The 72,089-nt window shown below is 36.3% G+C and overlaps 3 protein-coding genes across 7 annotated transcripts; 1 reads left to right on the forward strand and 2 right to left on the reverse strand.

Annotated features, from left to right (window-relative positions):
- Positions 1-464: 464 nt before the first annotated feature.
- LOC104601260 (ABC transporter G family member 31-like) lies at positions 465-16,380 on the forward strand. The gene is made up of 24 exons (XM_088898129.1): positions 465-875; positions 1,222-1,342; positions 1,567-1,655; positions 4,452-4,536; positions 5,623-5,785; positions 6,051-6,127; positions 6,210-6,354; positions 6,772-7,073; positions 7,199-7,480; positions 8,176-8,492; positions 8,567-8,727; positions 8,810-8,913; positions 9,060-9,216; positions 9,306-9,371; positions 9,527-9,654; positions 9,738-10,070; positions 10,155-10,445; positions 10,529-10,612; positions 12,395-12,528; positions 12,672-12,899; positions 13,863-14,034; positions 14,128-14,215; positions 15,481-15,647; positions 15,787-16,380. Exons 1-24 carry the CDS (start codon positions 553-555, stop codon positions 16,051-16,053), a joined length of 4,284 nt encoding a protein of 1,427 aa, XP_088754255.1. The 5' UTR covers positions 465-552; the 3' UTR covers positions 16,054-16,380.
- Positions 16,381-17,870: 1,490 nt separating this feature from the next.
- MOS7 (nuclear pore complex protein-like protein) lies at positions 17,871-49,332 on the reverse strand. 3 transcript variants are annotated; one of them, XM_010264545.3, is made up of 11 exons: positions 48,829-48,968; positions 48,408-48,655; positions 48,155-48,248; positions 47,516-47,667; positions 42,213-42,335; positions 31,749-31,893; positions 27,165-27,226; positions 26,823-27,039; positions 20,014-20,937; positions 18,529-18,778; positions 17,871-18,428 (listed from the first exon to the last, which is right to left on the reverse strand). In XM_010264545.3, the coding sequence occupies exons 4-11, from the start codon at positions 47,563-47,565 to the stop codon at positions 18,154-18,156; spliced, it is 2,046 nt and encodes a 681-aa protein (XP_010262847.1). In that variant the 5' UTR covers positions 47,566-47,667; positions 48,155-48,248; positions 48,408-48,655; positions 48,829-48,968; the 3' UTR covers positions 17,871-18,153. The 3 variants fall into 3 exon arrangements, with proteins under 3 accessions (XP_010262847.1, XP_088755443.1, XP_010262845.1); XM_088899317.1 differs by lacking the exon at positions 48,408-48,655 and having other exon boundaries at positions 48,829-48,847; XM_010264543.3 differs by lacking the exons at positions 48,155-48,248; positions 48,408-48,655 and having other exon boundaries at positions 48,829-49,332.
- A 4,047-nt stretch (positions 49,333-53,379) lies between these two features.
- On the reverse strand, positions 53,380-57,988 carry LOC104601262 (vacuolar cation/proton exchanger 3-like). 3 transcript variants are annotated; one of them, XR_735844.3, is made up of 13 exons: positions 57,577-57,988; positions 57,098-57,165; positions 56,957-56,985; positions 56,644-56,840; positions 56,297-56,509; positions 55,236-55,367; positions 54,999-55,115; positions 54,833-54,886; positions 54,620-54,736; positions 54,055-54,145; positions 53,906-53,958; positions 53,766-53,828; positions 53,380-53,671 (listed from the first exon to the last, which is right to left on the reverse strand). XR_735844.3 is itself a non-coding variant. In XM_088899318.1 (12 exons), exons 1-11 carry the CDS (start codon positions 57,856-57,858, stop codon positions 53,909-53,911), a joined length of 1,350 nt encoding a protein of 449 aa, XP_088755444.1. In that variant the 5' UTR covers positions 57,859-57,988; the 3' UTR covers positions 53,380-53,671; positions 53,906-53,908. The 3 variants fall into 3 exon arrangements, 2 of the variants coding, with proteins under 2 accessions (XP_088755444.1, XP_010262848.1); XM_088899318.1 differs by lacking the exon at positions 53,766-53,828; XM_010264546.3 differs by having other exon boundaries at positions 53,380-53,828.
- Between the last annotated feature and the right edge of the window lie 14,101 nt (positions 57,989-72,089).

The following is a 72,089-nucleotide window of genomic DNA, read 5'->3' on the forward strand; positions in this document are numbered from 1 at the left end:
CCGCTGATCGATTCAAATGGTTTGACTGCCCGGGTCAGTGGTTTACTGACCAAATCAACATTTTTTTTTGGAAAAATAACAGTTTTAGGGTAAAATGGAATCGGTCACCTGATCGGTTCCTCGTTTTTCAGTCCAACCATCCGGTCCGGTTTTGAAAACCATGACTGAACCTAATCCATCTATAATGGATTCAGATTGGACCGGATCGAATTGCACTTAATCCGGTCCAATTGACACCCCTACCCCACCTACATATGCAGTGACGCGACGGTGGATCCGTGGATGACAAGAGGGAGGTAATTAAGGTAAACTGGGAATGCGAAGTTTTCTGGAAGACTATCACTTGCTTGTTATTTCGGTGAAAACAAATCACGACTCCATGAGTTGTTCGGATTTTGCCTTTTTAGTTACGTAACACTTATCTCTGGACTCTGGTTTATAAATAGAAGGTGTCACCTTTGTTTAATTGCATTGAACCATAAAATTAAAGAGTTCGATTTCTCTGTCCTTGTAACCTGGGCTGGAGAGCCTGTTGAGATTCTGCTCTTGTTCATGGCGGTGTCCAATGGAAGTGAATATTTCTATATCGAAATCGACAATAGAAGCGCGTCCTTCTCGCGGGCTGATTCAGTTGCGCAAGACGAAGAAGAGCTTCTCTGGGCTGCAATCGAGAAGTTGCCGTCTCGAAAAAGAACGAACTTGGCAATCCTGAAGAACACTTCTCCGGATACCGATGGAGGAGAGGGGAAGCCGGAGACAATCGATGTCAGGAAACTCGATCGCTTCGGTCGTGAGCTCGTCGTCAGGAATGCTTTCGCGACGGAAGAGCAAGATAACTACAAGCTGTTGTCCGCAGTTAAAGAACGTCTTGAAAGGTATATCGTTATCCAGATAGAACTGTACGTTTTATCGTGAATCTCGTACTCCTTTTCTCAACCACCTCTCTCTGTAATTTGATGACTTCTCTATCAGTCTGTTCTCCTTTCTCTAGTTTCTCGTGATGAAAACTTTAATTCAATTAATGCTTCAATGCTTAGATTAGATCACTGCAAAAACACAAACGTTCTTCAATTCCTTTGATTCGAGGTGTGCTGAAAAAAGTTTTCAATCCTATATTTAAGTCCGATCTTTAGAGAGAGAGAGAACCGATCAAACTGCTTTTCTAAATCATGACTTTCTAAAAGTCTAATAATTCTGGACTGACATGATTCTGAAAAACAGAGTCGGTTTGGAGGTCCCGAAGGTAGAAGTCAGATTCGAGAACCTGCATATCTCGGCCCAAGTGCAAACCGGGACAAGAGCATTGCCCACATTGGTGAACTATACCCGTGATACAGTCGAGGTACAGACATGCAGTACCCGTGCATCTTCAGTTTTCTTTTTCTCTGCTTTTTGCCCTTTTACCCTCTGAAAGTCTGAATCATCTTTTTATGAGATGCGATTTTCTCTGATTATCATTCTTTTTTTGGTAAAATTATGATTCGTATTAAATTCTTTGATTAATTATCATTACTTTTTTTTGGTAAAATTCTGTTATGATCATTCGTAATTGTAAAATTAATGCAGCAACTACTGAATTGTTTGAGGATATTTCGTCCCAAAAGGCACACGCTCAATATCTTAGCTAACATCAGTGGTGATGTGAAGCCTGGAAGGTATAAACCCTAAACTATTGACTCGACATTTTGGAGTTTCAGTTAAATTACACCTATATCTTCTCCTATGTACCGTAAAAACTCTATCTCCCCTAGAGTTCTACACGGGACGACTTGCATTATGCTCGTCACGGTTGACGTCACCATATGTCAAATATACACGTGGTAAATATGAACTGTCCATGTCCGCACACCGCAAGCCAAATTTTTAGCATGTGGCCCACAAAACCGTTCATGTTTATTTGGTAAATGGGAAATACCAAACATGCAACGGCCATTCACGTTTCTTTGTTAAATGGGAAACTGGATTTGCTCCTTGCAAAACCGTTCTCCACTTCAAACTGGATTTGGCCACCAGTTTCTGAATTGACGATTTGACTGTTCCGTTCGAACAGACGGCCCGTAAAAAACAGTTAAAATTATTGAACGGGTTGACGGGTTAACGATTTAATCGTATATATCAATAGATCGTTGACTTATTTAATGGATTTTTATTAGGAACTGAGTTTGGGATAAAACGGAACCGATTGCTGAATGGTTCCTGGGCCGAATGGTCCAACCATCTAAATCAATGGCGGTTAAAAAACCATACTGATAACTGCCCCTTCTTCTTTGCAGCCGTGTATTAGAGGTATCTCCCATAAAAAAAGACACAAACATGGAAATGTTTCTAATACAAACAGTGTGAGCATAATTTTGTGAGGACTGAATCTGACTCGGTGAGACTATTTAGTTGATGGAATTAGAAAGGCTTTTAATTTCTCCAATTTTGATGATTTTATTTTTTTTTAATCAAGTCCTAACTGATTAGCAGGTCTGTATTTGATAAAAAAAGTGCTCCTTGTGATAACCTCATAACTCCTGTATTAGTTTGTTACTTTATGGGAATGTTTTCAATAGATAGTAGGACTGTGAGGTGGGTTCAATGAGGAGCAAATCCCAATTTCCAAGAGATCAGATTCAGTACTCACAAAATGTTTAAACTAAATTCACATCCACTTACAGTTTTGCATTGGGAATATCTTCCCATGAATAAAAACATACAAAGTATATTGAGATATTCTTAATACAGGGTTGTTGCAAGTGACTGTGAGTACAATGTGAATACCGTTTTGTGAGGATTAAACCCGAGTTCGATTTTCAATTAGCTGAACTCAAACTGCTTTATGGACTGTGGAACCCATTATTTTATCCACATCAGCCACAAGTGCAAGTAATGAATTCAGATGGTCTCCCCGTGGAGTGTGCTCCACACCGATGTTCCCAAGTAATTGTATGATTGTTATAAGGTTCCAATCGATTTGTTAGTAAGGTCTCCTACTGATTGTAGTGGAGATTTAGATCAAATCTCGCTTGTACCTGGATTGAGGGATGGGCTATTCCCCGTTGGTGTAGCCCTTGAGGCTCAATTTAGAAGGAATACAATTATAAATATGTATAGTACAAATACATAGAAAATAATATAAAATATAAAGTTTTATACTCTACAAATTTACATTTGTATTCCTTCTAAATTGAGCCTGAAGCAAAAAAATAATAATAATAATAATATGATTGTGGGCATACGCATTTCATGATTGGTGGTGGACTGTCTTAGGATTAACTGAATTAGATAATAGTTTTACGAGTTTAGATTTCATCCTCACACTGTCTGCACAGCCCCCGGTAGCCATGCATTGGAAACATTTAAGTATATATAGTTTTTTTTTATTATTGATTGGGAGATATTCTCAGTGCACAGGCTGCAAGGGCTGTGAGAATGATATTTAAATTCTCGTTCTACTGGCTGTGGTATCAATCATCTTATTCTACATTAGCCAATTAAGTGCATATGACCCACAATGTCACCAGTAAAATGGCTATTAAATATAGCTAATCCTCTCTCCCATATGGGCAAGAAGTCTCTGCATTGAAACCATTATATCCATTTTTAGTAAACAGAGAGTTGAAATAGAATGTCAATGCAACATGTAGGTAGAATAAATTAAAAGTTTTGAAAGCTCATATTAAATCAAAGATGCATGTGTATATTTATCATATCAGGCAGCAGACCTAATTCCTAAGATAGAGCCATAGAGGTGGTCAAATGGGCCCTCCTGGGACCTTGAGGGCTTTTCTTTGGTTAGAAGAGACGAAAGAGGCTTGTGGGGAAGAGAGCACATTGGCTCCTCGTACCTGTGCATTGAAAACATCTCCCTGACAAGTAAAGGGATAATCCCAATGCATGTTAGGATGTATGGTAGGGCATGTATTGAGATTGCTGAGTCAATCTGACAGCTGAGTAAGATGTTCCAAAATATAATTCTATATTTTACATGCCTTTTACACCTTTCATTCATGCATCTAGATGTGCCCAATTCACATGTGAGATGTACAGTGGGATATGTGCGTGTGGGGCGTGCTCGGTGGGGAATTCCTATTTAATTTTCGCCAAACATTGCTTATTACGTGAAACTGTGAATGTCCTAAATAGTAGCTTGTGATTGACCCGTAATTAATTATATTAAGAAGGTGGCATGTAATTTGTAAATTAAAATAACAGTCCTAAATCATATTTTTTGTTTTTATTTCGGTATCAACATATATTACGTACCAAAACGTTGGTATGAGTACTATTTTCACCTTAAGATATTGTAATCATTCAATCCAGATAGTATTGAATGATAATCAACAAAGCCAAGCTTTTTTTTTTTGGTATCTCAAGAAAGCCAAGCTGATTCCTATAAATACTCAACCATTTTCTCTACTAAGGCATTCTTGGTTTTTAAGTTTTTAACACATTGATCTCTATTGTAGAATGACACTACTTCTGGGCCCTCCTGGTTCGGGAAAATCTACCTTGCTTCGAGCTCTTGCCGGGAAACTCGACGATGGCTTAGAGGTTAATGCATTTTCCCGTCTTTAACATTTGCATGCATAGAATTTGTATTCGTGGGAATTGGTGGTTGCATTTTCAACCTGGGTGGCTGAACTTGTTAACATGTTAGTTTGCATAGGCTCCTCACCTAGCTTTCCCCACTCGTGTTCCAACATCTCCCCATGACAATTATTATTTCCACTGGAAAAGATATGATATAGAAAAAATAATTGACAAATAAATAAAAATTATAAACGTGGTAGAGATAATGATTTTATTTATCAAAATTCATGAATGAGTTTATGTGCTGTGGCCTGTGGGGCACACTCTATGGGGACCCATTCAACAGGGGCCTATCCGGTATGATCTCTTGATCTCTTTCCAACAAAAACTCTGTAGGCACTCTAAAAGTTGATCTCTTGAGCCGGTCTCCATTACTGATGTGACTGTTCTTTTTCGATCAAGGAATCCACTCTACTCTCGGTTCATGACTTAATTTTGTAACGCTAACATTTGATATTTAAAAAAAAAACTAGAAAAGTATTTTAGAAATATGTTATTTTCTAATTCTTTTATATTTAAATATAGAAATTTTTTAAATTTGAAATAGCTATTTTACAAATTTACTCCTATGGATGAATAAACTTGATTCTATATATATATGTGTGTGTGTTTATTATAATTATCAATTTAAAACTAATAAAAAGATAATTAATTATAAATTAACTTATAATTAATTATTATTATTAGTAGTAATAGTATACTTTAATTATTAGTTATTAATAGGTATTGTTTATTTATTTATTAAAAATTAATTAATGAATGGATAAATCACTTAAACATTTTAAAAACAATTAAATGATCAACAATCTTAAGAGATAAGCAAGAAGTTACTAAACAATCTTATTCAATTGATGAAATTGAACAAGTACAAACGAAGATTAGTGTTGTATTTTAACTTTTCTCCATTCATAAAGATATTAGCTGATCTTTCATCTTCATTTGCGATTCCCTGCGAGATTAAAGAGCTTAGCTATTGTATAAAAATCTCTGCAAAATGCAACAGTCTTCTACAAGTTTTTATTGACTCAGCTTCTTTCCACCCCCCAGAAAAGTGGCAACGTTACATACAATGGACATACGCTTAGTGAATTTTGTGTAGAAAGAACTTCTGCATACATAAGCCAAACGGATAACCATATTGCGGAGCTAACTGTCCGGGAAACTTTAGATTTTGCTGCGAGATGTCAAGGTGCAAGCGAAGGCTTTGCAGGTTTGCTTACTACTTCCCATCACATATTGATATTATTATTTGTTCTGCAAGTTGAAATTGTAATTTTGTTGCAAAAGAGTATCTGCAGTGAGTTCAAGGTAAGGAAGTCATCCAATTACAAATTGAATTAATTGTAATTTGGAAGCTAATGTGTGGTTGGTTAAAAGTTAAAGTCTGTAACTAATGACCATGTGTACTTTTAAACTGTGTCAGAACTATGACTTTCAGTGCTAAGTCTTATTGGTTGTTTCGCTAAAAACTGTAGGATATTTGAAAGATCTGGCCAGACTGGAGAAAGAAAAGAATATACGTCCAAGCCCTGAAATTGATGCATTTATGAAGGTTCCTATCTAATCCCTGCTCTTGAAGATCTTCTCTATTCCTTTTAAATCATTCTCAATTTTTCTGAAATTTAATTGTACAGGCATCATCTGTTGGGGGCAAGAAGCATAGTCTTTCAACGGATTACATCTTGAAAGTCCTTGGTCTGGATATATGTGCAGAAACACTAGTCGGTAATGACATGCTCAGAGGTGTCTCAGGTGGTCAAAGAAAAAGAGTTACTACTGGTAAAAGATTATTCCTCCTGTCTATTGTATAAAACTATCATCTATCATACATCATTCTACAGAAAGCCGATAAATTCTGCTTTATCGTCGACTATAGAACCAATCACCTGAAAAAAGTCATATGCTCAATTATACATAACCTTTCTTTTCTTTGGTAGGAAAATTAGAATTTCGAAATCTTACAGTCATTGAGAACCTCAGCATAAATATCTATTCTTCATGTCTCAATAGTCAATATATCCAAACTTCCCGCTAAAACATGCCTTTTGTTCATAATTTTGATGTATTTTATCCATTTTTAATTAATAAAAAATTTTCTGTTGCCTATCCAAAAAGAAAGATAAATAGAAACTTAGTAGTGATTTTTGTTCATGAATATTTATGTTAAATTATTATTATGTTGTCTTCTAATTTCAGGAGAAATGATTGTTGGACCAAGGAAAACCCTGTTCATGGATGAAATATCTACTGGACTTGATAGTTCTACGACATACCAAATTGTAAAATGCATACGTAATTTTGTTCACCAAATGGAGGGTACTGTTTTGATAGCCCTCCTTCAGCCTGCTCCTGAGACGTTTGAGTTATTTGATGACTTAATACTATTATCTGAAGGACATATAGTTTATCAAGGTCCTCGAGCACAAGCATTAGATTTCTTTCAATCATTAGGCTTTAAATTGCCATCTCGTAAGGGGGTTGCTGATTTTCTTCAAGAGGTACTTTTTTTTTTTCTATCAGCATTTTTTTTTTCTTCAAGAGGTATTATTCTTTATGGTCAATATTTTAGCCTGTTTCTAAGATCTAAGGCCTCTCTCTCCGAATGGATCTATCTTATATCCAGGTTACCTCCACGAAGGATCAAGCACAGTATTGGGCCGATCCTTCGAAACCATATGTGTTTCTCTCTGTTTCAAAAATTGCAGATGCATTCAGAAACTCTGAGTTTGGAAGGTCTGTGGAATCCAATCTTTCAGTTCCATATGATAAAAGGAAGAGTCATCCTTCAGCTCTTGCCAAGACAAAGTATGCTGTACCAAAGCGGGAACTCTTTAAGGCATGCTTCACACGGGAACATCTATTGATCAGCAGACACCGGTTCCTGTATATATTCAGAACATGCCAAGTATGCTTTAATCTTGCCATTTCTACAAGTCTGGCATTTTAGACAGAAGAAATTTAATCTACTTGTAAAATGTATTTATTTCTCTGTACTTTCCAAAGAATTGTTATCTTCCTTTTTGTCTTTTTTTGATCACTAACAATCAAATAAATGCATTAATAAACGAAGGAAAATAAGGACAAATGGGGTCATGAGTGGAAAGACCTAGACAAGAAAATCCTGCCTTTAGGGAAAGGAACAATAGCAAAAACAAAAAGAATCCAAATCATACAAGCACGACCCATTTAATAGCAGAGAGTTCTCCTGCAATGTAGCCAATAGATGTCTTAGTAATTCAACCAATTGAGAAAGATATAACTTGCCAACCTCTTCTCCAATCCAGCTGCCATTTGTCTCTTTGGTTCCATAAAAAAAACCAGTTAATCATATTTGTTTCATTAAAGTGGACAGCATTTGTGCAGCTGAGAGCAAGGATGATAATCCTTTCTGTTCTTTAGTAACTATTTTATCTTTTCGTATTAAATGCTTGCATATCAAGGCCCAAGATGCACTTCTGGGCCACTTTTCAGTAGGGAATTCAAGATCTTTTTCTCAAACTCTGTTTTGTTGTTTGGAATAAGTGCACCGAACACTGTTTTAGTTTTTCCTCGTTCATTTCTTCTCAGGGTTTTTATAACTGCATTTACGTATTTTTACAGGTTGCATTTGTTGGATTTGTTACATGTACAATTTTTATACGAACAAGATTACATCCCACAGATGAAACAAATGGGAACCTTTACCTTTCTTGCTTGTTTTTTGGTCTTGTGCATATGATGTTCAATGGATTTTCTGAGCTACCAATTACGATGTCCCGGTTGCCAGTTTTTTATAAGCAAAGAGATAATTTCTTCCATCCTGCATGGGCTTGGTCAATTCCTAGTTGGATATTGCGTGTTCCCTACTCAGTCCTTGAAGCAGTTATATGGTCTTGTGTTGTATACTATACTGTTGGCTTTGCTCCTAGTGCTGGAAGGTAATTTTTTTGCCAAGCTTAGTGTTCTTGTTGCTGCATTTTCTTGATACTTATCAACTCCCAATTGTTATTAGGTTTTTCCGCTTCATGCTCGCTCTCTTTTCAGTACATCAAATGGCACTGGGCCTCTTTCGCATGATGGCTGCTATTTCACGGGATATCATCATTGCTAATACATTTGGAAGTGCTTCCCTACTAGTTGTATTCTTATTGGGAGGATTTCTCCTTCCAAAAGGTTGGTTTAATTATTCTGATTTCATAAGTTGAACTACAATTTATTGAAGTTTTCCTTAACAACTGAGTGCTCTGTTTTCCAGCAATGATCAAGCCATGGTGGATTTGGGCTTTCTGGTTGTCACCGTTATCATATGGGCAACGTGCAATTTCAGTTAATGAATTTTCAGCCACAAGATGGATGGAAGTATGCTCTTTAGGACTTATACACTCGTAATTTAGTTAGAGATAATATTTGGCATATCTCCCATGTACTTGATCATTAGTTATATTTGTATTTGGACAACTATTGAATAAGATTTTAGAAGTGCTATTAACATTTTTACTTGGCAGAGATCTGCATATGGAAACACTACAGTTGGATATAATGTTCTCCATTCACATTCTCTACCCACTGGTCATTACTGGTATTGGCTTGGTATTGGGATTTTGTTGGCTTATGCAGTGGTCTTCAATACTTTGGTGACCCTTTCCTTGGCTTACCTTAACCGTAAGTCTGCAAGGACTTCATGTTTTATGGCTCCATTGTTTAATACTCATTTTTTCTTCCAATAAATGGTATGTGGTTCTTTATTACAGCTCTGAGAAAGGCCCAGGCTGTGATTGTGTTGGATTCCAGTGAAGATAATTCCAATGACGTTCATGGTCAGTGTGCATTCTTTAGAACTTTCACCAATATATTTCAATTTTACTTCAGTGGATATATCTGTTTTCTCATTGGGTCCTTCATCTACATATGGTTTGCCAGATATGTGTCTAGTATATCTTTCTTACATTAACAACAAACCTGATATTTGCAGTGAGGACTCAGAAAGCTGATTCAGAGTCCTTATCATCTGAAAGAACTCCAAGGAGGGGAATGATCCTTCCATTTCAACCACTATCAATGACGTTTCATAATGTCAATTACTTTGTTGACATGCCAAAGGTAATTATTATGTGTAGTAACTTTAATTTCTTTTCTTTCTAGTGCAATACATTTGACTAAAATTTATTTCTTTTTTTTCTTAGGAAATGAGTTCAAAAGATATCCCGGAAAAGAAGTTGCAACTGTTGTCAAATGTCAGTGGAGTATTCTCCCCTGGTATCCTTACTGCATTAGTTGGAGCAAGTGGAGCAGGGAAAACCACACTGATGGATGTGCTTGCTGGGAGAAAAACCGGTGGATATATAGAGGGTGATATTAGGATATCAGGGTACCCAAATGAGCAAAGTACTTTTGCCAGAATTGTAGGATATGTTGAGCAGAATGATATTCATTCTCCTCAAGTTACAGTTGAAGAGTCCCTGTTGTTCTCTTCATCTCTTCGCCTTCCAAAAGAAATCAGTGAAGAAAGCAGTCGTGTTAGTGTCTAAAAAGAGTAAACTTTTCCATAATGTATATGCTTCTTTCAGTTTTTTTAATCAATCTATTATTATCGATTGTAGGAGTTTGTTGAAGAAGTGATGACATTGGTAGAACTTGATACTCTAAGGCATGCTTTGGTTGGTTTGCCTGGGACCAGTGGCTTATCAACTGAACAAAGAAAGCGCCTAACAATAGCAGTGGAGCTTGTTGCAAATCCATCCATTATTTTCATGGATGAACCTACATCTGGATTAGATGCAAGAGCAGCGGCTATTGTGATGCGTACTGTTCGTAATACTGTTGATACTGGAAGAACAGTGGTTTGCACCATACATCAACCAAGTATTGATATATTTGAAGCATTTGATGAGGTGACTGAGAAGTTTGTTTGTTTTCTATCCAAAGTATTCCTTCAAACTATAATTTACATATATTTCTTGTGATTGTGGTGCAGCTACTTCTTATGAAACGAGGGGGTCAAGTTATATATGGAGGGAAGCTTGGAAAGCACTCACAAATTATGATCAAATACTTTCAGGTACCATTGAATTGATTGATTACCTTTGTGTTCCATTTACCATCTTAATTCAAACAAAATGTTGTGGAAAATTATAAGAATTTCACTTCAAACTGAAGAAATGAAAATAAACTATCCCATTTAGGTTTGAAGTTATGCAAAGAACTTACATAAGTTTATAATCCTAGTTGTTCCTTTCCAACATCTGGTAATGAAGATTCTTACTAATTGTTCCATCAAGAGGACCTCAAAATTTTATCTTTAGTTGCAAGAGAAAACCTTTGCAAAATACAGCTGCTTATTTATCTGAACTTGTATTTGCAATCAATATTAGTCAACTCAGCTTAACAAGCCTTATCCCAAGTTTCCAACTATATCAGGTTGGCTAGACAAATCTGGTTTTGCCATTCCACTCTCTCAAGGTCATACCTTTTGAACCAAAAATATGTAAACCAGATTTGGCACTATATATCTGTGACAAATTTGTATTTGAATATGAGAAAGCATTATTTAGTTAACCCTTTGTTTTAGATTTTCTTTCAACCAAGGATTCAATTTTCTATGAAATCATTAAATATTGAGATTTTGTTCTAGCTTCAGGAGTGTCAAGAGCGAAATATATGGAGAATAACAAAAAAAAATAGGTGTCTAATTGGTTATTTGGATAAGATGTGTTTAATAAGAGATAGAAAAGAATAAGATGGATAAAAAAAAGGAAAAAATAAAAAAAAATTGAAAAATATATATATTATTAGTTTTTCTTTTTAATTCTGAGCAGGCTTTGAAAATTTTCTGAAATTTCGGTTTTGAGCCGGGTTGACATAAAACCAAAATGTAAACCTTTGGTTTTTGATGCATGAAAGCATCTCTTGGGCTTTGTAGTTGCATTTATTAGGTGAAGTCCAGTAATGGTCTATTTTATAACAGCTGAATTGTCTGAACTGAGTAGCTCATTGCTTTGTCTTTTAGTGAGCACCATTAAGTAGTGGGAAAAACTTCTTAATGGCTGAAACATCCTTTCAGGAGCTTGCCCTATCCTTAATGACCTTTTGTGTAAAAGACAATTACAAGCTATTCAGTTTCAGCTAATTCAACTGTTATCAAACTGCACCTAAGAAAAATGTGATGGCACTTCTGTTTGTCCTTCGGGGAACTCCTGCATTAAGATCCTCACTTCCCTTGATTGAAGTGGGTTCTCCAAATGCAGTCATATGGAGTAAAGGTTTTGGAAGAGATCCACAGAAATTGTCTTGAACACTAAATGAACTTAGACTACTATTGGATTGTTGTTCATCTGTTATGTGGACGAGTGCATTGCCCAAGAACCTTTCTCTTTTGGCGGAGTTTCATTTATACTATGCTTTTCTGACATGTTATCAGATAAAAATAAAGTAAACACAGCCCTTTGAGGTTATGAATGACGGTTTGATTTTCTCTTGCCATCTAATCCTCATAGTAGCAGTTATTGCTCTGCCAAACTTTTGTTAACAGTTGTGTTTTCATATACATAAGAAATATTTTGTTGTTTCGAACTTCAAGTAATTGATATTATTTTTAGATTCCTTTTTTTTTATCAAAGTTCAATATAGTGCTAAGCAATTGATTGACAGAAAAAAGTTATATTGATAAGTTGCTATATAAGTTTTGCTCTATTGAACTTGTATTTCTCTCTCATTGCTAGCCTATGGATGTAGTGTTAAAAATCATATTTTATAATTTTGAGGGCAATGACCTAGGTGACAATTTATTCAGTTTTTTTGTACAAGAAAGAGTGGTTAGGCCTCACTTCATGTCCTTGCACAGGGAATTCATGGAGTCCCTCGCATTCCTGATGGTTATAATCCTGCAACTTGGATGCTTGAGATCACTACACCAGCTGCTGAGCAAAAAATTGGGCAAGACTTTGCAAACATATACAGAAATTCTGATCAGTACAGGTAAAATATTGGTCAATATTGTATGATTTGCCTCTTTTTTACTTTTTTAGAAAGGTTTGCCAAATCATTCATCATTTACTTTCCTTTTCTTATTGACGAATGATATACTTCAATTAAAAATCTGATTTGAATTTTTATTTTAGGGAAGTAGAAGCATTGATTGAGCATTTGAGTATTCCACCCACTGGTTCTGAGCCCTTGAAGTTTTCTTCCACATATTCACAAGATAGCATAACACAGTTTCAGATTTGCTTTTGGAAACAACTTCTTATATATTGGAGAAGTTCCCAATATAATATTGTGCGGTTATTCTTCACTACAATGTGTGCATTGATATTTGGTTCTGTCTTTTGGAATATTGGTTCAAGAAGGTGATTCCTTTCTTCCCTTTCATTTATCTTTGATGGATAATTTTCAAGCATTCTTATTGTGTTATGAGATGTTAACTGTTTCTTTCTCTCTGGCATAGTTCTTATATTAGATTAGCCTTATTATATTTATCAAGAATGAATAACAAAGGATTAGTACTCCTGCTTCTTATTTTGAAGTATTGGCTCAAAAAGATCTTCACTTACATTTCTTACTGGACATATATAGGTGAGATAAAGAGCATTCATATAGGTCTACATTAGAGGTCAGCACTTGCCCACATATTTTTGCATTAGTTGTAGGATTGTACCTAAACTTCTAGGCTTTTAAAAGGGTAGGATTCCTATGGCATATCTTTTTTTGGGCCACCAATGGACTTTGGAAGTCCGAAACCTAATTCAACATCTGTTCTGATTATTTTGGATTCAGATGACCCATTTACATAATCAGATTGGATTTGGACTTTATAATCTGCATCCAATTAATAATTGGATTTTGGATCTGGGTTTAGCCCATCTGGTTTGATTAAAATCCAATTCCTATTATTTCATAACACATATTTGATGTATAAAATTATATTATATAATTATATAAAAAATAAAATATAAATTTTATATTATATACAAAAAATTGTAATTATAGCAAATAACTTTAGGAAGAGAGAAGAAACAATATGAGCTAAGTATGCTCTCTAGATTGTAAATATGACATTAGGACACAATCTACAGACTATTTTCTTTGCAATATAACAGCCCTTCATTTGGTAGAGTTTAGAAAAGGGAGAACAAGATGTTCACCTTTAAACAAACACAAGAGGTGGGCAAATGATTGGCCTGAATAGTGTAATTGGCCATGTAGAGAGAATTAAATAAATATAGCTTTCATTCTTTTTCTTGGTTCTTTGGCTTGTGGTGTTAAAAAAGACCACCAGAGTTATTAACCAGAATTTTCTAAATATTTTGCAGGGGCACAACACAAGACTTATTTATGGTGATGGGAGCTCTTTATGCCTCCTGCTTGTTTCTTGGAGTTAATAATGCTTCTTCAGTACAACCAGTAATTTCTATTGAGAGAACGGTTTTTTATAGAGAAAAAGCAGCTGGAATGTACTCACCATTACCTTATGCAGCAGCACAAGTAAGAGTGTTAAGATTGGATGAAGTTTTGTTTTCTATTTTCTTCCCCAAGTTCTGAAATAATTCGTGATTTTTATATATGTTTCATCAACAGGGTCTTGTTGAATTACCTTACATTGCCATGCAAACAATATTATTTGGTGTTATAACATACTTCATGGTCAATTTTGAAAGGACAATAGGTAATACTTGATACCCTTATGCCATGGAATTTAAAGCTTGCCTTTCCATCTCTTTATAAATCTTATGTTCCTTTCATGTCATATTATTTTCAAGGATCATTTTAAATTTTGAGTCAAGAAGAGGCCAAACTCTTCATAAGTTATTTACATATCTCACCTTACTTTTTAAGATCTGGTTCCCCCATCGAAAAATACAAGTGTAAAAATAAAATCATTTCGCCCCCCACTCATGTGCAAGCCCAGTGTGGGTAAACTGAAGTAATGAACCCAGTCAAGTCTTGCTTGAAGATGAATGATGAATGAATAACAAATAATAGTTTCTAGGAGTTCCGAAAACATTTATCCATGGAGGACTTCATAGAATTGTTTTGCAAAACTCTTGAAGGATCATTGTTTTGCCCATTGGAGATGTTATATTCCCACAGAATTCTTCTCCTTCCTTTTTCATGTGTTTCAAGATTTTTTCTTTGTAAATTTAAATTTCTCTCATTACTCCAAAAGTAAAAATCTTATGCTTGGTTAATTATTTTGGTGGAAGTTCATTTGAGCAAGTTCTATCTGTTTCCATTTTATTGAAGTACAAATATATTGGGTTTTTCACACACACTTGAGGTAAATATTTTTTAATGTTGAGTTTGAGAGAGATGGGTTTAGACATGTCAATATACATCATCAAGTAAATTGAAACATATGTATAGACATGTCTTTATTTTATGAACATAGCAGTGCAGTGAGAAGTTTTCTTGCTATAAATAAGTAATGTTGTCAAAATTTTAAAGCACAAAATATGTATCCAGTAACTCTCCTTGAACTTACCAAATTTGTTGGCCCTAGTTTTGACTAATACACTTTCCTCCCTATTTACACTTAAAATCTATAATCAATTTGCACTGGTTACTTTAATGACTTGTACTGTACAACCTAAATATAAGTAGTATTCTTTCCTTTTATGTAATGGAGGATCATAGTTAACGATCCAACCCTTTGATTCTTCAGCCTTTTATATCTCTAAGATTATGAAACCATCCTTTTGGTTTTCCATTATAATGTTTTTATAGTTTTCCAATAGGCAACCTAGAGGAAAAAAAATAGAAAGATTTCTATAGAATCCACCCAAATTTAACAGAAATTCTTTCCCATCTTTCACCTGTCAAGTCACTGCCTCAAACTTTCTTAGTCATATTTTGGTTAAATTTGTAATGTAGCCAACTTGTATGGAAAATAATGGTTCAATATAAGCATCAAGCATGTGTCCTGTTTTGCAGGAAAGCTTCTGTTATACCTTCTGTTCATGTTCCTCACGTTCACCTACTTTACATTCTATGGGATGATGGCGGTTGGCCTGACACCTTCTCAGCAATTCGCTGCTGTTGTTTCTTCTGCATTTTACTCCCTATGGAATCTTCTCTCAGGTTTTCTTATCCCAAAACCAGTGAGTATTCATTTTTTGTTGGTACAACTAAGTCCATCCCAAAGCTTTATCTGTTGACACTGCATTTTTTTATCTATGAGGAAATAAATAATTGAAAGAACTTTGTAACTTCTCATTCATGTGCTTTATGCATTTTCAGAATATTCCTGGATGGTGGATCTGGTTTCACTACATTTGCCCTGTGGCTTGGACTCTTCGAGGTATCATATCCTCCCAGCTTGGTGATGTGGAGACCTATATTGTTGGATCTGGGTTTGAGGGGTCTGTGAAGGATTATCTGGAGGTTAGTCTCGGATACAGTTCTGGGATGATTGGTGTTTCTGCAGCAGTGCTCATAGGATTCTGTATATTCTTCTTTCTTGTCTATGCATGCTCTGTCAAATTCCTCAACTTCCAGAGAAGATGATAGTAGTGCTCAATGATGTAGAAAGGGGGATTCCAATTGAGCAATTATCAAAAGTTGAGATTTCCAGCATGCTGGGACAGTCGGACCTTACTGTCTGAATGCCAAAGTAGGACCTTTCTTGATACATTGAAGTTTTTAAGGGCCACAGTTTCCAACGAAGTGGTATGATCTACTCTGCCAATACCCAAAGTTCACTATTGATTTTGTTTTTCTAATTTTATTCACATCAGCTGAGGGCAACCATCTTGGCAATGTACAAAGTTCACTATAAAGTTTTACAATTATAGTTCTGATCAGATTTTAAACGATCAGCATTTTATCCAAAAATGGAATACAAATGAAGCAACAAACTGAAAATGTTTTCGGATGGTACTAACTACACAAAGGCAATATAATAATTTCAAAAAAAAAAATGTATTTTAATGTAATTGTGGTGAAGTTGGTTGCCAGACTAAACATTTAGCCAAATTCATGGTAGACCACTACTTTAGACTGAAGGACACGGGATGTCCCACAAAAGCCCTAAACCTGAATTTTGCCAAAATGTCAGATCAATGTTGACCACAAAAAATATTCTTTAATGATTCTATCCAGTCCAACCAAGAGCCTTTAAGGACAATTCCATGGGAAACTTTATAGGATTTGATGGGGGCTGAATTATCATTTTAATCGACATTCATGGGAACTTCAGATTATGACTTTATGAGTCTCCCAATAATCATAGTTGTCAACTCAAAATCCGGTGATTAGCTAAGGTTATAATTTTGCAATTGGACTATTCCAATCGGGATGAAATGTGGGGCACGTCATAATTAAACCACCAAGGTACTCAACTTCCAAGTTCCAACAATGAAAGGCATCATGTCACAATTTTTGTTAGCATCTATACTTTGGTTTTGGTGCCAGGTCATAGAAGTTAAATTTGAACTATATTTTGGTTTTGATGCATCTATACTTTGGATTTACCATGCCCTTGAACTACCGAAAGTATTACGTTTGAAGTTTTGAATTCATTTATATCTAGAGTGAAATGAGGCCCCAAATTGCATAGTAACTGGTATTGCTCCTGCTCTGGATTTTTCCTCAATCAATGCCAATGCTACAAAACCAAAATACTTCTTGATGGTGAGGTTATCAAGCATGTAGGTCTTGGCATGGCAAGCCTTTGTCAACTATCATTTCTATGTATTTCTATTTCACGTATCGATGATGCAATGCAATATGTAACAATACTTTGAACGTTACAATGGCCACAACTCTGCTCCCGATGATAATTTTCCTTCTTTATTTTCCATTAGTGGTCAGAACTCAGGATAAGAATAAAATAAGAGTTGGTCCAGTTGGATATCAAACGTTCAAGTGCAGTCCAAACTGAGAGAGTTTCACCCTTCCCTCCAAATGTTGAATTCAGTAGGAAGCATTTCAGCTGCTTAGGCTCACCATTATCCTGGAAGGTGGAAACCATCTTAGCATTTGCCATAATCATATATTGCCTATGGCTCTGCTGCTTGATTAGCCCTCTGACAAGGTTTAAAATATCAATACGCTCGAGTAAAAGCATATTGGACAGTATAGATAGCTTTTTTTTATTTTTTTTTTCAAATCCGGTTCAGAGGGGCCGGTTTTAGATCCATCCACCCCTGAATCGGTCAAAACCCTGATACACCCTCTGTTGAGGCGTATCGGGAAGCCCCCAATACGATACGTCTATATTTTGAACCTTGCCCTCCGGTTCTTGTAGCCAAGGTTTTTTTTTTTTTAAAAAAAAAAGAGCACCCTTCGCTTAGTAAGGGAATAAACAGTTCAAGATACGCATATAATACAAAGAGGCGGTGGTACATCCCTTTGGTGCTCGCTGCTAATAATGAGAAGAAACAGTTCAAGATACACTACTGGGCTGTCTGCTAATATGTATGGTTTGGTTTATTGAAGGCCCTACAACAACGGAATTCATTATCACACTTTTCAACTGTAACTAATAGTAAAGAAATGATTTACAATATTGGCATTTGCAGCAACTCACAAATCTTGCCAGTCATGCCCGCCTCCCTTTAACAGACTCAAATAGACTTTGCAACCCAGGCAGTTCAAAAAAGTTAGCTATGGCTGCAGATGCATATCATATCTCTTGCCACTCTCTTGACTCCTCAATGCAGATTCAACAAGCTTGACCTTTTTTGAATTGTCAGTATTGACGAGTGAAAGCTTCTCAACCAATGATCTTAGGTGGGAGACCTGGGAATCAGGCACATGGGCCTTCCTCGTAGGCATTATTGATGCACTGCCTTGAGGAGATTGAGCATACCTCTTCAACCTTGTATTTAGAGCTTTAATAGAAGAACGCAAAGCTTCCAGCTCCAGATCTTGAAGGTTTTCTGCAGCAGCAATAGACATAAAATGAAATATCAATTTATGAAAATTCATCTTTAGTGAAGCAACAGAAATGGATTGCATCAGATAAAATAACTCAAGTACCTAGTTCTGTCTTGAACTGGCGTTCTGCTCTAGATAATGATTTCTTATGGGGCCCAGGCAAGTTTCTCAAGCGCAATAAACGCTCTTCCAGAAATCTATGCACCTGAACTGCATGATTTACCCGATCATCCAACTTTGGCTGTTTCTCCTCAACATTCATAAGCCTCTGCTGTGCTTCATGTAAACGAGAATGCTGATCATCTATAATTCTCTTCAGCTGAGCGCTGTGATGTTTGAGTTCAAAGAAGACCTAAAAATGTTAAGAAGAGAGCTTCAGAAAACAAGACATCCACTCCAAAAGCGGTGCAGCTTAGGCAGCACATGGTCAAGTTTTCTCATGTGGGTTTGCCGGGCCGGGGGGGTTAAGGCTGCATATATGAGAAAATGAGCAAAAGGCTCACTCAACACCAAAGAAGGCCTCTCCTATGCATCATTTTTATTTGAGAAACAGTCATTTGTAAATTTATAAAAAACAAGGACTACTCCAAACAAGGTCCAGACTGTCCCCAAGTAACCAACACCCAAGTACTCAGGGAGATCAACCAGGGAAATCCACAAATAATACTCAAGACCGGAGATGGCAGACAACTGAGAGTTCAGATCTGTTCTCTGTTGGTCTTTTTACAAGAAGTTAATAGAGCAGTGGGATGCAGACATACGAGAGAAGTGGATAAGAAATGCCGGTGTTCCTTCCAAGTATCTTATGGACTGTGATTTTGGACAGAGTTCTTAACAATTAATCACCTACTGTCTAAGAGTATGGTGCTGGATAATAAGAGTTGCTTGAGTGAGGACTAAAGAACCTATGCATCACTACAATCTATTATAGAGCATTTGGGCTCACTTCTTGCAGTTGTTTGGAGTTTAATTGGGGGCTCCAAAGGATATATCTACCCTTACCTCTTTCTGTCCCTTCAAAGGTTTTAGCAGGAGTTGTATCATACTTTGGAAGTGTATTCAATCGGCCCTTTGTTGGTCAATTTGGTCTGAACACAATAGCAGAATTTTTATGATAAAGATGGTTACAAAAAAAGCTATGATAGAGAAGGTGAAGATGATTCTTATCCTTTGGGCTAGCATTAACAAGGAGTTTGAAGGTTTCCAAAGTCATCACTTCAGTAACCAGTGACAGAATTATCATGGAGAAGGAATTAGTTCAGTTTTGGTAAATATATAGTACTTGAAATTATTGCTTTTTGATCAGGATCATCAGTTGTATCAGCAATCCTTCATGACAGCATCTCTTCCTCCATTATAATATGAAGTTGCATCTTTTTACCATTCAAAATAAGAAAAAAACACCTAAGCATCTTGTATTGACTTGATATCAGAATCAGTAGTTCAGTACCATTAAGACTAGACACCTTATTTGAAGATAATCATATCACAATGATAAGGGTTAATTAGATGAAATTGGCTTTCTCATCAGAAGTGAACCATTAGGATAACAAAGAATATTTGACATGAATTGAGTCATTTATTTACCTTGTGTGCATACTCCACATAATTTTCATGGAAGAGTTTGAAGTATCTATGAAGCGTTGATCGGCCTTCAATCGAATCAGCAGTCATGGAGCGCAGGTTAGGTGAAGCCTGAGGAACAAAATCCACCTTAGGGATGCTAAGGAGCTCTTTGCTTATAATATCAGGAGTGTCTACTTCTGGAATCTCTTCTGAACCAATCTGTTTCTTGCCCACATCAACATGAAGGGGAAGCAACACATTCCAACTCTTCATTTCTAGCACAATACATTCTTGAGATAAGGTGACTGCAACAATCCATGAATACCCAAATGAATCTGCCAGTGCTACAAAACCCCAAAGAGGAGATGGAGAGGAGCTTTCCTCCAGACAAGTATTAAGAACAGGATGCACAGAAGGAACCCCCATGGATTCATCCTTCCCATTTATCTGACTAGTAAATGGGAGAAAATGGAGCACTATTGAGTCTATTCCACCACCATGGACACAATATATTCTCTCTGGGATAAGGGGATCAGCAAACAATGAAAGAAGAGATCCATAATCTACCTTCCTAGGTAAAGCCAAATCCACAACAGCCAGTCTCAATAGAGGGGGTGGATGTCCTAACCAAACTGTGTGATCTAGTGGCTGGTCGAACTTCACAATAGAAAACTCCTCTGGGTTTGATTCACAAATCATGGCAAGTCCAATGATATGATCATGAGAATCAACAGAAATTCGAGGCCGATTATCAAGATTCCAGACTGGTTGGATTTCATCAGCTAGGGCATCTATCTGCAACTGTCCACTGCTCCAGGCAGTTACCAAAACTGAATCCTTGCTGATTGAATTATAAAGAAAACCCACTGCATGACCTTCACATACTGCACCTCGAACTCCAGAATCTTCCTCTTCCTCACCATGGCATACTTTACGGAGAGGCCCCTGAAAGAAAAAGATTTCTTAGTCCCCTTATAACAGTAAACAAAAAAGTTACTGACATCAGTGTGAGATTAGCATGCAGAAAAAAACCTTTAGCAACAAGAAAAACTGATGTGCATTGGATCAAAACAAAAGAAAGAAAAGGTAAATTCTTGTCAGCAACATGAGGAAAAACTGATACACAGAGGACATTTGCTGAACATTTCCAGACAAGGCAGTTTCCAACATAAAACACAAACCGTTTCTCTTTCTGTGCCAGTAGATGGAAAATGAATATATTGAACTAGTATTGGTGTTAATTGTGGGAATCTAATGGTGAAATTGCTTATCATCTTATTTCCTTCCCCTTTTCTTTCTGTATCTGGGATTAGTTTTTTTCTCTCTTTGGATGCAGGTGGAACACCCCAAATAGTTTGGATAGGTTGTTTGATCCTTCTACTTTCAGATTGCCAAAAAGGAGGGGGAGAGTATTATGGAGATGCATGAGGGCAGCAGTGATTTGGACAATTTCGGAGGAAAGAAATATAAGAATCTTTGATGAGAAGAAAAGAAGCAAGTAAGCTTTTATACAAGGGATTATGGTAAAGGTGGCACATTGGGTTAACGCTTTGAGTTTGTTCTCAGACTTACCTTTGATGATGTAATCAGAAAGTGAGGGATAATTGCAGCTTCATCCTCTTCAAAGAAGAAAATTTTAAGGTCATGGAATCCACTTGAGAATGGCTTCATTAAATTAAACTTTGATGAAAGTAGCTAAGGTAATCCAGGTTCCTCTGTTATAGGAGGGGTGATAAGAAACAAAAGTGGAATAATCTTGATAATATATTCAGGCCCTCTTGGCACTGGGGATTCCACAATAGCTGAAATGAGTGCAGTGGTGTTTGGGATGCAAAAAGTATCAGATATAGGGGTGAGAGAGTTAATAGTTGAAGGAAACTCAAAAGTAGTCATAAGCTGGTTGAAACAAAATGAAAAGGCTCCATGGAACTTCAGAAATGAAACCAAAAAGTTTAGAAGACAGTCAAGGAACATGCAATTGTTATTCTATTGGATCCCAAGGTCGTCTAATATCTAGCAGATCAGTTAGCAAAGCAAGGTGTCAACAGGACACAAGAGAAGATTTTAATTGAAAATTCTAAGTATTTTAGTTTGTTAAGTTGTAATGGGGGGGGGGGGTAGCCAAGGCTACCCAAGAGAAGATTTTGTTTCTTTCTCTCTCTTCTCAATTAATAAAATCTTTTATTAAAACACAATTATAGTAGAGAGGAAGAAGGGAATTTCCCTTCTCATGGGTGGCAACCATTGATTGTTGATGAAAAAGATCAGATCATTTAAATTAATTATTCCTCTTATTATTAGCTATCATGCAATGAGTATAAATTGATTTTTTTATGCAGAAGGGCCTAATTAAGTATTTTAATGCAATACCTGATTACGACTATTGTGGTGATGGGGGATTACAGTAAGAGTAAATGACTACTTTTGTGGTCTTTAGTCTTACTTTATTAGTAATTATTTTAACTATCATCACAGTAAAGCTTCATTCTATGTTTATTTAGTGAGCAAGTCATGGTCAGAGCTCAGGCTGGGCTTTTGCCAAACTTTGAATGGACCTGGCCTGAAACCCAGCCTGTGAACAGGTCTAGACTAGGCCCAAAACCAGACCTGTTCATAGCCAGGCTTTGCCTCTTTATAAACAAAAGGTGACTAGGCCCGAGCCCAAGCCTGGCCCTATATAAATCCCAAAGCCCGACCTGAACAGAAATTTTATAATATATGAATTATATTTTATTAATAATATATTATACAATATTCTATATATTATAATATATAGAATATTGCATAATGCTTTTTTGCTACTAATAATATTATTAATATATTATATTTTTTGTTATATATAGTATTATCAAGCCAGCTCGGGCTTGGGCCAGGTTTATTTGAGAAAGCCCAACCCCACAGGCTTAAAAATTTGTCCAAGTCCAATATAGAACAGGCTGGCCAGCACGTCGGGTTGCCCAGCCTATGAACAGGTCTAGTCCCAATGGATATGGCACTGAACAGAATGAAATGGTGAAACTGGATTCATGTAGCCCACCCATATAGTTGAGATAAAGCTTAATGATGATGATGATGGTGATGAGCGTGTGTGTGTGTGTGTGCAGGTGTATTGTAACTGTAATTTATGTACCTATAGTGTGCCTATGAACAGTCACTATTCAATGGGGATGCTACCAGTTGCACTTCTCAAATCAAGTATCTAAGTGCCCAGTGCCCAACTTGAGAGTCTCCTTCCACAATTACTCATTCAAAGCCCAAAGAAAACCAAGTTTTAGACCTTGAAGAAGAAGAGACAAGGTTTCTTCTTGTATTGCATTTCCGACACTGATTGCTCCTGAACAGATTGGGAACAATTTGCCATCATCCCTCTAAATTCACCTCCCCCCAACTGGCCTGGGTTACTCAAAGAACATCCATCAAAATTAAGCTTGATGGAACCACTCTTGGGTGCTTCCTATTCTTCTGCTACCCATAGTTTTCAAGGCACCAAGGTGAGGCTAGGCAACAGGGGGGCACCTTGTCGCCTAGTCGCCTAGGCGGTGGATTTTTTATGTAGAAAACATAAGAACCTAGGGTAGTTCCCTAGGTACCATAACCATATTTCCTTAATAATTATTCATAATTTTCATAAGAAAAGTATAGAGTTCATGTTAAAGTATAGAAAACCAACATATTCACGAGAAGAAAAAGAAGGAAAAGAAAATTCAAAAAATATAAGGGCTGAACCCTTACTTTTGTTATACGAAAAGAAGAAAAGAAAATGTGTTGATTGGACAAAATTTTAAGTTCTTCCTTACTTATTGGTTCAGGTTTTAAAATCTTTGGGGGTTCAATACAGCATTTAGCAATGTTTATTGATTAAACCTTAACAAATAAGAAAATAATAAAAAGAAATCAGTATATAAAGACAAAAAATGAATATTTTAGTTTAATAGTGCCTATTTATAACTATAATGTCAAAAAATAAAGAATAAAAAAGTATTTTATAATACATAGTACAAAACTGTTTGGCGATTAGGCAAGGCGAGCCTCAAAGGGCGTCGCCTTGACAACTATGCTGTTACCTACCGTAAGGGATGTCAATGGATCAGGTTTGGCAAAAAATTACTCTAACCCAGGCCTGTCCTGAGTTGTCCCATAAATAGTATACCTAGACTCAATCACTGCTATATTTGCAAATGTTTAAATGCTACTACGTCAACAGGTCACCCCCAACCCAAAACCTGGTCAAGCCTGACCAGGCCCTATAATAATGGGTTTACCACTAAACCCTACCTACTGACATCCCTACTGTCTTATATGACTAACCACAGCTTGCCATTCTCCTATAGTTGCATCTGTGGCTACCCATTTTGTGGGTGTTTCCTTTGAAAGTAGGGGCCATTGAATGTACCACAGGAATTAATCCAAACCTGATTTAATGGTATATTGGTATATGAAGATAAGGCAGGGATTATTTGATTGAATTTGCACATTATGAATTGAATTGTAGCTTGCTACTATATTCTTCCTTCACCTGCTGCATTACTTGCTTTTTGTTTTTCTCATTGACTTTGTTTGGTGGTGAACCTCTAGTTGCATCATTTTTTATCAGTATTCAGTTCATTTCAGTCAGTTCAAAAAGAAATAATTACAGCGGATTTCTGTTACAAATGTATTCAAACCCCAAAAATCTGCCTAAAAATTTCCCTATACACCCCTTGTTTAGCAAAGAAATCAGCCATCCCATTTGCCATTTTCTTTAACATGTTTGTATATCCACAAACCTGGGCTTCTGCCATTCATCCAAGAGATTACCAATTTTGAGTCACCCTCAATCTTCACATGCTGAAATCCAAATTGCTTTGCTATCTTCATTCCTTGGTGTAAGTTTAAACTTCAGCTCTTGCAGAGTCCCCTACTCCAATTGGCCCAGAGAACAATGCCACCACTTTTCCCATCGCATCCCTGAACACACCTCCAGTTCCTGATAATCCTGGATTTCCCAAAGCGCTCCCATCCAAGTTCAATTTTATTTTATTAATTGGAGGAAGCTTCCAATTAATAAATGATTTAAGCACTAATTATTTAACAGTAGATATGGATTTAAATAGAATGGATTGGCGAAACAAAATTCATATGGCGAACTGGAGAAGGCTTCCAGTCCATTATTATTTTGTCTTTCATAAAGGCAGAGCTTGCTACTTCATTCCAGGCTCTTAGGAATATCACCTACTGTCACCACTTGGAATGCTTCCAAATTTTTTACCTAGTGAGCAATTTTTATCTTTATGACCTCTATAATATCTTTTAAACTCCTACACCTTTCCTTGAAGATTCTTTCATTTCTTTCTTCCCTATTTGTCCAAATAGTTGCTGCCCTGGCTGACTTCCATAATAGTCTTCCCCTCTTTTTTGTTTGTCTGAAAAAGTTTGGGCTAAATAGTGTGGTAATATCTTGTGGAGAGCCAACCTGCATCCAACGGAAAGCTTCCCAATAGAAGGATTATACCTTAGGAGGTATCTATCGGTTTGCTCCAAATCTCTTTTGCCGGAAAGGTTCCCCTTTGAAACTGAAAGGACTAGGGTATCAGAAAAGGATGTGCAGGAAAAAAAAAGGCCACAAGGAGAAGGTTTTAAATTCTATTGTCATCCATCCTAAATGTAATTCTAGATGTTATTAAACCTCAAACTCAAACTCAACTAAGCTTAGCCTTAATCCCAGCCATTTGAGGTTGGCACGTAAATCTTGTCGCACCATTGTGCTCTATCAAGAATCATGTTTTCTATAAACTATAATAAATACAACAAATACCAGTGTTTAGAGAATCGGGATCAGACCCATGAACACCGGCTAGTTCGGTCATACACTCATACCCCAAAAACCGGAGGTGATAAAAAAGCAGCAAAAACTGGCAAACCAATTGATCCAACTGAAGAACTGGTGGACTGGTCCTGGTTTCACAAAACCAGCCAATTTGTTATCATTTTATTTTACCTAATATGCAAACTTCTGGAGGTTTTTGAGATCAATTGTTCAATTAGGGTGACATTTTTTTATTTTGGGTTTTTTTTACGATCTAGGCATTCCAAGGAACCAAAGGCACCTTGCCCCCTCTATTTTTCCAAAAAGTGCATTTTTTGCCTGAACTCCTAATTTTTTATATTAAAAATGCTAAACTACAACAAAAACTGCATTTTGTATACATGTATATGATTAATATTATTATGTACATATCATATAATTATGCATGTTACATATAATAATTACATATATGATGATGTCACGGTTTGACTGGGCTCACCTAGCCGGTTGAACCGATGAACCATGACCTAGAGGGGAAAATAGTTCTACCTTTGGTCCAGTTGTCTAAACATTGATAAATACTGAAATGGGAGTCATTCAGTTCAATCTATTTGATTGGTCTAACCCCATGGTAAGCCAACAATTTGGCCTAAAGAGTATCTAGTAATATTAAAGAAAAATCCATCTTAGAAGTTGAATTCTCACGAAGCCAATAATTACATTGCTTTTGTGATTGGCATTAAATTAATTCAGTCAATATCCAAACTATGACAACAGAGGTTACAGCCACATCATCATAGGAATAAGACAAGAGCTAATTATATCCCTTAAGCAATGATAAAGTACCCTAGCCAGCTCCTCGGCAAACAGTTTAACATGATCATCCATTAATACTGTAAATTAATGAATAACGTAGGAAAAAAATTTAGCATTTCATCTAACATAGCTCATAGCAGCTAAAGATAGATGCATAAACTAACATAGGACCAAATTCCCACATGTGTAACCATAGAAGTTCTACTGCACTATTCAAGGAGAAAAGCACCTGCAATGTAAGGGATGCATCAAAAGGTGCATATGGATGAGCTTTGAGTGCTGGAAAATTACATCCTTCCATTTCTTGGTGAGATAATTCAGGAAATGTGGTTTCCAACCATGCAATAGCCAGACTAGAATTACTAACAGCTCTTGAGTTAGATGATTTCAGCCCAAATGCTTGAGCATCATTATATATTTCTCCAATAGCTTCCCATCTGTAGATACTGACAGAATAAAAGACTCAACTTCAGTTGGCATTTAATAAAAAAAAAACATATACAAAACGGGTCTAAAGTATCCTTTAGGATGATCAGCATAGTAGCAAATGATTCAAGTGATGCTGGAATACCTCCCAAAAGGAACAACTGGGCAAAGAATGTAGATAGAACCATCAGAAAATAAAATAAATACCTGCATAATGGCACATAAAGAATTCATCATTAATATATGGTATGGCAATCTAAGCATATTTCCATTATAACACCTACCATATAATTAATGAACAGATGATTAGTAAAGTAAGATGTCATAACAAATGTTAGTAGAAATTGAGAACACCATATTAATTTTCATGCAACCAAGTCCAGACCTGGTAGCATTTATCTTGCAACAGAATCAACAGATCCACAGTGCATCAGATTTGTCATTTCATGTGTCTTTTGGTGATTTGGATGTTCAATTAGTTAGCTATGTGAGAAAGGTAGTCTCAAGAGGCTGAGGAACAATGTCACATCAGTCCTCATGGATGGTAGATACAAATAGGTGGCATTGGATCTTGAAGAGAATTAAGGGATAAGGTTTTTCTTCATTGTTGAACGGTTGAATATTTTACTCATGCAAATCAAGAAATTGAAATGGTAGGCAAATGGGTGTCACATTGATGGAAATGCTCTTCAATGTCACAAGTGAGAGACAGTAAGTTCCCCACTTTGTTTCTTCCCTAGAGCAGCAAAGATGTTTTTTTTGAAAGATGGATATTTGTAATAAAGGGAGGGGAAAGGACCCTCCAAAAAAACTATACAAAAAGAAAGACTGCTATTGAAACCAACCGGGAAGCATACCTTTACATCAAAAGCTGCCTGGGATTTACATCAGAATAAATATAATACTATACCACTGATTAGAAAGAGAGAGAGAGAGAGAGAGAGAAATTATAATTATAAAATTCCTTGTAAGCTCAAGCCCAAAAGACCAGCTGATGCTCAATCTTGCCTTTCAAATGTTCTAATGATACACTTGCTGATCAAAAACAAAAAATGACACATTTGCATGTTGTATCTCTGAAAATTCTGCTGTTTCTGTCTTGCCACAGACACCAACTGATGGCAAAGGGACAAATCTTCCTTAGAATAGCTCCTCTACTGAAGCCTCTCATCAGCCCTGCTGCCAGAAGGGGCTGCAGGTCCAACAAACCAATCAAGGCTGACCATCCATAAACTGTCCAATATATTGTACAGGCTACCCGGAATTGTTTTTACCTTTTTTCAGTAAAACAAAATTTCTGTTAATAAAGACAAGAAAAGAGAAATACAATGATAAGAAGAAAGAAATAGAGCTCAGAAAACAGGCTGAACCCTATTCTTATACCCTAACATCAATAAAGCAGTCCCATTACATATATTTTAACTAGTCCCTAAGGAATTGAGGCTCCTAAATATATCTTTATTCTATCTACTCTAGATCTAGCAAAACTATCATCCAATTCATTAGTAATCTCCTGATATAGATGAATGAGATGATCACCCTAGATGAAAGGTCTCTAGCTTGTCTTATAAAATAACACATCTGCCAGAGACCCTCCTCACCATTCATCCAACTAATAACAGTCTCTAAATCTCCATCTGCTTCCAATCTTGAGAAATCTGAAGAATACATTTGTCTCAACCCTTGCAATAAAGGTACAATTTCTGCACTAATAGCAATCACATCACCAGATGGATCTGAGTAGACACAAAGAATCTTTCCATTAGAGCCTCTAATCGCACCAATAATCCCGAATTCCCTGGACTTCCCAAAGAACAGTCATCAACTTCATAGCTCCTTGGAAGGGACAAATTCTGTACATGAATCTGCCATCTACTAGAAGATCCTGCAGTGGCTTGCAACCCTCGTAACATCATCAACTAAAAAATCGGTAAACTCATCCTTAGTAAGAGTCCAATAGGCCACTCTGAAATTTATGATATTTGTCAATGTCTCTGGATAACGCTTCTTGTCTTCGAAAACTCTAGCATTCCTCTCCTCCCAAATTGACCATAGAATAGCAGATCCAGTACACCTCCACATGATCTTCCCTCTTTTGATTGTTGGAGAGGAGAAAGTAGAGAAAATGTTCACAAAGTCAGCTGCAACCTGCCACTAGGGGTGATCATTTCTAGACCAGCCCACAATGTTTAAGCTTGGCCTAAGTTTTGTGTCTAGGCCGGGGCCAACCTGGAGCACATAATGTGTATATTATATATCACATCATTTATTATATGCATATATTGTATATCATATATATACTAAATATAATATATTCAATTTTCTAGTCCTGGCCAAAGGTGCTAAGCCTGGCCTGTGATCACCCCTACATGCCACTAAAAACCAAATAGAGAGAAAAAAATGCTCCAAAATCTTAAAAAGAGCAAGAGACACAGAGGTGATAAATAGACTCTCAGAACTGCAAAGAAAATATATATAGGGAGACAAGCAACAGAGAGCAGATATTAAATCTCAGTGATCTAGATTCTGAAATTGTTGTACAATGAAGCTCAGAATTGGTGTACCTCAATACAGACTCTCTCCCACACCCACTCTAGCCAGCTACCTAAATGTGCATTTGTGGACCTTGCCACTTAATTAAACTGTAGAGACAGTGAGGGTTAAAGTTGTAATTTTACTAGTTCTTGTACACATTCTTTTATTCTTTTGTTGTGTTAGTGTAATTTTACTTCTTGTAACATAAGGACAGAATTGTCCTTTTATTTCTTTTTAATACAAATACCTTTCTCTTGGTGTGGTCGATTCACTGGACACACCACAAATCTGTTTGTCTTCTCTTGTTTGAACTGCACTGACATGATATCAGAGAAGAAAAATCAACACAGGGCCTATCAGACTTCGGTTAAGGGATCAGATGCCACATCATCATCTACTGCTCTGATAAAGGGAGATGCTTCTAGTGTTATGACTGGAGAGAAGATTTGGAAACTCATGTCATCAACAATTTCCTCTGCTTTTTCTGCTTTTGGCATGTCTGGTGGGTTTACCAATTGTTGTTCATCTGCTAGTCATCTTTGTATCAGCATATCGTAGATTCTGGCACCTCCAATTATATGATTGGGGCCACTTGTGGTCAGTCTTCTTACCCCTTCACATCTAATAAGCATATAATTACAGCCGACAATGAGAAACTTGGTATAGTTAGCTGTAATGATCTACTCTTACTCTTCCCCCTTCTTATTGCCTTAAACTTTGTTTGTTCCCAAACTTACCACTAATATAATATCTATTGGTTAACTTGTTGAGCATGGTCATACTGTCACTTTCTCACAAGATGGATGTTTGATACAGAACCAGCACATTAGGAGGTGAAGGGAAGGGACGTAGATTGGGACAACTATTTGCACTGGGATTTCAGAATAAGCCAACTTCTCTTGCTACTAGTTCTTATTGCTTATTTTCTACTACTGCTAGTATCCGGTTTTTGTCTTGTAATAAAGATTGGAACCTATGACATCATTGTTTAGGCCATCTTTTTGCAAAAAAACTTGATTCACTTTTTTCATCTAGATGTTTGCCTTCATCTACTTTAATTCAAAGGGGAAGGGGCGTAGACTGGAATGACTATTTGCAAGTGTAAAAGAAACAGGGTCACCACACAGTTTAATGATATTATTTGTACCCTTCATTCATACTTAGGGGAAGAGTATATTGATGGGGAATGTCAAACCTATTTGTAGTGACATGGTATGCAACCCCAGAGATCTTGCTCTAGCACTCCTCAACAAAATGTAGTTGTTGAACTCGAAAATGGCCATATTTTGAGTGTTGTTAGGACCATTCTTGTGGATCCCCATGCTCCAACAACTTTTTTGGTGGAGGTAACCAACACTGTTGTGTATCTCATCAATCTTCTTCCATCATCTGTTCTTGGTAATTTGTCCTGCTACCACATCAGTCTCTTTTCAAATCTCCTCTTAACTTTTTCTATGCTACATGTGTTTAGATGAAGCTGTTTTGGGCATCTTCCTCCTTATGACCATACTAAGTTATTTGCTTAGTCTGCTTCATGTGCTTGGTTATAGCCCAGATTATAAAGGATTTCTCAGAATGTGATCTTTCTTGAAAACATCTCCTTTTTTCAACAACTTGAAATCTCTTTCAATTACTGCTCTTTTGAAGTACATCAAGCATATCACTTGAAGGCTTTACTAGTCCCTAATGGGACCTGAGAATGCTTCCAAGTGAATAACCCATAGATTATTATGTTCCCCCAACCCCTGAATTGTGTTCTTATGTAAGGGAAATTATTCATTCAATGTAAGAAGGGTATTATTTTATAAATAGTATTTCATTCCTAAATTGTTTTCTTTACTCCTTTCATATGCAACTTTACATTCAAAGGGTTCTTAAAACTTCACTCTTCAAGCTATTCTACTGATTACAGCAACTCTAATCAACTGTTTTCATCACCAGGTCTGAGGTTTTTTTATCAAATAACTGCAAATTTCATTAAATAAGAAAAACCAAGTCAGAGATTTTGACAGATTAATTTTTCTTTCTTATTTCTGCAATCTCTAATTACAATGCTTTTACTTCTTAACCAGGTTTCTGCATGTTTAATAAACATAGTTAAACACCAACAAATAATGGTAAAGAGATTGCTTAAATACTTCAACCAAATAATAAACAATAGTTGATATTCCAATATCGTGATAACTGAACTCACACTAAACCTGTCCCATAAATGTTCACCACCAAACGAAAATGCGACAGGGCAGGTTGATGCAGCACTGCAGCATTTTCCTGGTTGCACTGGCTGTAAATAGTATTCCTGCTCTGGTTGCTCAAGACCAGAAGATAAATCAAAAAGCCTACAAATAAAGTGGCATCATTCAATTTTCAATCAAGATTACATTTTGTACCATCATCATGTAATTTTTAAAGATCTAAAGGAAATGAAGCCATTATATATCAATGATAAGAGTAAGGTACACTGCATGCATAAGAAAACAATCAAAGTGACATGAAAGTAAACTATGGAACTAAGCATGACAAAACATTGATATAAAAACATTTTCACAGCAAAGTACTGTAAGAAGATAGTATACAGCACAATTTGCATTATTGCAAATATAATTATGAGCCAAGTGACAATCAAATGTCACACCACTACCTAAGCACTGCTGAAATGAACAAGGGGGAAATAACTAGTTGTTTTCTAACATTCACACCATCACCAGTCCCCTCTATCTGTTTCATATCTGGCTGCAAGTAAACTCCTCCACCAACTATCTTTTTCTCTTGCAAATCTCCAAATCCATTTCCCCATTAAAGCTCTGTTAAAAGTTATCAGACTTCTCACCCCCAAACCACCTTTTTTCTCTTGGAGTACAAACCTATTTCCAACTGACCAGATGGATTTTCTTTTTCTCCTCCCAACCTTTCCATAGGAAATCCCTCTGAAGCCTTTCCAATTTATGCACTACTACCTAAGCACTGCTAATGTTGTTCACTCATTCATTGCAAGAAAATATCTTCTTAAAAGGCAATGAAAGTTATAAAATCATTATTTTTTATGTGAGAAATAAGAATTTCAGACCCTAACATAGACTTGTTCGGGCTTGCCTCGAGGGGCATGGTACAAAGGCAACTCATAGAATCGAGAATGCAATATGTTTTACATCACAATAGCTACTTGAAACAATGCAATTAAGTGAAAAAAGAGATTGTGGGTTTTACATGCTTGAAAATGCTTTATGTATTTGCTTTTATTTTTAAATTTTCATTTGAATACACTTTACATGTTATGTTTATGCATTTTAATTTTAGATAATAGGTTTTTAAAACATTTATTTTAAATTTTAAGTTTATATTTTTTATTAACATTATGTTTATTATTCTTTTAAATTTTTGGCATTTTTTGAATTTTCTGACGTTTTTTAATTTTTTAGCTTTTTTTTGTAATTTTGCGCCTTGCTTAAAAAGGTGTGCGCCTCACCTTATGCCTTGTGATTCAGGCACAAATTGGCCCTTGCGCTTTTAAAACACTGAGTGAGAACCAACAAGTAGATCAGACACCCTCCACATCTACTGGAGCTTCTAGGAAGGAAATGGTGAGTGTCCCACATGAAGAGTATGAGAAATTTCTTCAAACATCCTCTCAACAGAACACAGCTACTCTTGCACATTCAGGTTTGGCTTGCTTGGCATCCAAACCCTCGCACTGAATTATTGACTCTGGAGCCTCTGATCATATGGTTGGGACTCCAAGTGTGTTTTCTTCACTTTCTCAGTCTTCTACATCCCAAACAGCTACCCTTGCTAATGGTTCTACCTCTCTCATTTATAGTGATTTAAAAGGCGCGCCTCAGGTGCGCCTAGGCGCACAAGCGAGGTGCATTTTAGGGTAGGCGCCTCGCCCAGGTCCTAGGTGCAGCCCATTCAAAAGGTGCATGCCTAATGAGCCTCGTGCCTTAGCCCAGGCATGCGCCTTTTGAAAAATTTGCCGCTTTTCCCATTTTCCTCATGCCACGTCCCTTGAGGCCAGCCCAAACAAGTCCATGTTAGGGTCTTAAATTCTTAGATTTCACGCAAAAAATAATAACTTTATAGTTTTAATTGCTTTGAAGAAGATATTTTATTAGGATGAATGAATGAACAACATTATCAAATAGGAGATTCTTGAGGGGCGTGGCACAAAGGCGGCTCGTAGAATTAGGAATGTAATATGTCACATTAGCTACTTGATACAATTGAGAAAAAAAAGAGTTTGTGGGTTTTATATGCTTGAAAATATTTTATATGTTTGATTTCATTTTTAAATTCTCATTTGAATATGCTTTACATATTATATTTATGTATTTTATTTTAGATAATAGGTTTTTAAAACATTTATTTTAAAACTTAAGTTAATATTTTTATTAATATTAAGTTTTATAATTTTTTTATTTTTTTTTTTGAATTTTTTGCATTTTTTGCATTTCTTTTGAATTTTTATCTTTTTTTTTTTAAATTGTGCGCCTTGCCTCAAAAAGGCACCCGCCTCGCCTTGTGCCCTAGGCACAAAATGGCCCCTGTGCCTTGCGCTTTTAAAACACTGCTCATTTGTGGTGTTGGTGATGTTGATCTTACCTCCTTACCTTTATCCTTTGTCTTATATGTACCCAAGTTCCCTTTTAATCTTAAGTCTATTAATAGATTAACCGAGTCAATAATTTGTTCTATAACCTTTTATCCCTCTTCTTGTGTGTTTCAGGATCTCAAGACGTGGATGAAGATAGGTGGACGGCATGAGGCAGGTGGATTGTATTACCTTGATGGTGGTGGTCCGAAAGTAGCTCTTCAATCCTCTCTAGTGGCACTACAGACTTGGTCATCCGTCGGTCAAGGCCCTGAAGTTACTAATCTCGTCTTTAAGCCATCTTCCATCATTGGATTGTGAGTCGTGCCAGCTTGGGAAACACCATAGAGTCTCTTTTAGTCCTAGAGTTGATAATCGTGATTTGAATCATTTCTCTTTAGTTCATTCAAATGTTTGGCGTCCAAATAAAGTAGTTTCGTACAATGGTTACAAGTATTTTGTAATTTTTGTTAATGATTATTCAAGTACTTTGTAATTCACCAAACTTCTTGTTCTTATACCCCACAACAGAATGGCGTGGCTGAACGGAAGAATCGACACTTACTTGAAAATGCTTGGTCTATTATGCTTGATATGAATGTTCCAAAGTGTTTTTGGAGTGATGTTGTCCTTACGTCATGGTTTCTCATCAATCAGATGCCCATGTCTATCCTTGGAATCAATCTCCTTTCCTAGTCTTGTTCCCTGCTCTTTCTCCATTTCCTCTTACTCCCAAAGTCTTTGGTCGTGTTTGTTTTGTTCAGAATTTAGAGCCTAGACTGGACAAGTTAGATGCACGTGCTACAAAATGCATCTTTCTTGGCTACTCTAGAACCCAAAAAGGGTATAAGTGTTATAACCGTAGCTCTTATTGGTCATTTGTGTGTTCTAATGTCACTTTCTTTGAGTTTGTTCCATTCTTCTCGAGTGTTGATGTTCCTCCTCCTGCCCCTATGTTTCCACTTCCAATTCCAGTTAAGGACCCTTTTCCTACTATTCCTATTCTATCTCAGTCGTCGTCTTCTCCAATGCAGGTTAATACTGAAAGGCCACCAATCACACAAGTGTGTACTCACAGAAGATCACCAGCCCCTCCTCCAGTTCAACCTTCGTCGACGGATCTTGCAATTGCACCTCCTCCTTCTAACCTTGATCTTCCTATTGCATTACGGAAAGGTAAACATAGTTGTACATCTCATCCTATTTCTCATTATGTTTATGTTGCTCACCTTTCTGCTTCCCATCGACAGTTTATATCCTTGCTATCATTTGTTTCCACTCCTAAGACTGTCCAAGAAGCCATCACTTCGCCAGGGTGGCGGCAAGCAATGGAAGAGGAATCACCTGCACTGGCACACAATCACACGTGGGAACTTACCGCTCTTCCTCCTGGTAAGCTTGTTGTTGGATGCAAGTGGGTCTACACATTGAAATATCTTCCAGATGGTAGTGTGGAACAGTTGAAAGCCAGGTTAGTGGCCAAAGGCTATTCTCAGTTATATGGTGTTGACTATACAGAGACATTTTCTCATGTAGCTAAAATTGGTTCAGTTCAGGTGTTGATTTCTTTAGTAGCAATGTATGATTGGCCCCTCTTTCAACTTGACATCAAAAATGCCTTCTTACATGGTGATCTTGTTGAGGAAGTATATATGGAGCAACCACTAGGGTTTGTTGCCCAGGGGGAGGATGGTAAAGTTTGCAGACTTAAGAAGGTGATTTATGGACTAAAACAATCTCCATGTGCGTGGTTTTGCAGATTCAATGAAGTAGTGAAGGACTTTGGCATGAGACAGTGCCAGGTAGACCATTCTATGTTCAGCCATGAATTAGAAGCTAGGAAAATCTTGTTAGTGGTGTATGTGGATGATATTGTCATAACTAGTAGTGACAGCAATGGGATTGACATGTTGAAAAACTTTCTACAAGACTACTTCCACACAAAAGATCTGGGTAAGATGAAATATTTTTTGGCGATAGAAGTTGCAAGGTCAAGGCATGACATTAACTTGTGTCAAAGAAAGTATGTCCTTCATTTACTTGAAGAAACAAGGTTGTTGGGTGCCAAACCAGCTGAAACACCAATGGAACCAAATGTCAAGTTGAGTATTGATGTAGGTGAAAAGTTTGATGATCCTAGAAGGTACAAGAGGTTGGTGGGTAAATTGAACTACCTGACTATTACTCAGCTAGATATACCATTTGTTGTAAGCATGGTAAGTCAGTTTATGCAACATCCCAGAGTTCCACATTGGGAAGTGGTCCTAAGAATTGTTAGGTACTTGAAAGGAGCTCCAGGTCGTGGGCTGTTATACAAGAGTGGAGGAACTCTTGAGAATAGAGGGTACACAAATGCTGACTGGGCCAGACCTATGTTTGACAGGAGATCCACTACAGGGTATTGTACCTTCCTTGGTGGCAATCTAGTAACTTGGAAGAGCAAGAAACAAACAGCGGCGGCAAGAAGCAATGTTGAGGCCGAGTACAGGGCCATGACTCATACTACATGTGAACCAGTGTGGCTGAAAAATCTTTTGCAAGAAATGGGGTTCTCAATTGACAGACCTATGAGGTTGTACTACGATAATCAAGTTGTTGTCCACATTTCTTCTAATCCAGTCTTTCACGAGAGAACAAAGCATATCGAAGTTGACTACCACTTTGTAAGAGAAAAGGTGATCAGTGGAGTGATAAGTACAGTTCATGTGAGTTCAGGAAACCAGTGGACAAATCAGTTTACAAAAGGGCTGAGTCGGGAAAGAATGGATTACATATGTGACAAGCTGGGACTATATGATATATATTCTCTAGCTTGAGGGGGAGTTTGAAAATCGATAGTACAAGGGTAGTCTTTTGTCTATCTGATTAGGGTTGACTTGTCTATCATGCCTGGGTTTAAGTTGTGTGCCTCATACTTAATGAGGAACAAATCTGTCTTCTGTAATCTAATACAAAGAGTATAAATATAAAGTGGGTCAGCTGAGAGAGTGTGACTTTTCTTCTTCTTAGACCAAACACTTTCTCGGTTTCTCCTTCTCTTCTCTTCTTTCTCTTCTTCTTCTTTTCTTCTTACTTAAATCAAACCTAGAACTGAGCTAGGGTTAATCGAAAAATTCACACTACCTCCCAAAGACAGATATAAGTGCACTTAGCTCCTTGGGAGCTAAGTGCAAGTACTTCTGCTAGTGCTTCTAAATCCTCTATCCTTCCAACCAGAATTACTCTGCTCTTTGTCCAATTTACTCTCAAACCCGACACAACTTCAAACCAACTCAGTACCACTAAAACAGCTTCATGCTCTTTGCCCAATGTGCCACTCTCAAAGTTATCATTTCTACCAAGGCTTCCATGCTTCTTTCCTTTTCTTCAAATATTCTTGCATTTCTTTCCTCCCAAACAGTCCAAAGTAGTGCTTTGCCTCTTCTCTTTTGAACTGGTAGAATAACATGGTATCAAAGCAGGTTGATTCTACCAGCTATTGATTCAGTTTGATTTTTTGGATGTTAAACAACTGTTTGGGAAGTTTTTTGACAATCATCAAGCCATGTTTAAAGTCTGTTTGAAGGTTACTTTGATCAACCGAAAATGTTAAGAGTTTTCCTGGAAAATACACCCAGCATGTTAGTGTTTTCTTTTTATTTATTCAAATCAGCTGATCTGATCAGCCTAAGATTCTGGAATTAGTGCGCCATGGCCACCTTTCATTGTTCATTTGATCTGATCTGAAGTTTGGTTCGTTTTTAGAGGGGTTCTGATCCTAACTTGTGAACAACAGTCCTGGAACATTTCTCTTATGGACTGTCATCAATCTAAACCTGCCATTGTTAGATTCTGCTGAGTAATTCCATTATGTTTAGTGGAGTGTTACTGCGGTATTGTGTTTGGACTGTTTATGATCAAGGTTGGCTGGTTAATCACTGGTTCCTCTTATTTTTAGCATCAATTCCAGCAGCACTATTCCTTTTTTGGACTATGGTTATTATCTAGAATGGCTGATAAGGTTGATATCATTCCCGTGAAGTTTGATAGAACTAACTACAGCATGTGGAAGCCCCATTTGATTTCGTTGTTGAAGGAAAAGTTTTGGAAGGATTTTTTTAATCGAAAAGATACTAAACCGGATAAAACCGATACCAAGGCCTATTCACAATGGATGTTGGATAATGGGAAAATAGTTTCTTAAATACTTAGTTCAATAGTATCTCATATTGCAACACTCATGAGAAAGAATGCGAACTACCTATGATATGTATGCATACTTGAAGAAAGTTACCATCAATCCAATATGTCAAGACAATATCAGATTGAATCTAAGATTTTTGCTTATTGCTAGGGAGTTAGGGGAAGGTTCAAGAATACTATGTCGGTTTTCTTAAATTGTGGGCAGAATATGAACTTGTTCATATAGATCCTTCAGACTCTACAGAATGTGTAAAGTATCTTCAGCAACACTTTCAGAAGAGAAATGTGAACCAGTTTCTTATGAGACTTAGACCAAAATATGAGATAATCAGGTCTAATATTTTGAGTAGATAAACTCTTCCATATTAGGATTAAGTGATGGGTGAACTATTGAGGGAGGATACTAGACTCCTAACTGCTGCACATATTGATGGAAAATTAATTGATTCTAGGGCTAACACTGCTTTTATTGTTCAAGGAAGTAAGAAGTCGAGTGCTAAGGACTTCTCTAAAACATAGTATTATGAGTGCAAGGGGCTTGGTCACATCATTCTAGATTGTCCAGTTAGACCATCTAAGGGTTCTCAAAAGAAGAACCAACCACGTGCATATTAGGTGACTGAGGGACAAACCATTGGCATTTCCTCTACCAAGGGTGATTCCTCTGTTAAGGGACTTTCTACATCTATAAATGAAGAAAAAATTCGACAACCAGTATCCTTTGTTATTTCCTTTGCCTTTTCTGGTATCGGCTTATCTAGTGAGCTTTTTGGTTATTATTCCTCTCAGTCCCATGTTTGAATCATTGATTCCAGGGCAACTAATCATATGGCAGGAGCTTACCCTGAACCCCCAAATAATTTTTTTTGAAACCCACCATAGACATAATATTACTGCCAATGGTGAAAAATTAGATATCATTGGTAGTAATGATTTGTCACTTAAGCTTTCATCCACTGCCTCCTTTCTCCATTTCTCTTTTCTTTAATACAAATAAAATTTCCTTCTCACTCCTTTCTTCATAATAAGTTGTAGTCAATCAGATGAAATTCTGATTGTAGACAGCCTTACTCCTTGGAATTTTGCACACAAAAAGGGAACCGTAGTCAATCAAATTGAACATTTGATTGTAGATGATTTTCATCCCTCCGCTCTTCATTTTCATTTGAAGGGAACCATAATCAGCCTTTGAGATTTAGACTGTAGATGGTTTACTCCCTAACTTTGTCTTGAAAGAGGGACCATAATCAACCAAGTAAAGGCACCTGGTTGTAGATGGTTCATTCCCCCTTACTCTTCATTTTCATTTGAAGGGAACCATAATCAGTCTTCGAGAATTAGACTGTAGATGGTTTAATCCCTAACTTTGTCTTGAAAGAGGGACCATAATCAACCAAGTAGAGGCACCTGGTTGTAAATGGTTTATTTCCTTCTTTTTCCTTTCTCAAAAGCAATAACAAAAGGGAGAGAAAGAAGGATACATAGCAGAAGACATAAATAGGAAGTATTCACAGAGAGGGCTTTCCTTTTCTCTACCTGTATTAGTGAGATTTTTCCTTCCCTGCCTTCCCTTGAGCACTTCTCTTTTCTTTTCTCCTTATCTTTGCTTTTCTTAAGAATCTCTTGTGAAATTTTTCTCCGAAGAGTCTCTCTGTCTTTTTTTCTAGCTTCTCCCTAAGGAGCTTAAATAGGGAGTGGGGTGGTTATGTAACTACCCCCTCCTCCTAGGTGAAGGACTCCTGTCCCTCCCACTTAAAGAGAGGAAACTCCCCACTTAAAGAGAGAGGACTCCCCACTTAAGAGGGGGAACTCCCATACGGGATACTTTTTTATAATTTTAATGATTTGGCTAGTAGACTAGCTAGCCCACTTATTACAAATTATGTGAATAAAAAAAAAAAATGACTTCAACAATGGGGGATAGTTTCAGTACTTGCTTTCCAAAGAAAACATATACAAGGAGAAAGGCACCTAAAAGGCCTTCTTTTATGCAACATACCACAGGTATTGATCTTGCCCAGAACCACTTCCCAACAGAAAGCTTGAATCCTAGGAGGACAGGTATACTCCAAATTTCTTTCACAAGGAAGTTCATCATCAAGTTATTTGATTGGACTAGAGAGTTGAAGAAAGATGCACAAGAAAACTGATCTGTGGAGAGGCAGGCCAAATTCTATTATCAACAACTTGGCTGTCAAAAAAAAAAAGTCAAGTTTGGCCAAAAGGATAATTAGGGAGTTGCATTCAATATACCTAAGACCTCTTCTAAACCCAAAATGCCAATTCAAATCAAACATGGAAATAGACCAGAATTTAGATACAGGTTCCTTTTTTGTAGGTTGACAGAGAATACAATTCAGTAAATTGTTCTTTTGAGAGTGGAATTACTAATTTTCATACAGTTATATTGCTATGCCCTATCATGCCCATAATTCCTATCAACCCTTTGTTTTTCCAACATATCAGCAAGTTCATTTGCTGATTTATAAACCCATCATGCATCTACTAATCTGTCTCTCATCAACATTCTGATCTCTTTAGTTGTATTCATGTGCATCTAGGGTACCAACTTGTGATTTGTCAACCACTGTACCACCCACCCTTGGAGTCTCCTATGATGAAGTTTTGGAAATTACAGCTTCTACCCACCCTAAGGCCTTAACACAAACATATTTATCTCTGACTCTATGGAACTTCCTCTACCAATGGGACCTAAATATGATGTCACAATGTTGCCCCGTGAATCTCTGAAAGCTCCCCCAACCCCCACAGGTCCTGTGGGTTACCTCTGCTGCAGCCAAAGCTGTCTTGGGGTGACCAAGGTACAGAGAGCTGAGACTGAAAGTTTGGGTGAATAGATGCTGCTACTATTCTCCAATTCGAACAATGTCAAATTCTTTACCCAATGAGCTACCCTTACTATAATCAGTTCAATAATGAATTCAAAAGATCTTGCTTCATTGTCAAAATTCCTTGCATGTCTTTCCTCCCAAATTGTCAAAAGAATGGCTGCTCTCATGCACCTCCACATAATTCTTGCTCTTCTTGTGTGAAGACTGACAAAGATGGGTTGGAAAAGACCACTCATGATAGGAGGTATCCACCTAATACCAAATACCTCAAGGAACCACTCCCAAATTCTCACTACAGAAGTACAGGAGATTAGCAAATGTATACACCATTCCCATGAGCCAAACAAAGGAAGCAAGCATGAGGAGATAAACACCAACATGGTCTCTTCTTCTGAACATTCTGTTACCTCTATGAAACATTTGTAACATGTCAGTATGGGTATGAACACAAAAAAAATATATGGATACCCTCACTCACCCCCTTTCTCCTGGAAAGTTTCAACAAACCATCTCACAGCAATCTTAAATTTATAAGATCAGGGTAGCTGCAAGCACAGGGGTAAGGTATAAAGTGAAACTAACTTCCAACAAATCAACCAACTGTTGAGATCAATCTAGACTATAAAAACTAATGAACACATCAACAAGAATTTCTTTATCCCCAACTGAAAATGTTATTTTCAACAACTTCTGTCCCTCTCAAGTTTATTAGGTACAGAAAAGAAAGAGATGAAAATGCTCTCTGCACCATTTTCAGTACCTTCAGTAATATCTAAATAACAATGGAGACAAAAATAACGAGTTCTATAAAGTAACAGATAATTTAAAATATAATATTTGGTTTAACAAGAAAAAACTTTGGTGATTTAACTTTTAAGTACATGATAGCAATCGTAGAATGGTTCTCCTGAAAATATATAAAAATAAATAAATTCAAGTTTTAGCTAACCTTAATAATTCTATCCAGAACTTCCCAACCATGAACACCATAAAATATACACTTATAAGAAAAGAAAAAAAAAATTATAAACCATACCTGAAAACTGAATCAGAAGAAAGAACTCCCAAATGGGTATCACTATATGGATGCCATGAAACTTGTGATGCACGTATGAAGTTGTTGTTATCAAAATAGATCTTGGAACCAATTGAAATAGTCCTGTAAATAGGTCAACATGACAAAGAACAATACAAAATCATGAATTTGATCAGTCAACTACTGCTTTTACTTATCAGAAAAATGTATCAGAACTAAAAGCTGTATATGTAAACAATAAATTTGGCATCAATATAATCTAAGTAACAGAAAAGAATCCACTGTCATATTACCAATCAAAGAAACTGTACATATACGTAGAATAAGAAAATTGTTAATAAAAGCATAACTTTATACTCTCCCAACAGTGAAAACAATGAACAAAATCTCCCAAACCCTAAACTCCATCAATCATTCAAAAATACATCTCCTGATATTCTTGTACTCCAAAACATACTCCCTCCCACTGATAAAGTATCAAATTTTCAATGTAGTTGTACATCTCTGTACAGGCCTTCAAGTGACCTAACTAAAAAAAGGTAATAATACTTTCATTTGGATTGCTTTTGTTTTTCTTTTTCCTATATTTGTGATGCAAAAAGGTTATTTTCTTTAAGTTTTTCTTTTCTTTTTTTTTGGCTCAGAAAAGCATTGCAATTCTCCCTATTGTTCAATACAAGATTTAGGCAATGAACCTGCATTTCAAGGCTTACTTTTAGGGCCTGATAAGTTGCTAATTCTTCTTATTTATTGGTAAATAGATTTAGGCAATAAAACCTGAAGGCTTGAGTTTAAGGCTTGACAAGTTAAAACCTGCCATAGATATTTTTCTTTTATTTGTTGTTTTCTCTTGTCAGATGATAAAGTGGCTATATGAATCAAACATTAGTGTTTTCTTATTATCGAGACAAAAAAATAAAACTAATTAGTGACAAACAAATTTTTTTTCATAACAAATTCAACTAACAGAAACTTCTAAGTAGATTTCTTCTTCATATACCTTTGCTTTAAAAGAAAATAAGCATACATTCTAAGGTCTGAAGACAGCTAATGGCAATTTTTTTTTATCAGCAAAAATTTTGTTTTTTAATTAATAACAGAGAAAAAGTTACAATCACTTACAATAGTTATAGGTTGCAGAAATGCATTAACCCAATCTGCAACCACATACAATCAGCTACAGTTATGTCTGGTACAAGGTAGATCTATTTGCCCCCTGTTTTGCGAGGGTATCCGCCATCCCATTTGCTAATTGCAAATGTTTCTAAGAAAATTTATTGATAGAAAAAGAGAGTACATCTGATGGTGTTGAGATATCACCAGAAATACGAAGAAAAACCAAAGTAGACACTCAAAAGAGAAAGACAAAATACAAAAGCTAAGAACATAAAAGCTTTAAAGCCAGCTCAAGATTGTTCCAAAATCCAGCACCAAGATCTTCTTTTGTGACCCCTTCAAACTCTAGGAGAATAAGAACCCAGTCCATTATACTTTTATTGCAAAGTAGAGTGGCATGGTCCCTTGATTGAGCACTCTCTTCAAAGATTCTCCTATTTCTTTCTTTCCAAACTTCACAACAAACAGCAAAAGGAATGCGGCTCCAAGCAATCCTTGCCTTGGCATTTCCCCTCACACTTGGCCACCTAGAAAAGATCTCCTCTGCCAAACAAGGATCTATGCAACTAGCCTTGAAGAGACCAAAGAAGAATGTTGTCAAAATCTTATGATTTACAATACAATTCATGATTTGAGTCATGAATCCCAAGGGTTTCAAATCAAATCTTATGTCTGAATCCTTTTCTGCAAAAATCATGTGATTTTTGTTTGAATCCTATGATTTGATTCATAAATCTTACGATTTATACGATTTCTACGATTCACTACAATTCAAATAAACTCAATTAAGAATTAGTTATCTACTTTTTTTTGTTTATATTTAGTTTTCCCAGAGGGAGACTTTTTTAAAATCCTTACTAGAAAACTATTTATTTGCGTTATTTAAGAAAAGAAATTGAGTTTATTTTCCATCATATGTAGGTTAAAAGCCATTGTATGTAGATTTGTTTGATTTTCAAGTCCAACTTGATTATATCATCTTAGGCTTCTATTGTATAAGTGTTGAATTGTATTGTTTTAAGTACATATATGGTAGATATGGATTAAAAATAGAGTAAAGTCACTCTCCTATATATATTTAGCCTTTTAATATATCTATATTTAATTTTTTGACAAGTTTGTAAAAAATAGAAATAATCTTACAATTTATGATACAATTCACAATTCAATTTGATTCAACTTTCTCTACGATTTACAATACGATTCACAATTCGATTTGATTCAACTTTCTCTATGATTGACAATATGATTACGTTTTCAAAACACTGGGCTCATTTGTAATTTTTGCCTTTGGTTTGGGTCAGCTTTCTAAAGGGAGGACTTGTAATTTCTAAAGCTGAGTTTCTTTCCTACAAGTCCTACATTTGGGGAAACCCTGTTCCGCCTAGAGTGGAAGCTTTTGCTTGGTTGGTGGCCTTGGATAGTTTTCTAACAGTTGACTACCTAAAATGTAGGGGTTTCTCCTTAGCAAGTGTTTGCGTTTTGTGCTACTCGGATGAAGAGACTGTCTTCCATTTATTCTTCTCTTGTAAGACTGCACAAACCATTTGGAAGTTCTACTCCTCTCTTTTCAGGCAAAGAGTGTTTCAGCCAAGGTCTACAGCAGAAATATTTTCTTCCTGCCCAAGTTTTGAAGGAAGCAGGAAAGCAAGGATAGTTTGGAACTGCATCCCCTTTGGTGTATGTTGCCTCTTGTGGAATGAAAGAAATAGAAGGCTCTTTGAAGAAAAAGCTAAAAGTTCTGATACTCTGGTGGATATGGTGGGAAAGCTAGTAGTGGATTGGCTTTGGGTGCTCCCAGATTTTGATCAAGTGAGTAGACCAGATCTGGGGGAGAATTTTTGGAGTGTATTGAGAATTCGACATGCGTAATCAGTTGTCAGTTTCTGGTTCAGTTAATGTATTCTAGACCGGAGTTTATTTTTTGCTTTGTATTGTTAGGTGCCATTTTGGCACCTATTGGATCTGGATTGTATTTGTTTTTTGTTTAATGAATTTTCTTAGTCAAAAAAAAGATCAACTTGAATAAATGTGTGATAATTGGGGTTGGAAATATTACTGAGTATCTTTTGGAAGAATGTGCAGCTACCTTGGGTTATTTGGTGGGGAAGTTCCCCACTTATTTGGGTCTCGATATTGGGGCAAAATCTTCCATATCTTTTTTTTTGGATAGGCAAAGAGATTTTTATTAAGAAATAAATTAAACAGAAAGTGTACAGACAGGCATCCCAAAAGAAAGCGCGAGATGCAGCCTCAGGTACAATCAGCTTGCAATTGAGCCCAAAACATAGAATCCCTAAAAACCCCTCCCCCTTGCTTATCTAAAGAGACTGCTAAGCCATTAGCCAACTGCCTTTGCCACTGAGTTCCTACAATCACATTAGTAGTCACCATTTTGAATTTCTTCACAGCTTCCATATAGTTCCAAATAATAGAGGCTGGATCTGTTAGCCACCCAACTAGTAGCTTGTAGGGGTGCACAATCGGTCAGTTCAGTTCGTTCAAACCAAGGACTTAACCAACTATTCGGTTTTACCATTTCCTCTAACAAAACTGAACCGAATTATATTTTAGAACCAAACTGACCCTAACCAAATTTGGTTCGGTTTTCGGTTTGGTTAGACCCTAGTTCCACATAAATGACAAGCATTTAATAAGTATTATCAATGAAAAGTTAAAATGGCCCCAAAACCCAATGGTTTCAATTAATTAACTATTAACTATTATTAATTAAAAGTTAAAATGACCCCAAAGCCCAATGGTTTTAATTAATTAGCTATTATTAATTAAAATCTAAAATAGGCCCAAAGCCCTATGCCAATGAGGAATTGGCGATTTTTTTATAGATATGAGGAATTGGCAAATTGGCCATTTTCAAAAATAATTAATGATTAATGAGCAATTAATGACTAACAAACAATTAGGTTTTCAGTTCGGTTTGGTTGAAAATTTCAGTCAAACCAAACCAAAACTGAAAACCAATTTTTTTAGAAAATAAAACCAAACCAAACCAATAGTCGAGTTAACCGAACCGAATTAGCTTATTCAGTTTGGTTTGGTTTGGTTTGGGTTGGGTTGGGTTGGTTCGGTTCGGTTCGGTTCGGTTCGGTTCGGTTCGGTTCGGTTCGGTTCGGTTCGGTTCGGTTCAGTTCAATTCGGTTCGGTTCGGTTTTCGGTTTTCGGTTTTCGGTTTATCAACCAAATTTGAACACCCCTAGTAGCTTGGAATCCCCTCAATTATCAATCTGTCCACGTTTAGCTCTTTTACCTCTTCTCATGTGCCACCCAAAAGTAGATGGATTAAACAGCATACTTGCATAAAATGACGGGTTCCACCTACATCCAAATAAACTAAAGCTCTAACTCCATAAGGCTGCAGCAAAGGAGCAAGAAATCAATAGATGGTAACAGTTCTCATTTTGGGCCTTACACTAGAAGCACTAGGTAAGGGAAAGGCAAAGACAAGGTCTCTTCTTATGCAGGTTTCCAAAGTGTTTATTTTCCCACAAAAAACTTCCCAGCAAAAGACAACAATTTTGGGGGGAACAGATCTTATCCAAACTTCTTTAACAGGGAACACCTGGGGGTTAGGGTTGGCAATGAGGGATTTTAGAAGAGAAGCACAAGTATATGTCCCTTTTGGAAGAGGTGTCCAAACTCTTTGATCAGATTTAGTAGGGATCAATTCATGATCCCTTAATCCCCTACAAAAGCTAAAGTCCCAATTTATTTCCTATCCCCAAGCCCCCTTCTTCCCTACTTTAACTCCTATTTTTATAATATATATAAGCATATGCTTTATGGAAATAATGCAATCAGTGGTGAAAAGGGAACAAATTAGCCATATAAGTACAAATCCATGAACACAACATTAAACAATTAAAACAATACATAGTTGACAATGGAAAGTTTAATCAAATATTGCAAATTTACATTCTGTTCTCAAATTTAAGCCTAATAGTCAAAGACCTTATGATAGCATTCATGAACTCAGCCAAGAGGAGTCCCCTCAAGTGTTAAGTCTGGAACCTTGTCCACATGCATGGACGTGATATTCATTTTGGAGGTCAAAGTTATAGCTATCACACTTGGTTCCACCTCAATGTATGTGTGCATGGATGCCTCATTCACACTCTCCCTTACTAACTTGGCTAGAGTGTATATATAATTTTATTTAAGGCCTGTACCTGCAAATAATGGTATTATCTTTTGTAGAAGTTCTTCCATAAAGATGCATTATGAATAGGCCATCTGAACCTGCAAGAAGCAATGCTGATCCATTTCCGTTTATGGAGATCTTGTTGACCACAAAGTGTAATTGAATATCAGGTTGCAAAACCTGTCAAATTATTTGTGTTATCAACAGTAAAGGATTGACTCCAAATAGAAAATTAATGATGCAACAATGAACAAGCATTTATCAAAAAAATAACAATGAACATGCATAAAAATGAAATTAACTAAACTAAAGAAACAGAATATTCATAAGCAAATCCTTTACAAGTTCATGTTTTTCCATTTTTTCTTTAAGCTCTGAAACTTGAGCAACATAAATGTGTATCTAGGATTTGAAAGAAGTCTCAAGTACCACACCAAATCATCTAATAAACACTGATACATGATATAGCACTGTATAACCCACAACTTATTAAAGAAATTAACTAATTAAAATACATCTAAGTGATAAGCGTAATTGGTGTGAAGAAGCATTCATGAATTCAGACGAATAACTGTATCCATATGGTGAAACCATTGACTTCATTTATAAGGTGCATTTTGAATATTAGAATCAAGTTGTTTATTCCAGAACTAAGAAAGAAACTTACTGGTGCATAAACCTGAATCTAATCGGGGCATAGAAAATGGTTCTTTAGCTCACTGGATTGCTTGGCTCCTCTACGAGTCACCTTTCTTTGCTCGCTGACATATTCAATTTGACATTTAATGAATCGAGGGGAATTGACCATCTTGTCAAGTAAGCTAATTTGCAATCAGTGTTAACTTGTAACACTATTCTCACACTGTTTTCCATTTTATTTTTTAAATGAAGAAAAGGGAAATAAAAGAAACTGAGTTTACCTAGAGGCTGATGAAACAACTGATTCTTTTGATAGAACCAAGGTTTAAAATGACAGTGTCGGTGGAAATGCCAGTCATACAAATATAAGAAAATGCCGTAAATGTCAGAAATATTGTAAAAATTATAGACATGGTGAAACATTACAAAATATGCAAAATATAAAATGATATGTTATGAAATGACCATGGGACAAAATAATATTAATACAAAGCTCCAGTACGCAAAACAGAATTCCATGACCCAGTTCCTGAATTCAGAAAATAAGAAATGGAATTAGGGTTTGTGCAATAAATGCCGATGGCAAGGGTGGGTTGAGTTTTCTGAAGCTTAGGCTTCAACAAACGTGACTCCCCTAAGGCGCTCAGCTTGTCACTACAACCCGACCACAAAACCTTGAATAATTAGGGAGATAGAACTGACCTTAGAGGACGAAGACGCAACAACGGAAGTGGGATCCGGATCGCCCAAACGAATGGAGAGACGATGGAGGCATTGCTTGTCGGAGTCCCAGAAGTAAAGGCGGGAGGCTCCGTCCCAGGCAATGAGGTTGGCAGGAGGCGTTCGAGATGTGGAGAGACGGGCGACGCCAGAGCTGCCGGTGGTGAAGATGCGGTGGTTCTGAAGCGGCACCCATTCAACTTCCTCCTTTGGCGTCGTTGTAGGTGTAAGGGCTTGCCGGTCGTCTGTATCCACTTCGGGTATAGAGAAATCGAACCTCATCTGAGGATGCTCTCTTCGTTTCGCTACCTTTATTCAATGCTACTACACAGTAGTACTACTTAACTGCGCAATGGTTGGTGACTTGATTCTCAATCAATTTCAACTGTCGCAGAGGGGAGAGGGAACGAGGCGCGGAACTTGCGAAAAGCTTGCTTACTCCAAAGTGTTTATTACATTTCTCATTTCTGGCCCGTCTCGAAGAGGAAAAAAAAAACACTTTGGACTTATTTTTAAGCGCTTTTTTGAAAAAAAAAAAGTGCTTATTACATTTCTCATTTCTTTTTTTTTTTTTCTTTTTGAAAAAAGTGGTTATTACATTTCTCATTTCTGGCCCGTCTACGCCTGCCACATAATTTTCAGAATACCTATACCACTCCAATTTAGAAGTACTTTTTTGAGTGCTTATTACGATAACCATTTATCTTAATAAATACTTATTTATGCAATATGCACTTCCAATGTGCAAATTCATTCAACAAAATAACAAATTACTCACTTACATATTCCAGGTTAGGAATCAGGAAGCGAGGAGGTAGAGACCAAATTACAAAAGGAAAAATAGGAAAGAGCATGCTTGGCAAGACAATTGGCAACTTGAGGAATAAAAGCGAAGGTGAAGAAGATATTTCCTGCAATTCATAATGAGAGTGTGAATAACAGATTTCGCATCACCTTCAAAAATTATGCATTTTAAGCCTAAAGAAATGGCAAAATTGATGCTCTCCCAAAGATAAACAGGTAGGGGGATGATGACCTTGGAAAGGTGGAGCGACCCCCATACATGTCGTCTTTTTTGTTTCTTCATTGAGTGCAACACCTCTTGAACAATGATTGTATTATCAGTGATATTCCACCCCGATGTGAGAGCACTTTGAAATGGAGAAATGATGTTTGGGAGTATAGTCTTTAATCTATTTGTTTATATTTTGGCAATCAACTTATAGAGGGTTTTACAAAGCCCAATAGGCCGAAAATCTTTGGCAATTGTCAACTTTAGGAATAAGACAAATGTTGGTGGCGTTTACCTCACGAAGAGATTGTGGATTTTGAAACACTTGTTACACCCAAAGAGTGATATCAGCACTGCGTGTATTCCGTCTGGTCCCGGGGCCTTCCAAGGTCCCATCGGAAACAGGGCATGGCGAACTTCTGACTCATCTGGTAAGTGAGTTAACAAAGCATTAATGTCCATAGAAATGGTTGATGCAAAATCTGGCATGTCAAAATCCGATAAGTCCGGATAGCAAGAATGGAAGTGTTGCTGGAAATGAGAAGTGTCCTTGTGGCTTGTAGTCCAATAGCCATCTAGGCGTTCAAGACAATGAATTTGATTACACCTTTTCCTATTAGAAGCCAAGATATGAAAATAGCAAGTACACTGATCGACATTAATGGACCTATTGGTTCCGGCTCTGTTTCCAATAACGCTCCTCTTCAGCTAACCAATTTTCTAATTCTTGTCTTAGGAGACGTTCTTGAGTGATAGAGGCATCATCAAAAAGATTTAAATGGAGTTGTAATAATTGTTGTTCCAGATCCTTGATAGTAGAGCCGAAACTACCACAAGTTTGTTGGTCCCATTCACAGAGATTTTGTAGAGTCATGCTCAGTTTCTTTGGGGGTAAGGCCATAAGACTGAGAACAAGAGCAGCAATTTAGAGTATTTACGCCATTTGTGTTTTGTAGAGCAAGAAGGTGTTGTAGATGGGCCTGTAGAAAAGCCTCTATCCAATCAGATATTACTAGGAAATCAAGCCTCTGGCTGATTAGCTGATTAGCTGGGCCACAGAAACCCATGTCCAAGAGGCCACAATAAATCCATGAGCTGCTTTAGAATATCTGTGTCACAAAGTTGAACTAATTTGCCACCTTGTTTCTCATGAGCATTTACAATCATATCATATTGAGGTCACCACAAACACACCAGGGCTTCGTGGCATGATCTTTGTAATCTTTTAGTTCAGATAAAAAAGCCCAATGGGACTGTGTCGAAGGATGGGCATAATAGCAGATTAAGTCCCATTGTAGACAATGAGGTCTATTTTGAATAGTACAATAGATAGCATGATCGGAAATTTTCTGTAGAGTGAGAGAAACTATAGTGGCCCAAAGAATGAAGTTTCTCTCACTCTACAGAATGAAGAATGAAGAGAATGATTTAGCAACATTGCTTTTTGTCATGGATAAATGTATTGTGATGGCCACTATAGTGGCCCATTGTTGTTGATCCCCTACTTAGATGGAAAAATTATTTTGATTTTAGACTGATTTTAAATCTTACATTCCATTTCCATCATGGATAAATGTAAAACTCATTTTTGTTTAACATGATCAATATATAATATCAAAGATTAGCCCAAATGTTTTTTAAAAAATTTCTATATTTATACTTTTTTGCATTTTAACATTTTAAATATTTATTATTTAATTGTGACATCATGAGTTGGACCATTTGACCAACAATGTTGGATCGTTGACCAACCACCCAAATAAGAAAATGGGTTCATTTTTAGGTTGGCTTTTAATTTAGTATTCCATTTATATCAATAATATAAATACTTCTTATATATCATTCTTATTTTGTTTAATATTACTAATATATAATATTAGAGATGTGCCCATTTTTTATTTTCTGGAATTTTTATATTTTATTTAATTTTAAATGTTTATTATTTAATTATATGGCATCATTGGTTACCCAAATAGTTGAATTGCTTATCACCAATAGGAAATGCTTTTAATTTCAGTTTAGTATTAAAATTATTGTGTATGGATTTAATTAATGAAATTTAATGATAGGAACAAAAACATTTTAAATATATGATTAAATGAAAGAGAATGAGAGTTAGTACCTTAAATGTGTGACTTAATGAGATGGAATAAAATAAATTGAAAAGTAACAGAAAAAGTGGGATTTAATGTGAGAGAATGAAAGTTAATATCTTAGACATGAAACTTAATGAAAGGGAATATATTGCACTAAATACTAGTATTCAAATTACAATTTCTACCCTTACAATAGAGAGAGACCAATTTAAAAAGAGGGTTATTCTAGTAAAACAAAAAAGCTGAAAAGACATGATAAGGGTTTTGAAAACAATGCTTGTTTGCTACTAGCCAAGGAATTGAAGAGTTGGTATTTACAACGCCTCATTTTTCAAAACATAAAAACAAAAGAATGTAGCAACTAGCAAGGAAAAAAAATCTGTGTTTTTACTTTTGAGGTAATTCCAACTTTAAAATCCATAAAATCAGAATCAGTTACGATGCGAAGTGCATTTCGGGTTATCAATCAGCAATAAAATCAAGAGGCTCTTTTATCAACATCATTTTTTTGGTAAATTTCAGATACCCATTGGGTGCTTAGGGATGACAACACGTAGCTCCTTGAACTTTGTTTTACCAAAAAGGCTGTAACTTGGATTGCAGCACTTTGTCTCTTGCTGTTATCATCCCTTCACTAAACTGTTGTGTATAGGTTTATGTATTGTTAAAACCCCAAACTACCACGATATTAATCTTTAGGACCTTTTAACTCAGTTTTTTGAAGATACCAAGGCTTAGAGTGGGGAGAGTACAAATGCAAATACTCATGGTACAATACAAAGTTTAGAAATACAATATACAAGGTTTTATATTTATACTCTTTCCAAACAGAATCATTAATACTATAAAAACATGGTATCAGAATCATCTATGATATCGATTGATTGGTTACAAATTTTTTAAATACCATGTCTTTCCGACATTTGGTAATTTTTGTCATTGTTGCTATTAAGCCCATAGGATTAATTAACCAGGGCAAAGTGCTGAAATCAAACGTACAGAGAGGTCTTTGTTGTAAAACAAAATCCCGGGGTCTAATTGTCAAGACTCAAGACCCCCAAGTACCACTACTTTGGATCTCCTATACCCACAAACCTTTTCCACATCCCTTACCCAGAAGACACACTAGTCTGTGTATTGTAAACATTTCCCATGAATGACAAGGAAGAATTCCCAATAATGCCCTCTGGGTGGGGATGTGAGAAGAGCTGGGGGTGGGTGTCTAAAAGCTTTAATTTACCCTTTTCTCCTCAACTTTGAACAACATCGATCAATTTGACAGAGTCATGGTAATATTAAACAAGAAAATGTTATAGTATTGTTATAAGGTGTGATCGAGATGAAACATCATCTAATAAATACCAACTAATTCTCTCCTCACTTTGTTTATCATCTACATTTTCTCATTCACTTAAATAGTAATTATTTAAACGAAACAAAGTAATTGCTCCATTCAATTTATGCCCACATGAAATTTTCCCCAACAATCTTGGACAAAGAAACAGTATTTCTTAGAATTAACAAAGAAAGAAGAGGATAATAGCTGTAGGGAAAATGCATGCTACTAAAATAGAGGAGGCTATACATAACAGTCTATGGGGTATTCTGCATATATCTTCAAGTTTGAAATGTGTTATTATTATTATTTGTCTTCACGGTCCACCTCAATTTTGATGGCTCCTCCACTTTGCGCTTTTTTGATTCACCACAAAATCCTCTATGGACAATAAAATGTAAATTGCACAACGCTTCAGAATCAGCAAGAATTCAAATCAAAGAATGACCAAAATTTGTCCTTCAGAAACATTCACCATTGCACATAATGCACTTATCTCCATCTGGGGAATAATTAACCCCAAATTAAAGCCCACAGCCTGCATTAATCAAGATCGCTTGATTAAGTTCTTAATTTGTCTCTCATAATCTATGAAATGCATGAACAATTGCTTGCCTGTTAAGCTGCCAACGCTCCTCCAAGTGATGATTCAAGTACATTTGTTTGGTCTGCAATTACGATTAAAGAAGAAATGAACGGCGAATGGAATACTGGGTACATTTGAGATTTTCAAAACGCCTAAATTATAATTTTTTTTTACTTACTAAGTGGAGTTTTGATAACGAAAAAGCAAGCCCCAATGGCAGTATAGCAAAGCAAAAGAACAAATCCTTTCATGTAATGCGAAGTCCCATCCTGCAAATCACAATGTATAATATGTAATGTCCATTCAATGGAGAGCATATTGAAGCATGACATTTGTTTCATGTAATTAATTAAGATGAATGGATATGGTTATTTTTCCTTGGGAGTTTAGTAAAAAATTGCTCATAAACAAGCTTATAAAAGTTTAAATGGGATTTATCTAGTTAAACTGAAAAGAAACAAAAACAAGTGACTATTTTATTTTTCAAAGAACTATTATTCCCATGGCCTTATGGCACATGCATCTGTTGACGTTCATTGAATGCAATAGTAAATACATCTTGTTAAATGTGAAAGTATACTTTATAAAATGTAAAACAATGAAAAGTAAGTAGATTTTAGTATGATTGATTGAGATCTAGATTCAATATACAGTGGATATGGATATTAGTGAAAGCACCATGGTTGAATTCACACTAATTCTTCGGTGTATAATGCAGATGAAAATTGGATGGATGACCATACCTGTAGAGCGAAGGCTGTGACGATTATTGTCAAGACAAGAGTACCAGTCTCGAGGAGCTTGAAATCAAGATCCATATTGACGCCCATTATCCATGCAACTATAACATTTAAGGGAACCTGAACCATAGCAGTATATTCCCAATTTCAGAGACAAGGATTAATATATATATATATAGCCATTTCATACTGAATTTACTTCAGTCAGTATCTTACCACAAACATTGCAATTTGAGTTGCAGACCCTAAAGCAACACCTAAAGATATATCCTGCAAAAACCCAGAATATATTTATTTCTGTTAACAAGTTTGGAAGCAATGAAGAACAGAGGTCTGAATTTGAACTGCAGCGAAAGAGAAGTACTGATCATGGCTTGCTTACCAACTTGTTCTTGAAAGCAAATATTATTGCACCGGCATGTTCTGCTGCATTTCCGACGATCGGCAGCAAAATTATGCTAATGAAGTTGACAGAAATTCCCCAAGAATCTGATGCAGCCTGGTTAAGGAGGAAAATTATATTGTTGGTTAATTAATTGTTCAGAATTAGGCTTCATCAATGAAATACTGAAGCTGCTCTACTCATGAGTAAGAGAAGAGAATAAACAAGTTAAATTACCTCGATTGTACCCACAACATACTCAGAGAGCAAAGCAATGACGGCAGTCATTCCGGCCAACCAAGTAAATGCACTCCAGAATCCTATTACAGCCGTTTCATCGGACCCCACATCATCACCGTCGTGGTCTTCCTGCTTAGTTTCAAGTTTCAACTGAACGAGTTAGTTCTCACAATCCACTCAGGCTATGTTTATTGGTAAAAATTCTGCTACTGTTTCAACAATGATTTTCAAACCAAAAATGATTCTTTTTGAAACTAAATTTTCTTTCTCCAAAAAATCAATTATTATTATTAGAACGAGTTCCAATTAAAAAAAAAAAAAGTCATTAGAAGGAATTATGAATTTTAGAATTAATGCCCGTTTGGGAGGGATTTAACACAGCGGCTTTTGCTACTTCTGACATGAGCTAAAAACCCAAAAGCCAAAAATAGGCTTACATGAGCTCAGGCAATGCAAAAGCCCTCCCAAATGGGGTCTTAATGGAATTTCGTACCAAGGGAGGGAAGGGAATGGGGTTCCGGTTCCGCCCAATCAAGCAATTAAATCATTCTGATTCCGATTTCAAACCCTTATTCCAATAAAGCAAACAGATTTTAAATTAATTTTGGAGCCATAGTTATTAATTTTGGCGTTTTTTTTCACAGTTCCTACTGGTCGAGTTCAAGGACCAATGCATCCCTTGGAACGTACAAGGACAGAAATGCAACAGGATCGTAGCCCGAGTCTGGGAAGGTGGGAGTAACGACTAGAGTAGAGAGGGAAAACCCATAAAAGTACGGTTGAATCATGGTTTCAGTTACGCGGACGCAGGACAAGAAGATGGATTTTGTTCCGTATAAACTTGTAAACTGGCCCATGTTTCAAAGATATGGACAGGCAAAGAAGCTTCTCTAGACTCTAGTTCCGGGAAATGGATAAACTTACGGTAGATGCTGGTAAGTTGGGGGCCCATCTAGGATCAAGTGTCCCCAGGGCCCACTCGGCCCCTAAAAAGTAAACGTCAAAAACCCTTGTACGAGGGCTGACCTAAAGGCAGGAAGAGACGTGCATGCTCTGACCTCTTGGGCTTCGAACAACTGTCTGTGGGTCTTGAGTTGGAAGAAGAGGTAGGCAATGTAGGCAAGAAGCATGATGATGCTGCTCGCTCTCGACAGTTGAAGCGTTGGGTCTGCCGTGAGTATCTCCGGGCCGGAGGCGTATCTGAATACCAGCGGCAGCATGTGGCACAACAGCCCCAGCAACAGAAGGAGAGAATTCACGTCGGCTTGCTTCTGTTAAACAATCATTGATGAAAGTTCAGTCGGATGATACAAACCCAGGAGCAGGTGGTGAAATGGGTGAAATCAGAAGGAAGAACAAGCCCTGATCATGATTAAGCGGTGATCAATATATATATCTTACGTACCCTGTCAAATTTCTGTTCCTTCTTCAGATTGGCTAAGCCTCCACAGAAGAGAGACGTCCCAAGGACAAGGAGAAGGTTGGATAGAATGGAACCCAACAGGGAGCTCTTCACTACATGTATTTTCCTTTTATAGAGAGCGAATAATGCTATAATGAGTTCTGTTGCATTCCCGCAGGTCGCATTCAGAAGCCCACCAACTGAAAATCAATAGCAGATATGAAGGCGACGAATTATTTCGATTTCCAGTTGATCAAAAACGAATAAACATTGAATTATATGTAAATATTTTCAAAAGAACAGGAGACATTATTACCTGTTGGACCTGTGTAGAGGGCAATTTGTCTGCAATTTTTTTTTTTTCAATAAGAATATGGAAGAAGGGAAAAAAAATTAATCAGCACAGATAGATAGAAACTCTTCGAAATGCAAATAACGAATAAGATTCCAAACTTACTCAGTTAGAAAGCTGACACGTTCTGCAAGTGGGGTGAGCCCAAGTAAACTCAAGGCAAAAATCCATGACTGTAAACAAACAAATGAACAAATGGGTTTAATAAAATCAAACACGTAAATAAGCAGGAGAACAGAAGAAAAAGAAGTAATATTGCTTGCAGTGGTCATGTCTAAGGGTGTCAATGGACCGGTTTTGGATTGGGTTGAAACCAATCTAAACCAAAATAAATTTAAACAGATTGAACAGTCCAGACATTGAATTGGGCCGATCCAAATTTGTCCACAACATTCATTGGATTGGATTGGATTGGACTTACGAATGAACTCACATTGGACTGGATCGGATTGGACCAAATCCAGTCCAATTGACACCCCTGAATTCATGTCTGAACAGCAGTGGGTCTTTCCAAATCTCAGAATTGACGCGGAATCAGAAATCATTTCTTTTATATGAAAACCCAGATGGGTATATAAACTCACTCTTCCAAAATTACAATACTCGGCGACGATCGCCAGCGGAATGGCTGGGAAAAGAACGGAAAGCTTGGTCCCCAGGATGACCTCCTGGAGGTTTGCCAAGAGCTGTCTGAGTCGTCCGCAGGGCACCTTGGAAACAAGCTTAAGGTCCGACTTCTTGCGCAGCGACGAGGATGACATATTGTGTGCCGTCCTCCCGTGCCGGATCTCCTTGCCGGAGCCCGCCTTCAGGTTGCCGTTGGCCTGCTGGCCATTCTCCAATGCCAAGAGCTCCTCCGAAGCCATGCTTTGTAACCTCTGGTAGCTATACGAACTGACTACGAAGAATATAATCAATATATATAAAGGAACCGCTGTTGTAACGTTCTCTTCAGGTGAGGAAGAGGATATAGAATGCCATAAATATAGAGCGAACTGTGTAGTCCAAATGTGAGTTTCTGCAAACTGAAACTGAAAGCGTCTAGGAGGCATTTTCCTGGAAGCTTCCTGTTTCCTATGATACGTATTATATACAAACAGAAATACGTACTTGCATTGGTAACTGTAAATCTATTTAACTAGCAAAGTACTTCAACCGTCGGTTACTGAGATGGATAGGCATCGGACAGTCAATCTGGTCTTCAGATAGGAATTAGTGTTCGAAGCCTACAGTGTAGAAACCCACTGTATTTACTATTTACGAATGTGGATCATCTTTCAATATTTTAAGTACACTCCAAAATCTGCCCACGGTTTCAGCTCAAGAAGGATAAAGACAAACCTGGGAATTTGAGTTCTGAGACATCTTTTTTTTTTTTGGTTGGAGAGTTCTGAAACATCTATGCCAGGTCGCAGACAGACAAGAAAATGTCGTTTTTTTATTTTGATAAAGTGATAAACTAGGTCAGGTAATCTGGCCGAATTAATGAACAGCTAGAAATGTGGAAATGTTGTTCTAGCTTGTTTGCAGTGCAATTTTATTTGCACTGATGCAAAATTAAGTATGAAAGTATGAAACTGCAAATGATTTGTGTATAGATAATGATTTATTTTTGTTTCAGTTTTTGCCCTATTTTGCTTGTTTGTACTGCAAATGAATTGAAATAAAACGGCCTAATGCAAAGCGAAACCCAATAAAAAATTAAATCAAAATTTGCATTCTTTTTATTAATTTGTACTCTTATGCATTTATAATATTAGTACAAAATGAAATTATACTCTAAACAAACGGATCCTTATTAATTTGTACTCTTATGCATAAATTGTTTGAAATTATACGCTTATGCATTTATGAGATAGATTTTTTTACCAAAAATATTTTAGTTTTTTATCAATACAAATTAATTACATCTAAAATTTCAAATTTGACGTTGAAGCAATGATCAGTTTCACATTTATTTTTTAGTTGATTGAAATGTGATTCTCTTATATGATGCGACAAATACATATTTTTCACCCATCTGTGTTGATCAACTACAATATATTTAAAGGTAGAAATACAATTAACCTAAAATTGGGAGGGATGACATAGTAATTACAAGGAGTTCGGTCATATAAAGAAGTTTCAGTGCCTGAAATCTCTCTGAACTTTTTACGTTAAATAAAAAGGAAAAAAAAAATAGTGTTTTTGCCACGTGGCAAAGGTCTCCCTAGGCTACTAAGTACTGAGCAGTCTGAGGCGATGGTAACGTAGGAGGTCATGCCTGCCACCTTATCTGCTTCTGGATAGAGAGAGACTCGTTGGATTAATTGGCAGGTGGCAGCAACAATCTCCAAAGTACAAACATCATTAATTAGAATTTCGAATGGGATTTGGGTGGAAATCCCCTCGTATAACCAACTTTTTCAAGTACAAGAAGACACCCCCAATGAATCATCAAAAACCTCTCCAGCGAATCAAAAATTAAAAAAAAAAAAAAATCAAACCCTAAATTAAAAAGTCTGGGTTTTAGAGTATATCCAGGTTTGTAATGAATAACCAAGAAAATTAGGAATATGATTCAATTGAATTTCATATATTCGTATTTCAAAGAAATCTTACATTTGTTTCTTTATTTCACATGCAGCCAAATTCAGCCTAAATATGTTATCAGCACTGAGTGGAGAAGCAGAAACAGAACCATGAAGGCAATTTTGAAACACAGCATACTCCTAATCAAGCAAATCTCGTAGCTACGCAGGGAATATGCGCAGCGCCTTTATCAGATAATAATGGGATGACAAGCTGAAATTTAACAAACAAGAGTTTCTGTTAAATGCCAATTGGCTCAAACGGCAAGCTTCCTGGTTGGTTGTACTTGTACAGCAAAGGCTTTGGATTGATTCCTACATTCACCAAGGTTGAGAAGTTATGGAGTCTGGAAGCTAAGATGGGCTCCCCCTGCTTTTATAATCCCATTTGCCCAGCGAAAAAAAAAGCTCATAATCACACACACACACAAAATTGCATGTACAGCATCATTTACAGCATAAGATGTGCAGTAGATTTGAAAGAGAGAAAGGGATGCCAGTATGTCCATTTATTTGCTTATTTATCTGTCTATACAGCAGTTATTTGTTCAGTGCAGATAGGCCAGAGATGAATTGTTAGGTTATTATATTAATAATACAAATTGATAAAATATATATTATCACATCACATGTAACAGTTAATTCAGCTAGAAATTAAAAATACATGTGTATGATCATAAATTGCCATTTATAGATTTTGTATTTTTGGCTTCATAGGGATACATATATAACGGAGTTACCCATCTCCATTCCCTTAATCCCCAACCTTAATGGCAATGGAATTTGATCTCAAGTCTCTACTACAATGAGTTATAAATCCTACCAATTGAGACACTATCAATTGATCATTGCCGTCTATAGTTAAAATGTCAATTTTCAAAATGTTCCATTTAATAAAAGAATATTTCTCTCACCAATTTATAAACGTTTTAGATGAAAACAGCAATGATACCAACACAACCTTAATCAATTTCGAATCACCCAACATTTACGCAGACCACATAGATATTAACAGTCGAACCCTAGCTATGACCCATTTTAGATCCAATATGAGCCATCAACGCAGTGTTGCATGGACTGATCTCTTAAATAGATGAAGCATGTGCACATCAGACATTCGGATGCATGTCGTCCAACACAGACAATTTATGGATTTTTGGATGACACTTCTTTTTCTTTTCTATTTCCTTGCTTATTCAACATAAATTATTAGTTAATGCACGCAATGAATATCATTAAAGATGATGTATAGTGTTAGTCCTTTTTTTTTATGCAGGTTCATAAATCATAATGTTAGGATTCATGTTTCTATAGAATTGTTCAACAGTCTTCTAATTTCTCCTCTTGCCCAATCAGGTTCCGGTCAGCGCAACATCCGTTTGAACACTGGGAATATCTTCATATTTATGTGATTTATTTTATGGAAAAATATTAATTTTTAATGCAAGATTGCAAGAAACTATTGAAATGGTGTGGACCCAAGCCCAAACCGGCTCTCACACACTACCGGTTCTGACTTGGGGATGGCATGCATTAAAAAAAGAAAGACAAATATTTCTAAGAAAGGATGGGTGGTTTGTGCGTTTGAATGAAATTGCATGTCAATCCTTCACATGCATTTTGCTGCTTGCCTGTCTCTACCTATTAATGTGTAATATAAAAAAAGGGCCAACGCCGAATCTGAGAGAGACAGATACACGCAGCCTTATACATAGAAAGACTGTTTTCAAGACTTTGAATTCTGGTCGCTGAGATCATAATGAACAACCCCAACTGTTGAGTCAATATCCACCCTCAATATGTAATGTGAAATACCAAAATATAGAAATAAAATTCGTGTTCCGTCTTCAATATCGAATGCTTTTTCATTTAGAGAGAGATAGAGAGTGTGGTTCAAATTTTGGAAATAGTCTCTCTATCAATTTGCAGGGATAAGACTGCATATTGACAGGGAGCCTCATGTACAACCATTTTGACATTGAGACTAATTAAGTTTCTGTTTCTAATTTTCAGTTTGTGAGTAACATTATCTACTCCACAAGATCGATATTAATTATTAGATGTAAAATATTAAGGGTCTGTTTGATTTATAGTCAGAATTAGAATCAAAATCTTTGAATATTGGAATTAGAATGATTTATTCCTATAATCTATTTGATTCAAACAAGAATAAAAATGGCAATTGGAATCAGCAGGAATAATATTCATTCTTTAAGGAAAGGGGAGAGAGAATGGGGGAATGACCATTCCCTTAAATGGGAGAATACCTTTTCACTAGGAATAGGAATGGGATTCTAATTCCACCCAACCAAATAATTTGAATCCAAATAACCTGATTCCAATTCCAGATGGGCCTAAAATGTATGGCAGTAGAAAATAAGCATTTTCCTGTAAGTAAGTAGAGAATTATATACTAAAAACTATAGTAACATTTCTTCTACTTTTCCATGTTACGGACTCATTTCCTATCAAACCAAACACTGCATTATCATCATAGATACAGCTCAAAACCTCTTCTGGTATGCTTATTTCTTGTCAGCATGTTTCCTCTGACAGGATAGTCCGTTTCAGACGTGGCTAGAAGCAATATAACGGTCCGATAGTATTTTTAGTCGTTGCATGGAGAAAGCAACAGAGGCTAGCTAAAGAATTGTACAGTCACCGTGACGTTAAAATTTTCGATTTTTGCCTCAAAAAAACTAAATAAAAAGAAAAATAAAACAAAAACATAAAATAGAAATTTTAAAAACAGGCTATTTATGTTTTTTTGCACAAATTCCCATATTTAAAAAAAAATCCTAAACCTTAATTTCTAGTTTTCTATCATTATTTCAAAAGGGTTTTAAATTTCAGACTCAATGGCTTATGCAAATAAGACAACGTGGCCTATTTTTATTGAAAGCTGTAGCATGGGGGCTGCACCATATGGTGAACTGGCAGGTTGGCAGCTTGGACTGTAGCAAGGGGAAAGTCCTTCGTAGAAGCTTCGGCATTTGAAGACAAAAAGAAAACGGTTAACTTTGTCCCCTGTTTTGTAACGGATGCAATATTAGGTGATTCAATCAGCAGAAGAGAGTATAGAAGAACAACAAAAGGGTGGCATGAAAGAATAATTAATTACACTAAGGAAGGTTGCAAGAAGCTTCCCTCCCTTGGCAACGTAGAGCAAATCATGTAACTAATTTGCTCTCTTGCTACTTCGATTCGATTCCCAAGTAGATGTAGATCACTGAATTCAATAGGTATGCATGATCAACACTTGGATGGGCAGGTTCTCCATCTCACGACTCGTGCCGATCATGAAGTGTCCCACTAGACTCTAGACATACATTTCTATACGTGAAGCTTCTGATTGCTTAAGCTCTATTTGTTGTTGGTTGCATTGCAATTTCATTTGTATTAGTACAAATGGACGGGAGTGCAAATAAGAATTTTGCAAAATTTGGCTTGTTTGCATTACGGGTTTTACTTTAGTATGCTTTAGTTTTCATCTTATTTCGCAAACAAATAAAGCAAAGTGAAACATATAACAGAGGTAAGCCACATTTTGTTTGGACTCTTAAGTCTTAGCTCATTTGCTTTCCCTACTTCTACACCAAGTGTAGATTGTTTTTTTTTTTTTCCATAAAAAATCTTGTTGAGCTTACCGACATTATCTCTCCAAGAATCAACCGATGAATTTTGAGTTTGAATTTATAAAAGGAACCCTTTTTAGCTCAAAATTCATTCTTCCAATAACAAATTTTAAAGCAAAATTGTAAGCTAATATTGCCTAAGAAATCAGGCAGACCAAATCTCCGCTTGATTAAAATCAAAATATTAATATGATACACCTTATATTAGGCATATTATATCATATTATAAGCCATTATTGAATCTTAAATATTAATATGATACACCTTATATTTGTATTCTCCTATTCTTAGATTTCGACAATTTTATAGAAAATTGCCTTCTTAGAAATGTATTGGTCCAATTCCTGACTTTTTTCTTTAATCCTAATGTATTGGCCAATCGAAACACATGGATGTATTGATATTTTGACCCTTTTGGTTGCAATGCAAATAAATTTGCACTGATGCAAAATCATGACAATGCAAATGATTTGAGTGTAAATTATGGTCTATTTTTGTTTTAAATTTTAGTTTATTTTATTTGATTGCAGTGCAAATAAAGTAAATTAAGATATGAAGTAGAATAAAGTAAAATCCAAAACAAAATTAAACAATAATTTGCATTTTTTACATTTACACTCTCATACATTTGTACTAATGCAAATAAATTTGCACTGTAATCAAACACAGCCTTATGAAGTATGAATTCCACGTGAATGGGCTAATGTGTATAACTTTGTACTTTGGGAGTTTTGATCATACAATGGAGTCTAGATCTCCTGCCCACCACGAGAACTCTGCCCACACCTACTCACAATACACTACCCCTGTGAGTTAGGAACATCTCCTATGCAGGGGATGAGATATTTTCTATATATAGCTGTGATAAACGTGGGCAGAGTTCTCATGAGCAGGAGATCCAAACTCCATAGAATGTGACTCAGACTTACAAATGTAGTGGACAGTCGATAAAAGTTTCTTTTGAACTTAAAAGACGGCTTTGCAAACAATTCCCGATCGACTCAATCAGATGCTTAAGACTTAGGGTGCAACAATACATTGAAGGCTGTGATTTTATGAATTTAGCCCAAGATAAAAACCGCATCCTAATAAAAATGAGCTGATTTTGCATAGTTTTGAAAACCAGACTGAATCAGACGATCAGATTGGTTGATTTAGAAACCAGCTTCATGGGTCCAGGTTTAGTTTTGGACTCCAAAACCATTGTTAGGACTCTAACCCTAAATATTTTGGTGAACCCAAAAAATAACTAAAAAATAAAAAACGAGAAGAAAAACCTGAAAAATACCAAAATTACAGAAATTAACCTAAAAATTCCAAACTTAAAAATTTAAAAATTCAAAGAGTAAATACTAAAGTCTAAAGAGTGAAAATTTTAACATAAATGCTCCCGATAGATATGAATAAATATGCAACAATAGATAATTAGAAGTTCCAAACATGTATGCAAATGCTCTAATACAAATTAAAGAAACTTAAACCGACTGTAGTTCAAACACATTTATCATTTCTAAATCTATTCCTCTTACTCCAAGTGGGTTCCAATGATGGTCTTTATGCTTGACTTGGAAAAATGTGCCTCCAACCCGTCATTTCTTTGGTTTCATTGTCATCCATCAACTACATTGAATTAAAGAATATAAAATATTTTAAAATATTAAAATATTAAAACATTAAATACATACATATATCGGGTGACTAGATAGAGGACCCTAATACTAGTTCTTCAGGTGGGTTAGGTCGGATTTATACGTCAGATCAATTTTTTGTCAGGTCTAATACCATCATATTTCCCTTTAGATGTTTAATTTATGAGAGGGTTTTATTTTTATGGATTTAAATTTATGGCCCATTTGAGGTAAAAAAAAAAATGCGGAAAAGTAAGGACAGGCATAATGTAGATTTTTTATTTTCACTGCAAATTTATTAACATTCCAAGGTAAAAAAATCATATTTTATGCATTTATATCAAACTGTGAATTGACATCAATTTTGAGCCGGCACCTATCCTAACTGTACTTTGTGCCTTTGAATTCTGACCCTGGGCTGAACGGTCATTCCCAAGAAAAAATGTTTTGCTCATTCCTTAAAGGATTCAGGGGTCTATTTGATTCGTAATTAGAATCGAAATTAGAATCAGAATGGCCTATTCCTCCCGCTTATTTGGTTTAGATAGGAATCAGAATTAGAATTGATATAATTGAAATGGATTCTCATTCCCAAAGGAGGGGCAGGGGGCATTAGGAATGAGAATGGGATTCCGATTTTAAATAACCAAACAGTTGGAACTTGGAATCAGAATGGTCCAATTCTAGACCCCTATTTCGGTGAACCAAACAAACCCTCAAAGTCAAGGACATAAGTGCCTCTCCAATCCCTATTCCTGGGAACATCTGATGTTCCCAATGCACGGTTGCAATGAGCTGTGAGGTGAATTTTATGAGGAGAAAATCCTGGCTGCCATTGCAATACTCCAACCGTCAAAAGGATGGGCGCTTTCACTCTTCATTGAAAACTCATCAATGAGATGAAAGAAAATACTTTATTCTTCTTCTATTTTTTTGGTATTTAAATGAATATACTTTATTCAAATTGAGTTTTTTTTTTGGATAAAATACAAAAACCTCCCCAGAAATTTCTGACAATCATAAAAGCTTTCCCTGTAGTTTAACTTTAATAAATACCTCCCCTAAATTTTTTAAAAAATCAACAAAAACCTCCCTTCTATCACTAATTCAGACGAAAAACGTTAGACCAATACATCAGTTTTTTTCAAATACCCATTCTACCCTCTTGTCGATCTCTTTCCCTTACAATCTCCCATTCTTGAACTCCACTAACTAAGAACCTTGTTTAAAACTCCATCGAACCCAAGAAGAGAGGAACCCTGAAAGAATATTTATCATTTTCTCCTTTTTCAATCTCCCGTTCTTAAAACTCCATCGACCTAAGAAATGATAGCAACCACCGTTGATTCTTTCAGCCTTGAAATTTGACCACCAAAGATTATCTGGTGAAGAAGTGAGGCAACGTTTCTGGTTTATGCATAGGAAAACATAGATAAAATTTGGACTTTAGCTATAGATTAGAAGGTGAACTGTTATAGGTGATTGTTCTTCATCGGAAGGTTGGTTGACAAGTGTGTTAATCAACTTAAAGGCCGCCTAATCTTTTAATCACACCTTGGATTTACGATACTGGTTTTCTAGCAAAAATGTCAAATGATGAATTCTTGGGTTTGATTGCATATCAGAAATAAAAATAATTGTTATACTGTTTAACTTTTCCCCTTGTTTTGCTTTTGGGTTTTATGTATTTATGGACACTTCTGAATGCATCTTATTTCTCTCTCATTTTGGGTCATACAAAATGTCATTTATTGAATCTCAAATTTGGTTTTTGTGGGCTTCAATGAATTTGTGCTTTTATTATTTTGCTTTTGGATTCGATGAAGCATAACTCTATTTGGTCCCCAATTTCTTATCGGTTGGTTGTTGGTTACTCAACTTAGCTACCCAGAGTTTTCGTTTTCTATTTGTGAAATGTAATCCTCCTAGCAAGAGAAATGAAAAAATAAAAGCTCTGGTGAGAAATTGCTCGAGGGGGAACTAGATATTGCAGACAATGAAGAATAGTTGCTGGTGAAAAACGGTTTCGAGAAAATGGGAAATATTCTTAGGTGAATGGAATATTTTGAATGATGGTGCCATTAAAGTATTTAGTGGTGTTAGGGTTTAAACTCTATTCTTTTGCTCTGAAAAAAGGCTCAAAAATCGCAAGAGTGATGTTAATCGAATGAGAGCAGTTTTAGAATTTTAATATATTTTCAATGATGCTCGGACAATTAGTCAGGAGTAATTTTGTAATTTTATACATTTTCCGTCTGGATTAGTGATGAAAGGGAGGTTTCTATTGATTTTTTTCAAAAATTTAGGGAAGGTATTTGTTAAAATTAAACTATAAGAGAGGTTTTTATGATTGTCAAAAGGGGAGGCTTTTGTATTTTACCTTTTTTTTTTTTTCTAATGTAATCAATTTGGAATCAAACCACATTTGCTACGATAGTGTTGTATGCAGAGCTAAAACAGCTAAATCAAAATCTTTGATATACTGCCATAACCCCGCCTTGAATTAGATGAGATGACTTCTTGATGGGCCACTGCAATACATCTAAGGCAATGATTTTTGGTTTTAGCCTTAAACTACCACAGTCATAGCAAAGTGCTTTGAAAATATAATAGTTGCTTTAAAAATATAATAATCTAAAGCCAAAGTGCTTTCAAGTTTCAAGTCCCAAAGCACAAAGCCTGCAACTGGGGCTTTGTGATTCTGGGCTTCGAAAGTACAAATTTACACTCCTTTCAAATTGAGCCTATCCAAATATATCCTTACTTATTTTTACTCGCATATAGCTAGCATGAATCAGGCCATATCTAAAGATTCTAAACTGACATTTTCCAAGAAATTTCCCAGGTTTCTATTCATTGAATTTATGCTGATTATAGGAGAGGCCATGAACTCAATTATCTATACATATGTATATCCAAACATGCATCTCTCAGCCAACAGTCCGCATCAATAGCTTTCAGGTCTGAATTTATGTAGAGCTAGGGTTTAGCAGCAGACAGAATTTACTTTTCATTGTTTTGTTTTACAGGAAGGGAACTTCGTATTATTGTTTTATATGCATTACATGGGCTTTCTTTCCATCTACTAAGAAATAGATTGCTTTATCAGTCCAAGAAAACAAGGGCAAGGATAATAGTTACTAGTCAAGTATGTGGACAAAATCCTACTTTTTGGGAATAACACTCTCATGGTTGTCCTTGTGGGTAGTCCTAGTGTTAGTAAATAAGTAAGTACACCTACCTATCTCATCAATTTTCTGTAGGTCTTTCTCTCTCTTTCTCTCTTTCTCTATCTATCTATCTATGTGTGTGTGTGATTTCTTTATCTATTCTACCAAGTTTTGCTGTCATTCTGTCATTCAAGTGGGACTTGATCAATATTGTGAAAATCACAAAGGTTTCTATTTTGAAACATTTTGGGTTGATCAATATAAATTGGTGATAGATGTATTGTCACATCACATATGAGATTCAATTTAGCTAGAAATGATTAGAATTTGATATTTTTACAAACAACCTCCCATGTGTACATATTGAAGGTATGGCCTGTTTCAATAATAAACAACCTCAAATGACAGTTTCATAGAAACAATAATGGTACCAAATATAACCTTTTAAGTGGTTTACTTTTCAGAAACCAACTTCAAGTAGTTTGATAATGTGTGGGCTATGTATTTGTATTCTAAAAAAAGTGAAAATGGGGAGAGATATGCAAATAACTTTTAGGCTGTTTGGTTGTAGTACAATTTTATTTGTACTAATATAAATGCAAGAGAGTGCAAATGTAAAAAATGCAAATTCTTGGTTAATTTTGTTTTGGGTTTTACTTTATTCTGCTTTATGTCTTAATTTACTTCATTTGTACTGCAATCAAATGATAATGCCCACATTACCCATGCACTTGAAGTGAGAGATTGGTGGTTGTAGGGCATATGCACCTGATTGCTGACATAGGATGTTATTATTGGTTAAACACCCTCTAACACAACCATCAAGTCTAGTTAATCCAAACTCAGATAGAATGGTCCTTCATTTGAGAGAAGCACCCTTTAATTTTAATTCATATGGGTCAGCCTGGATGACTGACCCCCGGTCTGGCCTGGACATGTAATATCAAGCCTGAGGTGTGGGCCAGGCCGGGCCCAGGTCCAATCAAACTTTAATGTCATTGATACCCTAAAAAAAGCCTAGCACAACCCAACCCATGTTCATTTCAATCAAGTCTTCATAATTTAATAATATATATGAGATTAAACAGAAAGGAATGGTGAAACAGGATTCATGTAACCAACCCGATATAATTGAGATGAGGCTTGGATGAGAGTTGAAATCAGCCTCCCACAAGAAAGTTTCCCACGATGTCCCACAGCACATCCCTGCCGTGTATCGAAAACATCTCTCGATGATAAGATCAAAAAATGATGAGACATCACCGGGAAATGTTTCCAATACACAGCGAGAATGTACTGTGGGATGTTGTGGGGGACTGATTTCAACTCCTTGGATGATGATGTTATATGATTTTTCTTTATTTTGTATTGCTATGTTAAATCCAATATTAAGTTCCCATCGAACAATAACCAACTTATCAACTTAGGCACCAACAACAGTCACAAAGCTATGAAACAATCATTCCAAATATCTTATATAGGTCAATACCCCTACAATAAGAATAGATTGTCATAATTAAGAAGAAAGACATAAGCTGTACCACCTGTTTATGTCATTCAAACTTTGGACAAGTACAACTAATTAACCTTCTTAGAGTTTGATATCTGATCACTCTGTACTTATAAAGAAGGCAAGTAAGTCCCTTTTGTGAAGTTTGTTAGAAGTTTCCTCCTCAGCAACATACATACTTGTCATCCACTTGCATCCAGAAGACCTATCTTCATTCCAAATGAAATAAAACCTTGTTGAGTTCCTCTCTTGGTAGCATTTAAGCCATGACAAAGTACTCTTTGCAAGGCCACAAGTATTTAAACCATGACAATTTACCATTACTCTACAAGACCTAAATAAACCCTTCAAACATAGACATCCATGCGGGATTGCACACAGTTTTCTGCGAAGCTTCTCCACATTGATACCAAAAACATTCTGTAGCTCAATGCCAACATATCCATAATTCATAATTCTTCAAAAACCAGATAGTTTTGAGTTTTGACCAATGTTTTATTTGCATAGATGAGGCAGTATTCCAAGATTAGCATAAAAGCAGACATTAATGTTACCATTGACAAGAACAAATCTTGAATTAACTGTTTCCATGACATTTTACATGTGTTAGCTAAACCTAAATTTTAGGTTCAAGGAGATGTTTATTTATTGTAAACGCTAATGTTTGATTTAAAAGTCTTAGATCATTGTTGTTTTTATCTGAAATGTTGTGGGTTCTTTGTAGGAATGGCAATGGGGCGGGTTTGGGGTGGGGCACCCCCTCCCTGTCCCCACCCCGTAGTCAAGATACTTTGTCTCATTTCCGTCCCGTCCCTGGTGGCGGGACAGGTTCGGGGCAGGGCATCCACTCCCCGTTGGGGACGAAAAATCCTCGAATTTTTCTCGCTCTAAGGCAACTACTTAAAAATGATTTATTTTATGGACAATTTACACATAGGATATAGGAATTTGGGGATATTTTAGGAATTGAATTAAAATATTTTAGGGGTAATTCAAAAATGGAATTATGGGATCCTAGGATTTTAAGAATTTAGGAAAAACTTAGAGATATTTTAAATATCAATATTAAACCTAGAGATATTTTACTAATTCACCTTCGAGTCTGGGGAATTATAAACAAAATCTATCCCTGTCCCATCCCTGGTTCGGGGAAAAAATATTTTCCCTATCCCCGCCCCATCCTTGTTTAGGGTCAAGAAAATGGGGCATTTTACGGGAGAAATCGCCATCCCTAATTATTTGAGGCTGTTTAATTTATAATTAAAACATGTGTACCTTAAAATATGGGTGTATGAGAAGTTGTTTGTATAAACATTAAATTGACATTTTTTTGCTATAGCGATGGTAAAGTCTAGACATTTTAACTGAAGTGACTGATGTTTTTAGAAGTCAAGAACAAAATTAACCAGCTACACAATAGCACGATACAAGTGGGAATCTTGATTTTTGAATTTTTGAATTGTTACACTTGGATTACAAGCAGATTCTTGAGTTGTTATAGTGTACATCTATAAATACAGGCTAAACATAATAAGAAGGCTGCCTTGATTCGGTCCTATACTTAAAAATCCACAAAAGATTGAACCAATATAGCCCAAGCCCATAATATCACCAACCCAAGCCAGCAATCCATCATCACAAGCACTAGTTCCCTTCAAGAAGCTTTCGTAGGTTGAAATGCAGGCCATAGTGAGCGTGGCCTCTATTACAACTATGAGGATAAGTTTGACCAAGGACACAAATGCAAGATTTAGAAGGCCTATCTCCAAACTGACGAGCTTAAAGCAGTAGAAAACCTTATAGAGCCTAATACAAGAGAAGAAATAAGTCCCAACGCCCCTGAGATCTCTCTACAGAGTTCACATCTGCGCCCCACAAGGGGGTGTCCCACAGCACATCCTTTCCATGCATTGGAAACATCTCCCTATGATGACATCATCGGTTCTAGTACTATCATCGAGAGATGTTCCCAATACATGGCGGGGATGTGCTATGGGACGTTGTGGGGTGCAGATCTGAACTCCTCTCTACATGCTTTAAACAGGTTCAACTCTCCAAGAACGATGAGGGTTGAAGGTATAGTGTTGCTGGGTAAGCCAAGCTTTGTTTATGTACCATCAGAATATATTCATGGGCCAAGCTTTGTTTATGTATCAAAAGAATACATTCAGGCTCAAGCCTGAGCCTGGGTCCGATCAGAAATTTGAAAATAATTTTTTTTTATTCAATAAAAAGTTTTTTATTTATATTAGAAACCCTTAAAACTTGAAAATAATAAAGATCTCACTATTATTTGAAAAAAGAAGAGAAACAAAGAAAATATTATATATATATATATATTACTAAATAAAATATGTTTTTTATTATCTAATATATATAATCAAGTCGGGCTTGGGCTTGGACTAGGATTTTTTGAGAGCCCGAGCCCGTGGGCTTAAAATTATGTCTAAGCCAAACTTAGAATGGGCCGGGCCGGGCTGATCTATCGGGCTTCCTGGCCCATGAATAGGTTTACTGTGTTAATAGACAACGACAACACCTTGAACTTCATCTCTGAAACTTTATCCAAGCAGCAGCCAGCAAG

This window comes from Nelumbo nucifera, chromosome 2 (genome assembly GCF_055504915.1).
Source record: "Nelumbo nucifera cultivar China Antique chromosome 2, China Antique-T2T, whole genome shotgun sequence".
NCBI lineage: Eukaryota > Viridiplantae > Streptophyta > Magnoliopsida > Proteales > Nelumbonaceae > Nelumbo > Nelumbo nucifera.

What these genes read in the sequence shown, in the direction of transcription:
- LOC104601262 (XM_088899318.1), bottom strand. Translation starts at nt 57,858, where the DNA reads ATGGCTTCGGAGGAGCTCTTGGCATTGGAGAATGGCCAGCAGGCCAAC. An exon ending in AGTATTGTAATTTTGGAAGA is followed by an intron (nt 57,166 to 57,576) that starts GTGAGTTTATAT and finishes GTTTGTTTACAG; the next exon opens with TCATGGATTTTTGCCTTGAG. An exon ending in CCTCTACACAGGTCCAACAG is followed by an intron (nt 56,841 to 56,956) that starts GTAATAATGTCT and finishes ATTGATTTTCAG; the next exon opens with TTGGTGGGCTTCTGAATGCG.
- MOS7 (XM_010264543.3), bottom strand. Translation starts at nt 49,128, where the DNA reads ATGAGGTTCGATTTCTCTATACCCGAAGTGGATACAGACGACCGGCAA. An exon ending in TTGCGTCTTCGTCCTCTAAG is followed by an intron (nt 47,668 to 48,828) that starts GTCAGTTCTATC and finishes ATAATTTGACAG; the next exon opens with GTTTTGCAACCTGATATTCA. An exon ending in ATGCATCCCTTACATTGCAG is followed by an intron (nt 20,938 to 26,822) that starts GTGCTTTTCTCC and finishes TTTTTCTTTCAG; the next exon opens with GGGCCTCTCCGTAAAGTATG.
- LOC104601260 (XM_088898129.1), top strand. Translation starts at nt 553, where the DNA reads ATGGCGGTGTCCAATGGAAGTGAATATTTCTATATCGAAATCGACAAT. An exon ending in TGCAAGCGAAGGCTTTGCAG is followed by an intron (nt 5,786 to 6,050) that starts GTTTGCTTACTA and finishes TAAAAACTGTAG; the next exon opens with GATATTTGAAAGATCTGGCC. An exon ending in TAATTCCAATGACGTTCATG is followed by an intron (nt 9,372 to 9,526) that starts GTCAGTGTGCAT and finishes TGATATTTGCAG; the next exon opens with TGAGGACTCAGAAAGCTGAT.